The sequence below is a fragment of the Capsicum annuum genome, chromosome 8 (genome assembly GCF_002878395.1).
Source record: "Capsicum annuum cultivar UCD-10X-F1 chromosome 8, UCD10Xv1.1, whole genome shotgun sequence".
NCBI classification, from domain to species: domain Eukaryota; kingdom Viridiplantae; phylum Streptophyta; class Magnoliopsida; order Solanales; family Solanaceae; genus Capsicum; species Capsicum annuum.
The window spans coordinates 21628467-21695321 of NC_061118.1; the positions used below are offsets into that span (position 1 = coordinate 21628467).

General features: G+C 34.7%; 1 long non-coding RNA gene across 2 annotated transcripts; it reads right to left on the bottom strand.

The window, feature by feature from the left end:
• Positions 1-40426: 40426 nt before the first annotated feature.
• Positions 40427-56397, bottom strand: LOC107838994. Of its 2 annotated transcripts, XR_007043910.1 has the most exons (3): positions 55659-56168; positions 52340-53412; positions 40427-50567 (listed from the first exon to the last, which is right to left on the bottom strand). It is a non-coding gene; the product is annotated as an uncharacterized LOC107838994 (long non-coding RNA). The 2 variants fall into 2 exon arrangements; XR_001664953.2 differs by lacking the exon at positions 40427-50567 and having other exon boundaries at positions 52450-53412; positions 55659-56397.
• Positions 56398-66855: the final 10458 nt, after the last annotated feature.

Sequence of the window (66855 nt, forward strand, 5' to 3'; positions counted from 1 at the left end):
CAATGTCTTCATCACTTTCTTCATCTCTTCCTTCATTTTGGACACACAAAAAAAGGATAAATAGTATAAACTAGCACTTAAATGACAACATATTTCTATTTACAACACACAAAAAAATAAAGATTTTGAAATCAGTAAAGAGCATTATAAATGCATTAGTGAAAAAGAAGGATTTCAACAAAAAATATCTTTCAAGTATTAGTCAAAACAAGCATTAAAATTTCATTATATATAGAATTCTTACACCAATATCAAAATAACAAGTATTCAATGCATTCCTTATAACCACTTCCCTCTACAAACCCCTCAAAACAGTTAAAGTCACTGACTTAGCATCTATTCCATACTGGATCTAGCAAAGTTTTATTTGAAAAAGATGGTTGTTCTACTGGAAAATCGAGTAGTACACCTCAAAAAAGAATTTTAAGATTATTTAACAAAGTTTCTTATGGGTCAATTTGAACCAAAAATAAGCTGATCGTCTAAAAGTTATGTTGAATTAGATGGGTGGGTCATTAACTTCCCCAAATTTAAGTAAAGTGGAATAACTATATTTTTATGAACTAATAGAACTTCTTACGTCACAAAAATATCTTTTTCAGTGCATTTCTTATACAGAGTATTTTTGCAACTTATGTATAATATATGCTGCTTGAAGGGCCAAATTGGAATGTAAAATTAAGCAGAAGAGATACTAGGACAGCTAGTCAAGGTGCTGCCAATAGCAGCATTCCTCCTCCTACATCTAACCTCAATAAAATCATCTCTAGTTTGAGTGTTGTCTTCCTTTCAACTTGGGACCTAGCTGCCTTATCAGGTTTGCTCTTTTCCCTATAATTCCCTGCTTTTTCTTATTTATAATCACTGGTGTATCTTAATCAACTTATGTGTATCTTCGTTATTTCATCTGTACTACCTTTCATAAGTATCAATATTATATTGTAACTCTGAGTAACATGAATTATTTGATATTTGAAAATAATCATCTAATGTCTATTGTCTCTAATGAGTTTTGAACCTTTGTTTACCATAATTTTACTCCTAAAAAGGAGAGAAGAAAAAAGAATAAAGTAGAATTGTGTAGTTTCAATTTTAAAAGATTTTGCTAGTTGAAATGAATTGTTTGGCTAATTCGACTTCTTATCATATAGGGTGTCGCATAATGGAAACTACTACCTACTATAATAATCAGCATTCTAAAAAATCAAATTCAAAATCTCTAGTTAAGGATTAAAATATCTCATCTACCCACCATACTATGAAAAATAATTACTAGGAATTCAAACAACTTTTGTCGATAATTACTTGACTTTACTCAAACACCATAATGTAGACCAAAAAACTCCAATTTATTCTTTAGTTTCTTCATCATCTAAATGTATTAGTGTTGAGATAAGGGGAAGTAGTAGTAGGGATAGATATAGGTTGAAAAAGTTGAGGTCACTCACATTGTCTTTAACATAAACACCAAACATGCCTAGCGTATCATTATAGTTGGTGTTAAAAGCCATCACAATCGCAGATTGCTAATTAATGGCCTCCAATTGAACAAGCTCTAAACTATTCAAATATCCTATAATAGAAGTAATATAAATTAGAAAGGATTATTAAATGATTTTTAATTTTTGAGTAATACATAAGGCACTTAGATCAATAAAAAATATTATCCTTTTGGTAAGGTCCACTCATTAGACGTTGAAAAGTAAATAACTTTCTTGAAGCATAGATGATAATTAACTTGCTAATTGCTTGAAAAAATGAGAAGGACCAACACTATGTGTTTTCTTCCACCTTAAAAGTTGTCCCATAATCCCATCATTTGTTGCATGGCCATCCAAGCTATGGAATGCGAGTTTTTCCATGATGCTCCACTAAATACAAAAGTTCATTCAGCAAATTCAAATCATCGTCAATGATGCATATGTATTTATATATACGGAGAAGAAAATCGGTAAGTAGTTGACATAAAACACATAAAATGGAATAAGTAATAACTAAGTAGTGAATCCAAACCTCTTAACCTATAAATATTGATGACTCATCAGCCACCAATTTGGAAGTGGTAACAGGATTAAATGATAGTTTTGTAAAATGTTTCTTCACTTGCTTAATGACATCGTTATGCTTCACAGCTCCAGCAATAGAAATTACCTACAACAAAGACTTCGATGTCACTTTTAGTCTGGTAAAATTTTGATCCAAAAAATAGTTAACAAATATTATAAAACCATAATAGATGTTGGAATGGAAGCTAATAAAATACCAAACTAGAAAAAGTTTTATTGTGACTTATTTTTGAAAAGGAAGAGTGAAAATGGGATCACTTTTTTTTAAAAAAAATAAAAGTATCTTTATTTATAAACATGACCAAATCGGTCATATACAAAGGTTAACAAGAGATCAAAAAACTACAAGATCCACCCAATGATCTAAGCAAGAAGGAGCATTCTATTTACATCAAAAGAAAAGAAGAAAGCGGAGACTGCTCCTTATTTACAAGAAACTCAACTCTACATCTTTATAAGCTCTCTTGTCATTAAACTTAGGTTGGAATTATCATGACCCAAGACTACCTCGTAGTCATAACACGGTGCTTAGAACTACAAGTGATCCCAAGCTAACCTAGCATGATACTTAAATAACTGATTTAATATGATTATAAAAGCTAAATAACTGAGCGGAAGCATATTCAATGTGAGATAAGTTGTTTCAATACAAAACTAATCAAAGTTAACAATACTGAAATCTGAGAGAAAGAGAAAATTAAATTACAAATATTGACTCTGACTGACAATATATAAAGTATCTACTATGCTGACTATAGATAGTTGAGATGTGATCCCAACTAACCCTAAACAATACATAAGAATAATGTAAATAAAATATCGGATTTGCAACTGATTTGAGTTTTGAAATAGGAGAACTCATCACCTAATGGTTGAATGTTGATATTTGTCTAACCTAGATGTGTGGGCTTCATCTAGTACCTACAATATGAAGGAATGTAGCCAGAAATGGATATATATGATCAGCATTTTGGAATGTACTGAACATATGGGATATGCACTAAATCATGGAAATACTTAATGTATGCTTTAAAACTGAGGACATAAGCTATTTACTGAAATATGCATTTAAATTATGATTGTATGAACAAGTTATAAGACATAGTGAAATTTCTAAAGCATGAGCTAAAAGTGTTTCCGTAAGTTTAGAAGTGGTAGAAACATGAGTACTATATGTAAATCTCAAGTAAAAGTTTAATAGGCAGTAAAATCATACTAAAGACCATGTATGAATACTGAGCATGATTGCATGAACATGTAAAATGAATGTTAGACAAAGTGAAACATGTAGTCCAAAATATGTGAAACTAACTAACTAAATAGCTGATAACCTAAACACTTGGTCATGCAAACCTGAGCTGATATACTCTAGATAGTCAACTAAAATTGTGTGTGCTATCACGTAATCAACATGCCCCAATTTGAACTGGTCGTGGTCAAAACTATAACCCCAGTTGGAATTGCTTAAGTACCTTTCCATGTGTACCGACACTGGCTATGTGGATCCACTAAAATAGTGTCCTGAAGGACTACGGTCTCACCCTCTACTAGTAGGTCCTCCTAAGAGAGTGTCAACCCACAATAGGTAGGAAGACCTCTCAAAATCTATGATGGCTATGTAGTTCTAGAATTCAAGGACTGTTACTAAAGATTACACCCTCGATTAGAAGGTGATCCCCTATCCCTAAATTCACTCGGTGCTAAATCCTACTCCCAACTAAACTAACACTAGTAGTGATTAAAGTCAATTGGACATCACAATGGATAATGCTCAACAGGATCATGACCAACTGAGTATGATAATGAAATCATTATCTAACTGACTTGTTGCTAGTAAAAATAGAAACATTTATAAATAGATAGTTACTGGGTGTTCATAAGCCTCGAGCACTCAATATTAAGTTAAATACAATGACTTCATTTATCAAAACTATAAGGAAATTAATTATTTAGATACCCAAAACATATACTATATTCCTAACTGATTAAATCTATGAATTTTGAGTAACGTAATATGTTAAACTTATCAGGACAGCATGCTCACATGGTCTAATTCATCAATTAATAAATAAACATGGTGATAATTGAGCATGATATGGGTTATTGAAATTTAAATCTTGTAATAACAAAATTCACATAGACAAAAAAGTTGGAATGGATTAAATTCAAATCCACTAGGAAAACATTGATTAAATGTGTACTTAACACTAGAATTTCATAAAAAGATGGAAAAGGGTTTACACATAAATACAAATAGTTCTTGGATATCATTAGGTGGAAAAAACCCATTGATGAAGACCCCACAAACCTGAGGCACTTGAATTCATGATGAAGACTTGGAATTGGGACCATGAATGGTTGAATTCTTTATAAGAAACTTCAAATTTTGTATTCTTGGGAAGGGGGGAGGGGTAAGCTTTACAGTGATAATTAACGAGGAATGGGGCAAATAATACCCCTTTTGGATTTTAAAAATGTCAATTGGGCATTTAGGGTAAGGGAAAGATCAATCTACCCCTTTGAACCTTTAATAATTTTGTAGGAAAAACCAACCTCTGTGGCATGAAAGCTATGGCAGAGACAAGCCTCCACGATATGAAGTGTATCGTGGAGACTAACTTTCTTAACACAATGTGTATCAGGGAAGCCAACATTCGTGACACATCCAAATCATAGAGGCATAATTCATGAGCTACATGACCTAAATTTGGATTTCATGAATTCATGGAATATGATTTGTACATCTGAGTAAACTAGAACTCCCTATACTAGGGACTGGGATTGTACATAATTATATATAAAGTGCATGAATATGAGCTATGATCATAGAGCTTACTTGTAATGCATGAGTAGATGTCGTGATGAGTGAAGAACAAGAATTTTAATGACACACCCCACATTTTGGACTACAATGAAAATTCATCATACATATGCGTAGATGTTCCAAAAGCCTCAAATCCTGTGTAAATTTAGTGTGTTAATCAATTATGTAGTGTGGTAATCCATTTGAGCATGAATTAAGATCATAGAGGTCCCCTAACTCAAGGACAAGTTGAAATCTTTCCTATCATTCAAGTTTTAGTGAGCATCAAAACTTGGGTCAAATTCAATCGACCATAACTCCTTGTATATATCGAATTAGAGGATCTACTATATATCAAATGAAATATTTTTGAATTATCTTTCCAAATATTCTAATTTTTCCTGAATCTAATATCGGAGCAAGGAGTTATGCCCATTTTACTCCAGCATGTAAGATTGGAAAACTGAATGACGCATTTGTGATAAGTTGTCACAAGCGTGACGACTTATCACCAATGTCGTCAGCCCTGGGTAGATTCCACCCCCAGTGATGACATTTTGTGATAAGTCATCACGCCCATGATGGCTTATCACCAACGTCGTCAACCTTAACTAGAAAATCAAGATTTCACCCTTTTGTGAAGACATTTCGTGACGACTTATCGCCAGCTTAACGACTTGTCACGAATATTGTCAGCTATTTTTTTCCAGCAATTAAGGGATATTTTTTAAGGGTATTTTGGTCTTTTTACATATTTTGTAGGCCTCTATAAATATGAGAACCCCAATTCAAACCCTAATTTCATCATTTTCTCTTCCAATTCTCTTAAGAAAATATCTAGAGTTTTAATTCAAGAACATTAATCTTCCAAAAATCATCCAAAAATCTTTAAGATTTCTTCATGAATCAAGTTCCTCATAGTGTGGGCTTCGATAATCATTTATTACAAGTGCAGATAGAGTCTCAAGCATTAGAATTTATTCAATTTAAAAGATTAAAGTATGAAAGTGTTGATTCTTGGGTTTCTTTCACCTAAAAAGCTCAAGTATCCTTTATAAAAATTCAAAGATAATATTTTCAATGAGTTTGTATGATTTATGTGGTTTGAAATTGAAGTTCTTGATATGGTTGAAATTAAATTCATGATTTGATGATAAAGACTTAAGCTTTGACCTTAGTATGAGTTGATTTTGTGGTGTTCACAATAAAGACTCTTCGAGGAGCATGTTGAATTATGTAATCATGTTAATGGATGTAATGAATTTTTGTAAGGCCAATATGATTGAAGTGTGATATTGTTATATGTTGACTGACGTTGGAAATAATCATATATTTCCATGTGTGTTGAGCTATGATCACGTCATAGTGAAATCCTTGTATGATGAATTGGTTGACGGAGTCATGATATTTATAAGTAGTAATTGTTGAATAACTAAAGCATGCTCCCTACATGTTTGATAAAATGCTTGTATGAAGAAAATTGGGTCATTATGAAAATGATGACTAGAAATCCCCAAGTTTGGTATAAGCTAAGCATGCCAAGTGTTTGTTAAAAAGCTTTAGTGAATGGATGGTAACATGTTAGCATGAAATCCTTAATTATGTACCTTTAATGTATGTTATGTTTTTATTGCAAGATCTTGTGGAATGAGTTATGAATTGTTGGCTTTCATTTCCTATAAAAATACATGTTAGTATTTCCAAGTGCTTAAAGTGTTGTTTTATTGAGTATATGGCTAATCTATTGCTATGATGTGGATGTTTGTAATGAATTCAAAAAGTCGAGTCCTGTCAGTTTCATTCCATCGAGTCCTAGGGGTACCTATACCCAAAAAATAAAGCTAGGTGCCTAGAGCCGAGTCAATCACAAGATAATCTCAGTCGTTCTATAATCAGTAGAACTAAGTTAAGAACTAAATAGTAAGAAAACTCATTAAATCTCAGTATTAAATTTAATCAAGTTCAGTACTCAATATTTAGTTCAGATTCTAGTCAAACCCCTGTAAGTTACAGAACTAAGTTGTATTCAGACATAAAGTAGAATTCAGACATATTCCGTCAGATAACGAAACCAAGTAAACTCAGTCACCTCAGTTAAGTAAGAAACTCAGTAACAAATTTAGTTCAGTTAAAGTATAGGTTCTAAGAATCAATTCACAGTAGAAGCTAGCACTAAGTGAGTGCAAGGATGGCAGCTCTCCATTAGAGAGGCAGAGTCGTTATCACTAATCTCTGAACTCCAGAACTGCGTAGCTAGTGCAGGATGTAGGAGTCATCCATCAGAAAAGTCTTGTCACCCGTCAGAGAGGCTTGACTATCATACAGCCTTAGGCTTGACTTCCTACGAAGGTTACCCATCAGATAAGGTTGACCAGAGAGGTCTTTACCTATGGCACGGTATTGACACCCTTTCAGCTAGGGTTACAGGTTGGACCCTACTAGTTCAGTCTCGGGGTATGTCGGTTAAGTGAGAAATCCTACAGTTGTAGTTTCAGTATCAGTCTTCAGAGTAGAACGCAAAAATTAGGACTGTCAGATACAATCATATATCTCAATAAGGAACTCAGATAGTTCCAGTGATTCGTGGACCACCCGCTAGATAGGCCTAGTCTTACATAAAGTTATTCAGCATCAGTACTTACAAAGATCACCCATTAGATAGGATTGATCTCAGTCTCAGATTCAGTTAAGTATTCTCATTATCAGAAGATCCAGAGATCACACATTATATAGGCTTGATCGCAAATTCAAATTTAATTATTCCTTATCTTTATAGATGACTTAGAGATCATCCACTTGATAAGTTCGATCTTAGATTCAGACAGTCGATACTAGCAGGCTTACACTCAGTTGTTGATATTAGTTGACTCGGTTATACAGTATTCTAGAGTTAGAGAATTCAAATATCAGTTTCAGTTGCTCCAGATACTCAGAATTTTTGTATGTTCAGAAAGTTTATCTTGATAATATGTCTAGTATCAATTATTAGATTTAGTCCTAGTATGCTCAGAGTCAGTATGTGCAGTATGTTCAGTAGTTACAGATTCTCTATGTCTGCTAATCCAGCCCTTGTATATCATTCAGTTAAGTAATTGTTCATGCATAAGCCCTTGCATTAAGCCTTACCTTATTTGCATACTCAGTACATTCCAACTTACTAACACATTCGCGCTATGGTTTTGAAATTTTATTTGACACCATAGGTTCAGAGGCACGAGATCTAGAGTACCCTTAGTAGTCTAGATTTAGTTAGTAGTAGTATAACTATTATAGAGTCCTCACTTTTCGAGGAAGATTATTATTCCAGTATAGTATTATATCCAGTTTATTTTATTAGACAGAGTTAGTTGGGGACATGTCCCATCAACTCCACAGTTCAGACAGTTAGAGGCTTTTCGAACAGTTGTATAAGTATTCAGTTTGCAGAATTATATATTTTCAATATTTTTAACCTTATGGAAAGTTTTCGCCAGTTTTTCGCATATATTTTATTATATTATGCAGTGAATTGGTACAGATATCAAAAGAGGGTTAGTTTGTGGTCCTTCAGTATCATGAGCACCGTGTGGCATTCTGGTTACAAAAAATTAGGGCATTACATTAAACTGAGATAATAATGGGTCGGCATCGTCCCCCCGACTAATGTTCTACAATACACTAGCATTACTACTAGAATATTAGAGCCTGACTTGGTTCCTTGTTCTATCATCTCCCCCTTAGATGTCGGCCATATGTCTAACTCCACGAGCCATTATAATAAACGCTGAACTAAATTGCAACCACTCTACTCTAGAGTCTAAGATATAACAATAGACATAAATAAGAAACTCAACCTTAAAGACTATACATGAAAGTGTAAAACTCGCTGCTAGTACTTTCTTTTGAGGTATAAATCTTAAATTTTTATAGCACCAATAGTCATTATATAATAACTTAAACACTACCTAATTCAGAATCTTTGGGATTATCACCATACCCTGACTTCACACCATCTAAAATTTCAATGCTTTTTCTTTTAGCTCTATCGTCCAAGATTCAAATTAGATTTTATAACTAAACAGAGATATTCCAAAACATTTAACGAACTATGAAAGATTAATTCTTGAACACTCCCTTAATATATACTATCCTTAACTTTCGTTATCTTCAACAACTATTATCACACACTTACACCCATCTCGATAATATATTTGCCTCAGTAAACACATAATTTGTCTTTTTCCTTCATAGCCTACTAATATCACATCTCTAAAGTTATATTTTCCCTCTAATCCATGAGAATTACCATTAAACCAAAATACTTGACATCAGTAACATATAGCCCATACTTAGCTGGTAAGAACATCATATACTACCTTACTAGCCTCAATCACACTTAACAACTCAAGGGTACTATTTAAGAACACACACTTTAAGAACATAGAAATAATAAAATCCCATATCATCTTGGCTACACCTCTATATCATACCAATATCATCATACATAATTTCCTATCAATTAACTTAAATTCTTTCATACATTGTTTCAATCCTATTGGTTAACCTTACATATAACTAGCCCCATAGATACATAATAAACTAAATCCAGATAAATGTTATCCCTACTTTACTACAGTTAAACTTCTAGGTTCATGCTTTCAACTTTAGGACATATGGTATCATAAGATTCTGAGAAGGGGCCTAAGGGAACATCTGACTTTGGCTTATTACATGATTTTCATAAAAAGGAATAAATACTTCATATTTTTAGAACTTAAGGGAACCGATGGGATCCTTTTAAGATCATATGCAATTTGATAACTGTCTTTGGGGACTATTTTAGAAAATTGTATCAATAGGAATTTAAGCCAAATTATCTATCTTACAACAAAAATAAGGCAGAGTTGCCATGAATTGAGCAAGATGAGAATCTATATAAGTTTCTTAGAGAATATCTACAAAGCATGCTCTGAGATATGAAAGAAGGAAAACATTTTTTAAATGCACTGTAGCCTCTTAAAGAAAAGTACGATCATCTCCATACCATTCTATAAGACTCTACCATACATGACTTCATAGATACCCTGGGACACTTGAAGCTTGTGCTCTGATACCATGTTTTGTCTTGACCCTAGACTACCCCTAATGGTAACACAATTCTTAGAACCACCAGTGGCTAACCCATGTACTAGCATGATACTTGAAAAACTGATTTAATGTGTTTATAAAAGATATATAACTAAGAAAAATCATATTCAATACAAGATAAGCTATTTCAGTACTTAATTGATCAAAATAACACTACTGAAATCTAAGAGAAAAAAAACATAAACTATAAATATTGACTCTGACTGACAATCTATGAAGTTTCTACAATACTAAGTATACATAATCTGGAAGTGACCCTAACTAACCTTAATATTTAAATAAGAATAGTTGAAATAAATTATAGGAACTATAACTTACCAGAGTCCCATAATAAGAGAACTCATCACCTACTGGCTGAATGTTGGTAATTGTCTAACACTAGTGTATGTATATTATGAAGGAATGTTGCCACCCACACATATATTTTGCCAGTACTGAGCATATGGGACATACACTAACATAAGGAAATACTTAATGTATGCTTTAAAAATGTGGACACATGATATTTGCTAAAATATACATTTAAATCACTGTTATACAGAAAAGCTGTAAGTTATAGTGACATTTCTAAATCATGAGCTAAAATCTTTTCAGTAAGTTGAGATGTGGTTAAAATATGATTACTATATGAAAATCTTAAGTTAAAGCTTAATAGGCGGTAAAACCACACTTAGGATCATGTAAAAATATATTGCATATGAATGTATAAACATCTAAAATAAATGCAAGACCAAGTAAATCATGTACTAAAATAATCTATAAAATTGACTGACTGAATAACTGATAAACTGAACACTTAGTGATGTAAATCTTAGTTGATAAAATCTAGATACTGAACTAAAACTGTGGAAGCCATCATCTACCCAACATACCCCAATCTAAAATAATCAGGGTGCTACCTATAACCCAAGTTGAAAGGTTATCAGTACCTTGCTACAGGTACCAACACTGGTCGTGTGGATCTACTAAACTGGTGTCTCAAAGGACAAAGGTGTCACCCTCTACTGGTAGGTGCCCCTAAGAGAGTGCCAACCCTCAATTAGCAGGAAGAACTCCCAAAACCTATGTTGGCTATATAGTTTTGGAATGCAGGGACTACTACTAAAGGTCACAACCTCGACTAGTAGGTCAGCCCCCATCAATCGGTTCACTAGGTATTAAATCCTACTCCTAACTTAACTAACATTGTTATTGATTAAAGTAAACTAGACATCATAACCAATAATACTCAACATGATCATGACCAACAGATTATGATAATGAAACCATGATCTGACTTACTTTATGATTAAAAATTAAAACATGTATAAACATATAGGTATTAGGTTTTCAAAACCCTCCAGCATTGAATAATTCTTTAATTACAATGACATCATTTAACAAAACTATAAGGATATTCTTGATTTAGAGACCCAAAACATAGAATATATTCTTAACTGATGAAATCCTTGATTTTATGTATGAGAATATATTAAATTTATGAGGACAACATGGTCATATGGCTTAATTCATAAACTAGTAAATTAACATGGTTTCAGCTGAGCATGACTTGGGTGGTTGAAATATAAAGCATGTAATAACATAATTCACATGGGTAAACATGTTGGCATGGATTGAGAAAATTCAAAACTTCTAAGAGAAAATTGAGCAAATTCATACATAATATTTGAATTTCAAAAAAATATTGAAAAGGGTTTATACATTAAATATAAAGGGTTCTTGGGACTCAATGGGTGGAAGGAACCCATTGATTAATTTCCCACATACCTGAGTTGCTTAAATTCATGAATAGGACTTAGAATTCTTGAATTATTGAATTCATGAGAAGAAACATATAATTTTGTGTTCTTAGGAAGGGCGATGATATTTACGTTGTTAACATATGAGGAATGGGGTAAATACTACCTCTTTTGGGTTTTAAAAATGTCAATTAGGCATTTAAGGTTTAGGGGGGAAGATGAAAATATTCCTTGAACCTTTAATAATGTTGTAGGAAAATCCATCCATTGGGGCACGAAAGTTATCACAAAAACTAACCTTTGTTACACATCATGTATTGCGGACATCTACCCTCTATGACACACTAAAATTGCAGAGGCATTCTATCTTCATGGTCTAAAATCTTAAATCAAGTGGATCTGTGTAATCATGGATGTAAAAAAGTGTTGAGTTACTATTCCTTAATATATCCTACCTACCCCTAAGCTTTCATTACAAGATAAATAAATTTATGTAGTGATTCTAAAAAATCAACTAAAAAAACCAAGGGGAATCATAAGGGCAAGCTTATGGCTTTGCATGTACATTGTCTGAAGTTCTTTGAGAGAGTAAGAGAATTTAACTCCAAACCCTAAATAATGCCTAGATCTTGTGTGAATGACTTTTTTGTAGTGAGGGTATGTAAGGGGTAGTTCAAGATGCCAGTGATTCTATTAGGTAGTTTGATTGTATAGTGTTGTTCATTTGTGGTGTAATACTATGCATGGATCCATCTAGTTAGTTGATGAATATTCATGCATATGAGGTCCATTTTGTTGTACAACTCATATTTATTCCTTTAAAGACTGGAAGCTAGCATGATATGGTGTTGTTTGAGTTACTTGAGGATAATAAAATATTCTCAGTTGCAGATGTTGATGTGTCGGATAACGATGACACATTTTGAACTTTTAAGTAAGTATAATTTTCTATTTTCAAGAAATCATTGGTATTTTTAATATATTTAAGTTCAGTGATAGAAAGACGGAGAAATATCTTGTAAATGGGTGTGATGGCTCCTCTGATAAACCATCGTATCACTATCGAGCCACTACACCATGCATCAGGCCATGGAAGAATGAATGGTCAAATAAAGTTGGGAGACAAATCAACTTACAATATGTTAGAGCCTTGATGAGATATCACCCGAGCAGCCAACACTAAAATAGACCGAGTCACATTTGACTCATTAGTGATAGGTCCATCGATGATCCTTCAAGATCCTAAAAAATTATTATGCTAACCATTAGTTCTAAGAATATTATACATTTAACTAGGATGATGGACCAAAACTCATACGACGAGACTTCAGGCATGTCATCTGAGTGGAAGCGAATACAAAGATTTGAATTTTGAATGCTCATATACTTGTATCCTATAAATGCCTAGATAAGGTTTTAGAATAGTTATATTTCATATTTTCTATATATATTTGTAATGCAAGTTCTCTAAAGAATTGAGATTCATAGTGTAAAAAACACATATTCTTGGTTTTTTTCATGCATTGAAAAACTGGATTTTTTCTTTGTATGGTTTTCTTCTTACATTGTGAAATATACTTTCTTCTTCTCTTTCATTATCATGAGTAGGTATAAACAATATAACTAGGGTTGTCGAATTCTTGGGGGAAAATAACTTCTAAAGTTAATGGTTTTAATGACCCTTTTGGTCATTTTTTATATTTTTTCTTATTTCCTCAAATTGAGCTTCTCGATAGTTTCATGAGTCATTTAGGGCTTACTAGGACCGACAATTCGGTAACCACTTGGGTTTTTTTTATGTTTTTATAGCTAATTCCCTTTTTTAAAGTCTTCACTTTTTCAAATAGCCACCAAACGCAAACTTGAATGCAACAATCTTAGATGTGAATTACAACTATGCCAACAACTTTATAATAACAATTTTAGGAAAGGAAGACCTTTGGTTTGGGTCCCACTACAATTGAGTTTAATTCAACCTTTTGCTTGGAAAGTGGAAAATAAGATAAAATAGATGTGGGACCCACATTTGATCAAAATAACCTTAGATGTACACTCCTACTTTGCCAATGTATCCATAACATTGATATTAGTCTGGTTACATAATTCATTTGCTCATATTTCATTCCAGATAGATCTCGAGACATTGCATGAAACTTGGAAAATATTCCAAGTTTTCGATATCTTCTAGTGTTGCATTGGAGTACCACATTCGTAAAGAGAGCATTACAATCACAATATCATGATTATGGCTAGTGTGTTCGTGATTAAGAGAAATGGATAGATGGGATGGGTATTTAAAGTCCATTTGGTCGAGAATTGGCCATTTCCCACTTATAGTGAGTCTTAGAAATGCTATTATAGTTTGCAAATATTAAATTGATCATTCTGGATGACTTGGGAGCTTTTTTATCATCTATTATCATGAATATCATTGAATATGAGGTAAGATTTCAGCACTAAATTGATGAATTCTTTGATTTTTGACCAAAAACCCTAAATTCACTTAGGATTTGGTTTTCTCCAAAAGTTTTCCTTTGTTTTCACCCATTTATTTAGGTTTATGATTCCTTGTTCATGTATGGACATTGGGTTAATCTCAAAAATGTATTTTTCGTAAGTGGGACCTACTTGGTATTTTTGGTGTCATTTTTTGGACTCAAAGGACAATGGTGCAATATGGGTATCGTTACACTCATATTGATGAGCAGATTATGATTTAGATATTATGATGATATTTTGGGATTTTGAAGTGAAGATGGAAATCGGTGAACGATGTGTGGTTTTGGGGTTCATCTTTGAGGTAGGCCTGTACCTGCTTTTCTTCGAAGATGATGTATGTTATGTACAACATATGAATATGAATGTTTTGCTTGATTATAAAATAACTTAGTATTGAAGTAAGAGCCCATAAAATTCTTAAGCTTAATTCAGTCCTTTAAGCTCATTAAGGGGTCCCAGATTTAGAAAATTCTAGTAAAGTTTAAAATCATAGTTTATTTTAGACTTCAAAAGTTGGAGATCTTATTTTGCGACCTCAATGTCATTTAATGGTCAATATTTTAATTAATTCATGATTAGAAAGGTCAATAGGTGTTCCCAGACAAGTTTTGGATTTTTTGGAACACATTTAGATCATGTTTAAAGTCTCAAAACAGTGGACCAACGCGATCTTGGCACGTCGCGTCCCCAATTGCGTTGGTTAATTTTTGTATAGGCTGCCAGAGCAAGAAATTCTAAGGCTCAACACGATCATAGCGCGATGCATCTAGTATCGTGTCTCAGCCATCAATGCATCACGTTGCTTATAGTGTCGGCACACAGTTTTAGTCAGTAAATGATGACATTCTTAAGAGAAAAAGGGTCAATTTCCCACTCCTATATATACCCAATAACACGTGATTCGGCCATTTTTCACCCAAAATATAGTGTTTTCTCTAGTTCTTCTCAAGAACAAGTTAGGGTTTTTAATTGGGTATTCAAATTCAACACTCAAATTCAGGAATCTCCCCATCAATCTTCGTATAATCAAGAACTACGGTATGCATAGTGTTTATTCATGGATTCTTTTCATCCACAAAGCCCAAGAATCACGTTTTTAAATCATGTATGGTGAATATTTTCTTGTGGTTTCATTATGTTCATGAGATTATGATTTTATGATTCCTAAGTTGGAATCTTCATTATTTTTTATGAAACTATGTTAGCATGCAAGTTGAAAATTATGAAATTAGTTGGTCATGGTGTGTTAATTAGATGATTATTCCTATACCCTAAGTGGTGCATGTAAGGCATTTTATAAAACGCCTAAAAGAATCGAAATTATGCATTATAGCTTATTTGTGACCCAAACAATAAATATATGTTTTACCCTTATGTTCTAATGACGCCCATGCTATTGATGTGCATTGTAGATGTTAGTTGGAATGCTCATGATGTTAGAGTATGAAATTATGACATGATTATATGCATTCCTCTCCATGTACAACGTTATGATAACCATGTGCTTCATGAAATCCCTAACTTATTATATGATGAATTGTTGATATTGGTCTTGTGTTCAAGAAGTATTAAGTCTTATCGGTTTCATGCTATCGAGTCCTAGGGATACTTGTACCCGATAATTTAGTTGTGTGCCTAGAGATAGTGTTAGTTTTCATGATACTCTCAGTCAATCCATGATCTTTTGAGTCAGTCAGTCTCTTGACTCAGGAAAATTAAGTGAATTCAGTATTAATCTAATCAAACTCAATAACCTTAGTGATCTCAGTAATATCAGTAATCTCTATAATCTTTATAATATTAGCAATCCCAGTCAGTTATTAGATCTCAGTAGTATTCCATCAGTCAATGGAATTTAGTGAACCCAGTTCAAATCAGTTATAAAATACTATCAGTAACAGTTCAGTTCAGTTAAATCAGTTTTGTGTCTTTCCAGTTAGGAGTAGGATTTAGTACCGAGTGAACCCAAGGATAAGGGATCACCTATAAGTCAGTAGAGGGTGTGATCCTTAGAAGCAATCCTTGCATTTTAGAACTACGTAACCAGCGTAGGTTGAGATGTACCCTAAGAGTTTAGGAATTAAACACCTCATCTGAGTTTTCCTACTATGAGGGGTTAACGGAAGAGTTCCCTGTCAGAAAGGGTTTACTCATAGCTTATCTTTTCCCATGGTACGGTACTAATACCCTTCCAGCTAGGGTTACAAGTTGGACCCCACCAGTTTAGTTTTGAGGCATGTTGGTTAGATAATTACCTCCCACAGTCTCAGTTTCAGATCTATTCTCAATAATAGAACTCAGTTAAGTTCTACAGATTTTAGGACTATCAGATACAGTCGCTCAACTCAGTACAAAACTCAGCTTATTCTATTAGAATCAAAGATGTCAGACACAGTCACTCAGTTAATAGTATATTAATTATATGAAAATTATATTATCAGTATTTAGTTTCAGGACTGTCAGATACAGTCAATCAGACTAGTTCTTCATAATCAGAACTGTCAAAAATAGTCATTCCTTTATCAGTTATATGGCATCAGTTTCTTAGTACTCAATAGAATCAGTCACTCAGTATCCTAGTATTAGTACTCAGATACTAGTAAATCCACATTATCCTAATTCATGAGTAAGTATTATTATTATCTCAGTTATAGTTACGTATTCATACATGTATTATCATGTTCATATTATTCAGTCATCCTACCTCACTTGCATACCAGTACGTTTAATTGTACTGACGTATTTGCACTGTGGTGTTTTATACAATAGGTTTAGAAGCACAAGCTCCAGAGCATCAGTATCATTCTAGTTCCAGCAGTCAGAGTCAACACTAAGTCCTCATCGTTCGAGGACATGATCATTACTTTATTATTTCATTACTTAGTTTATTTCTATCATTGGAGTTGTTCGGGACATGTCCCATCAACTCATTATTCAGACAGTTTTGGAGGCTTTCAGACTATAGTATGTTCAGACAAATATTTTAGTTGCTTTGGTATTGTTATTATATCATATTTTCAGTTATGTAACAGTATTAAACCTTATGGCCTTTCATTTTATGTTTCCGTATTTACAATATTATCACTCTTATTCAGTGCTCAGTTACATATATCAGTCATGGGTTAGCTTGTCGTCCTTCTAGATTATAAACACCGTGTAGCATTTTGGGTAACAGATTCGGGGTGTTACAAAATTTGTATTAGAGCCTAAGGTTCAACTGTATCCTAGGAAGTTTGAAAAGCCGCATCTAGTAGAGTCTTATACATGGGTGTGTTATGCACAATACTTATGTGCAGGAGGATATGTGATGTTTTAGGGATAGTTTCCCTTCTTTTAGTATTCATGTCATGTCAGTTAGCAAAAGCTTGAATTTAACTCTCAGTCTAATCCATTCTTCTCTTTTATTTATAGAACATGCCTTCCAAAAGGGCTAACGAAAGAGAAATAGGAAATTAGTCAGCACCTTAGCCCGTCCAGGCTGATCCTATGGATGAGCACGTCTCTCATGTAGAATTTAGAACTACATTCACTACTCTTGCTAATTCAGTCACAGCTCAGGATGAATAGCCCGCTATTGTTCTAACTAACCCAGTGGCCAATTCTATTGCATCTAGGATTCGGGTCTTCATCTAAAAAAATCCTCCTCTACTCTTAGGTTATAAGTCCGAAGAGAATCCACAAGAGTTCCTCAATCAAATTTAGAAAGTCACAGATATCATGGGAGTGACCTCTGGTGAGAGTGCAGAGTTAACCACCTATCATCTACAAGATGTATCCCATATGTGGTTTACGCTATGGAAGGTAGAAAGATGTATAGATACAGAGCCCATTGAATGGGAAGAGTTCGCTGCTGCCTTCTTAGATATATTCTTTCCCCTAGAGAAGAAAGAAGCCAAAGTGTTAGAGTTCATCAACCTCAGACAAGGTAGCATGAGCATAAAAGAATACTCCCTCAAGTATACTCAGTTAGCTAGGTACGCTCCCCGTGTAGTAGCAGACAGTAGATCTAGAATGAATAAGTTTGTTTCTGGGATATCAGGTAGTATGGTTAAGGAGCGTAGAACTGCGATGTTGATTTAGGAGATAGACATATCTAGACTTACGGTCTATGTTAAAGAGATTGAGGAGCAAAAACTTAAGAACGAGGAGAGGGAAAATAAAAAATCCAAAACTAGTGGTTATAGTTTTTTTCAACCAGGGTCACAAAATGATAGTCGTTCTCAGCATAGACAGAAGTTTTCAACCCCAGTTCCATCTTCAGTTAGTGCACCAGTACTAAATTTTAGACCTGACCATAGGGATGGGGCACCAGGATCTAAGGTCTAGGTTAGTGAGAGCATAGTTTTACTCATCCACTTTGTGAAGGGTGTGGTAAGCATCATGAGGGTATGTGTAGAGCCAGCAGTGATGTGTGTTTTAGATATAGAGAGACTAGTCACAAGGTCTGTCATTGTCCTAGGCCTGGCCCTAGAAGTAAGCACAATCATACTTCAGCTCAGTCTGGTTGCCCGAATTAGTAGGGTGTTAATTCTAGCGCTATCAGTAGGCACCGCCCAGATAGACTCTTTGCACTTCAGTCCCAACAAAACTAGGAAAGTCCTCCTGATGCAGCCACTGGTATGTTATAGATCTCTCATTTATATCTTTATGCTTCATCAAATTTAGGAGCTTCTTTTTTTTTTGTAACTCTTTACATAGCAGTCAACTTTAAGGCCAGACCAAATATTTACAGGACCTTTCCTAATCTCCACACATTTGGTCAGCCCATCATAGCCTGACAGGTATACATGGATTGTCCAATTATGGTATCTCAAAAATTCTGGTCTTTAGATCTTATTAGTAATGCCAGTATGTGTAGGAAATTAGTAATGTAAGACGATTCCCGACCTAGTCTTATCTTATTGCAATGTTTTGTACTCTAGTCATCATGATACTTTCGCATGCTTTCCCTTTCAGTCCCACGAATACAGCTTATATCCATACATTTTTCATAAAATAGTCTATGTTTCAAGTTCCACATATGGCGAGTACAAGTTCATCCAGTGCTCCAAATCATGTTCCCAAAATTCAGAAATTCCAAACCAAGTTCCTGCAACTCATGACTCATTTACTTATGTCATGCTTTACAGTATGCTCCACCCACACGATTCATGACTTCACTCCTAGTTATCAGCTAAACTCAGATTATGTCACGTATCCTCTCAGCTTAGATCCCTCGATGAACCCATGGTGTTAATGGTTTATCCGCTAGGCCTTAGTTATAGCATCAGTTTAGTAATAAATATTGATTAAAGGACTCAGATAGTCCTACAAGACTATAGCTTTCAGTTATTAGTTACTTAACCATCAAAATTTAGTACTCCTGTACCAGTCTAAACCTCAATTATTGAAAAACTAGCACTCAATCTTAGTTATAGTCTTAGTTATGGTCACAATCTCAATTACCATCTTAGCTACAATCGTAGTCCAAGTCCTAGCCTAGAAACCAGTTCCGTAACTTTGTTTAGTTTCAGGATTTCCCAACAATAGCATATGGAAATCAGTTGCTTTGTTATTAGTATTTTAGTACCCCAATTTATAGAATGTTTCTGAAACATATTAGACGCCTGGTCTTTCATTCTTAAGGTAATACAGTTTTTCCTCACTTATGCTCAAGTTACCTTATGTTACCCAGTCAGTTATTACCTTAGTATATTTATGCATTCGTGTTCAACACCCACGTAAATCCTTTCAGTAGTCTCAATCATAATGCATAATGTCTGGTCACTTTATCTTAGATCATGTTTCATTGGCTTTGCCTCCTAACACAAAAAATCCCAGCCATGTAGTGATCTCTTATTTAGATGTGCTGCTCAGGCTAGACCAAGATTCGTTTCTCCTTTCAGTCACTATAACTCTATAGGAAGAATTTCATAGGAATGCTTTGATCAAGTATAAGTTTTGAACATGAGTTAGTTCGCAAAGCCAGTAATTCTGTTTTGTTGTCAGACGGACAAGTTTGAATGTTGTGGTTTCCCTATCTTTAAATCTAATTGCCCTATTTAAAATCTTATGAATGTGATCATTCTAAGATGGTCCAAATAGGTAGTGGCGTGTTCAAATTGGTTCATGTATCATGCCTTAGTTTTAAATTCCAGGTATTCAGTAACGATTCAATCCATAGGTGCCTCGTGCATCGCCTCAGTTTTCCTTAATATCTCAACAAAGTTAGTTCAGCATTCTTCAAGGGACATAGCATCCCAAGGGGGAGATATACGATAATTCCCCCAAACATCCATGACTTGAACATGCCACTCTCTCTTCTTTTGATAAGTCCAGTTCGAGGAAAGGCTATTCATAAGTTGACCCTCAAACTCTGACCTCAACCGCAAACCATGTATTTCAGGTACCCTATTAATATCACGTTATCCAGCTCTGTATTATGCTTCATAGTCAGTTACATTCATATGTTTCCGCTCATGCATAATTAGTGGTTAATCTCAGGCTCACTAGCATTTTCATTTTAAGGGACAGTCTTCCTTGAACTCATTCAGTCTTATATTTAGATTTCTGTTACAAAATTGGTATTCAGTTCCATGTTAAAATTTCTATTATAAACTTGGTATCAAAACCATTAAATATTCAGTCATGCATTTTTTATGTCAGTTATTCATGCATCAGTTATGCATGTTTAGTATAATACGTTCAACTTATCAGTTATGTCCGTCATGTATTCATGTTTTAATTGTTCATGTTCAGCATGTACTTTAGCTTATATTTCAACCATCTCAGTCAGTCTCATTTGAGGATGAATTTTCTCAAGTAGGAGATATTGTAAGACCCTGTAAAATTCTTAAGCTCAATTCAGTCCTTTAAGCTCGTCAAGGGGTCTCAGATTTAGAAAATTCTTGCTAAGTTTCCAGACATAGTTTATTTTAGCCTTCAAAAGTTGGAGATCTTAATTCATGGCCTCAATATCCTTTAATAGTCTATATTTTTATTAATTCATGATCAGAAAGGTCAATAGGTGTTCCCGAACGAGTTTCAAATTATTTGGAACACGTTTAGATCATGTTCGAAGTCTCAAAATAGTGAACAATGTGATCTTGGCACGCCGCATCACCAATCGCATTGATCAACATTTGTTCAGGCTGCCAGAGACAAAACTTCTAAGGCTCGACGCGATCATGGCATGATGTATCTAGCACCGTATCGCAACCATCAACACGCTGCGTCACTTATAGTGTCAGCACCCAGTTTTAGTCATTAAATAACTGCATCCTAAAGGGCAAAAGGTTTAATTTCCCACTCCTATATAAACCCAATAACATATTATTCAACCATTTTTCACCAAAAATATAGTGTTTTTCTCAAGTTCCTCTGAAGAATAAGTTAGGTTTTTTCATTAGGGATTCAAATTCAATACTCAGATTCAAGAATCTCTCCATCAATCTTTTTACAATCAAGAACTAAGGTATGCATAGTATTTATTCATGGATTCCTTTTATCCATGAAGCCCAAGAATCATGCTTTTAAATCGTGTATGGTGAATGTTTTGTTGTGGGTTGATTATCTTCATGAGACAATGATTTTATGATTCCCAAGTTTGAATCTTTATTGGTTTTTATGAAACTATGTTAGCATGAGAGTTGAAAATATGAACTTAGTTGGTCATTGTGTGTTAATTTGATGATTATGTTTATGCCCTAAGTGGTGTATGTAAGGCGTTTGATAAAATACCTAATAGAATAGAAATTATGCATTATAGCTTAATTGTGACCCAAACGATCAATACATGTTTTACACTTATGTTCAAATGGTTCCCATGCTATTGATGTGCATTGTAGATGTTTGTTGAAATGCTCATGATGTTAGAGTATGAAATTATGATATGATTATATGCATTCCTATCCATGTACAACATTATGATAACTATGTGCTTTATGAAATCCGTAACTTATTGTAGGATGAATTGTTGATATTGGTCATGTATTCAAGAAGTATCAATTCTTTTTAGTTTCATGCTATCGAGTCCTGGGGTTACTTGAACCTGACAATTTGGTTGCGTTCCTAGAGCCAGTGTCCATTTTCATGATACTCTCAGTCAATTCATGATCATTAGAATTCAGTCTATCTCATGACTTTCAGTATCAGTCTAGTCCTACTTAGTAACCTCAGTGATCTCAGTAATATCAGTAAATCTCTGTAATCTTTGTAATCTCAACAATCCCAGTTAGTGATCAGATCTCAGTAGTATTCCATCAGTCAACAGAATTTAGTGAACCTAGTTCAAATTAGTTATACAATACGATCAGTAACAGTTTAGTTAAGTTACATCAATTCAGTTTCTTTTCAGTTGGGAGTAGGATTCAGTATCGAGTGAACCCAAGGATGAGGGCTCACCTGTCAGTCAGTAGATGGTGTGATTCTTAGAAGCAATCCTTACATTCTAGAACTACGTATCCAGTGTAGGTTGAGATGTACCCTACGAGTTTAGGGATTATACATCTCATCTGAGTTTTCCTACTAGGAGGGGTTGATGAAAGAGCTCCCCATCAAAAAGGTTTTACTCATAGATTATCTTTGCCTGTGTCACGGTACTGATATCCTTCCAAGTGGGGTTACAGGTTGGACCCCACCAGTTCAGTTTCAGGGTATGTCGGTTAGATGATTACTTCCCACAACCTCAGTTTCAGATCTAGTCTCAATAATAGAATCCAGTTTAGTTCTACAGATTTTTGGACTATCAGATATAGTCTCTTAGCTCAGTACAGAACTCAACTAATTCCATTAAAATTAGAACTGTCATACACAGTCAATTAGTTAATATTATATCAATTATATGAAACTCTTATTATCAGTATTCAGTTTTAGGACTGTCAGATACAGTAAATCAGACTAGCTCTTCATAATCAGAACTGTTAGAAATAGTCATTTCTTTATCAGTAATATGAAATTAGTTTCTAAGTAATCAATAGACTCAGTCACTAGTATCCTGGTATTAGTACTTAGATACTAGTAAATCTACGTTATCAGAATTCATGAGTCAGTGTTATCACTATAACGGTTATAGTTACATACTCATGTATGTATTCTGACATTTATGTTATTCAGCCAATTAGTATTATTTATGCTATGAACTGTTACATTCAGCCTACCTCACTTGCATACCAGTATATTCAATCATACTGATGTATTTGTGCTATGGTATTTTATACCATAGGTTTAGAAGCACGAGTTCCAGAGCATCAGTAGTATTCTAGTTCCAGTAGTCAAAGTCAATAGTTAGTCCTTATCCTTCTAGGACATGATCATTACTTTATTATTTCATTACTTGTTTATTTTAGTAGTTGGACTTAGTTGGGAACATGTCCTATCAACTCTTTATTCAGACATTTTAGAGGCTTCCAGACCCTAGTATGTTCAGATAGTTATTTTAGTTTCTTTGGTATTGTTATACGATATTTTTAATTATGTAACAGTATTGCACTTTATGGCCTTTAGTTCATGTTTCTAGGTTTACGATATTACTATTATTATTCAGTACTAAGTTACAGATATTAGTCATGTGTTAGCTTGTGGTCCTTCAGGATTATGAGCACCGTATAGCATTCCGGGTAATAAATTTGGGGTGTTACAATTGATTATTGATGTTTTAGAATTAGATATGGTTTTAGACTCGTAAGGTGAAATATTTATGTCCCCTCTAAGAACCCTATTGCCTTTTTCCTAAATTAGGCTAATTTTACACATGGATATGATAGTATGCTAAGTTTGGGATGTGGTTTATGTGTTTGAATCATTGTCAGTATTCTTAACCTTAGTTGGGATATTTTAGTGATCTTAAAATTGTTATTTGGGTAGAGTTGACTTAAATACAATTGTTTCTAGTCGAAATTTCTATCATAGACTTGGTTATGGCTTTCTTGACATCTAGAAGTTTAACTAGATACATTAGCCTAGTTTGGGGCATAGTTTGCCTAATAATGGAAATTGAGGACTAGAAGTGGTGTCATCAGGACCACTTAGGCCAAGACTTGTGGACTTAGTTTTGGATATTACGCATAGTGGAGATTAGTAAAGCTTAGTATAAGGATACTACGTGACGTGGTAAATTGTGATGATGTCCCCTAGATTGTGACTTATGACTTATGGATATGTTTTTCCTTATAGAAATGATAATAAACCTTTAGATATAATATTTTATCTCAGACATTATTTTGGACGTTTAGAGATATTGATTCCTCTTAGAATTGATATTAGGCCCATAGAGGTGTTAATCCCTCATAGAGAAGACTTTGGTTCCTTAGAGATGCTATTCCTTTTTTATATGTTATTCGAACCCTAATAGATGTTATTTCCTTTTAATTGTGATTATTGGGCCTATAGAAATGACTTTCCTTTTGGATATGATTATTGGCCTATTGAGATAAGATTCCTCTTAGATACGATACATGGCCTTTAGTGATGATATTCCTCAAAGTATGATATGCAACCTATAGATATGAGATGTCTTATAGTCGTAAAATGCCTCATAGTTATGAGTTATATTTTATCGATATCTTATTCCTCCAAGATGTGAGATTCCTCCTATATGTGAGATGATTATAGATATTCTATGGCTTATAAATATGATTATCGATATGAGTTCCAATTATGTATATTGGCCTAATGCCATGATTTTGATTTTGTAATTATTCCAAACATATTATTGGGCCATGGGCCTTGTTATGATATTGGTTGGATATTAGGGAAGTATTTATCCTGGTAAAGGATACAGTTGTGGAATATAGATACATATATCATTATGTTGCTTATGATTTCATTGACTGAATATTGGTGATGGTTGCATAGATTTCGTATATCACTATTATTATATTGGTATTGATGTGATCCTAGCTGAAATACAACGTTATCACTATTTTTCCTAAATAAAGGTTAAAACCCACTTTTCACCTTAACAGTGGATTTCTTTACTATTATAATTTCCTAACTAAGTGGAATATTTATAAATATAAAAGGGGTTAAAGCTATTATTTTAAAGATTTGATCGAGGAAGATTAATGTCCATGAATTGACACTATTCGTCACTTCAGCTGTGATATATTTCGATCCTTAATACACTTTTACATTGATTAAGTCGCAAAGATCATTCTAGGCAAAATACTTATAGATTTTACACCTTTAATACCACATCCTGAGCGATGTACCTATTATATGTCTATAAATAAATGTGCATTGGTGTTTATATTTATATTGATACCTAGGTTGAGTTTGGGGGATACTATTTAGATATTATTGATACCAGGTTTGAGTCTAGAGGATATAATTGAGATGATATTGATACCTGGTTCGAGTTTGGAAGATACTGTTAGGATGATATTTATACTTGATTTGAGTTTAGAGGATACTATTATGATTATACTATAACCCGGTAAGGTCGGAGGCTATTTATGATTATAAGATTGTGATATTTATTGTGTACCTTGCATTGAACCTTGCATGCGCATCGCCTAGAACCAGTAGGCACCTAAGTCTATCCATCGGTATGGGACGGTTGCACAGATATACGTAAAGAATATGACTTTTGTTGTTGTATGTTGATTGAACATTCCGAGCATGGGGAAATGGGTCACGCGTAGGATCAACTAGGTATTCGGTTATCTATAATTACTAATTTTGTATGTTGTTATTGGTATTGTTATTATTATTGTTGTGGTCATTATTATGGATAGCTTATGATAGGTTGGTCATTGATCTAATATAAATGTTTTCATCCTCTTCTGTCCTATGATTGCATTATTATATGATGAGTGTTGAATTTACCACTTATTTGCACACAATAGTCATGCATGCTACTATGAATGGAATGTATAAACGAGTCATATTTATGATTAAATGAACTAATTTCCAAATCTTGTAGGCATACAAGTTACTAGATGAAAATATCTAGATATAAGCTGAAAAGAATAAAAAAAAGGAAAGAAGTGCAGCTGAAAGACCTAAAGTAGAAACCAGTCTTGGTTTCCGCAATCATAGTTTGTAAGCCACGATTAAGGCCAGTCAAGCCAGGTAAAAGTACCGTGCTCACATTGTTCTTAATGTGGTCATGGTAGCTGCGATCGCGGACAATCTTCAGCGATCACAGCTAAGCGGGAATATACCTAGGGGTAATTTTGTAATTTCACTCAGCTAAACCAATTCCTTTTAAAGGCTAAAACCTTTTCTCGTTTTGGTATTCCACACTCTTGGAACATTTAAAACTTTCAGTTTTAAACTATAATTTGGGCAACAATTGTATTGTTGATTTGGAGACTTTAAATTTAGTCAATTAAAGAACGGATGATTTGAATAATCCTCATGGTATATTTTGTTCTATTTTCTTCATGATTAGGAAACTTCCATTTTCTTAGAATTTTGTTTGAATAAGGTGAAATTATGTGTGGGTTGTGATGTATTTGTGTATATGTTAATTTGTAAATGATGGTTTCACTATTGCATGGTTTCATTAGTTGGGATTTGTGGGTGAAACCCCCAGATACCCAAAATGGGTTTGTGGGTGAAAACCCAAAATTCTTGAAAGCTCACACCATCTTTGAAAGATGAGTTTGGATAAAATCATGGAACCCATATCATCATTAAAAGAGGGATATGGGTGACAAAGGAATAGTGGACAAATGGATATAGCTTTCTAATTTTCAATATCTTGTGCTTAATAAGTTGACTATATCTTGGGCATCTTTTTAGAAATAGGGATACCCAATTTAGGTAATAGGGGGTTGTAATTGACACACTTTTTAGGTACTCGAAAGAGTAAATGAGTGATATCCTTGAGGTTTTATTGCCGAACTAGCTTAAGGACCCTTGGCCTAGCTAAGCACATTGTCGATAACTAGAATGTACACTAAATATTCATGCACCCATTCATGACTTTCCCTTAGGAAGACGTAATCTCAAGATTCCTCTCATACTGAATTTAAATGGCAATTGTTGTTTAATTTGTTGATTTGACTTGTCATTGAAAAACACATTCCAAGACCCCCCTCCCCATTTTTATTCATGAGTTTTGTTTTAGTCGTATACGGGCAATCTATTAGTAGAATTTTACACCCATAGGACTAGAAATCTAATTTCTCACTTCGTGTATTAGACGTCAACATAAGTTAAGCTATTTACAATAATCGTCTTCTAACAATTTCTGATGGTGTAGGTGAGCATTATCAAAATGGCATAGTTATCGGGGAGTGAAATTTAGTTTTCACTTGTGTGTTGTTGAGTGTTACTTTGAGTACACCCATAGTGGTTTTATTTATTTTGGATGTTTTTTTTCTTTTAGGTGATTCCCATAGTGTTCACATAACTATGAGTGACAATGCAAGCGTTGTCGGGACTTTTGATGGCCCTCTTGATGACAGAGTCAAATCAATAACGTTGGTCGCTCAAGCGCCTTCCTTATCCCACCTACTAAGGGGAACGATTTCGTTCACGTCTTGAGCTTTTTATTGCATATGCTACAAATGAAAGGACTTTTTTGGAGGACAAGCCAATGAGGACCCCAACTTTCACTTAAAAAACTTCATCAAAGTGTGTGCACCCTTTGATATTGAACACATCACCCAAGATTCCATCTGACTTCATCTCTTCTTGTTTTATCTAATAGGAAAGGAAGTATTGTGGCTTCGCTATTTTTGGCTAGATCAATCACCTTATGGGATGAACTCACTGTGGTCTTCCTTGACCGGTATTTCTCACCTTCCAAAATGCTCTAATTGTGTGATGAGATCATGAACTTTGGCCAATTAAATAGGGAAACATTGTACGAGGTGTGCGAAAGATTCAATGGAAAAATGTTGCATTGTACCGACCATGAGGTCCTTGAGAAGATGGATCTCCAAATATTCAATTGGGATCTTGATCCACTCAATAATGTCCTGGTAGAAAATGCGGTAGGGGGCTCACTTATAAAGTTTACTAATATGCGGCTTCAAATTTTCTTGATGAAGTTACCAAGAAAAATTGAGGCATCATATGTGAGATGCCGAGGTATGAAAAAGATCTCATACTACTTCCATTTTTGACAAGGAACAAAAAGAACAAACAAGAGAGGAAAATATGGCAAAAATAAAGTCCAAATTAGAGCTTTTAAAGAAACATGTGATGAGTGCACCCACAAAAATTCTGAATGCAGTGGCATCGAAGGCCTACGATGATGAAGAGTCCAAGAATCATAATAAGGAGACTCGGTATTTAGAAAATTATTTGGGGGGTTTCTTCCCCGCCTATCAAAGACAAGATAGGAACCAAGGTTAGAATGAAAGAGATAGAAATTATGACCATGATTGAAGGGACATAGATTGTGACTATGATCGTTATTTTTATGCCCATGACCGGGCAAATAACAAAGAAGGTAGCTCCTTTGACCCCAATAGATACAAAACCAAAGATGTCTTAGCATGAATTTTGATAAAAGTAGAGGGAACAGACAAAATTGTCCATGAATTGAAAGGAAATTTTTCGCAACTCAACCAAATGGTTATTTCCCACTCCCCTTTTATCAAACAATTCAAAACATAAATTTGTCCAATATTCAATCAATTGAATTCTAGACCAAAGGGGAGGTTCATCCTCATGACACTATTATGAACCCAAAAAATAAATATCAAGTGTTGGCAATAGTCACTAGGAGTGGTAAGACTCTTGGTGATCATTTGAAGAAAAATTAGGAGAAAATATGAGTGAAAAAGAGCCCAAGGTTAAGCCAATGAATTTGAATACAAAAGTTGTGGTTGAGTCAAAAGAAAGTACCCCAACATTTGAATGTGAAGAAGTTGAAAAAGAAGCAGTGGAAATAGATAAAGAAGTGGTAAAGAATTATAAACCATAAGATGATATGTTCCCACCATGTTAGTCCCCATCAATTTCTATAAAGTCTTAAAAGGAAAGAGTGAATGACAAGTTTAAAAAATTCATGACTAATCTTAGTAAACTCTCTATCAATATCCCTCTACTTGTGGCTGACCAAGAGATTCTGCGGTATGCTAAGTTTATGAAAAATTTGATATCAAAGAAGGTTCTTATTGGAGGTTGCATCATTTATGTTACCCATGGGTGTAGTGCTATCATAAGTAGAAAAACAACGAAAAATAATAAGCACCCTGGGGCCTTTACCATTCCCTTCACAATTGGGACATATGGTTTAAAAAGCTTTATGTGACCTTGAGGTGATTATTAATCTCATGCCCTTTGCAATTTATATTGGCTTGTATTGAACACCTTCATTCCAACATTAATGAAGCTTTTGATGATGGGCCGGTCCATAAAGAAATCTATTGGTGTTTTGTTCGACGTGTTGGTGAAAGTGGATGAATTCATACTTTCGAAAGATATTGTGGTGTTAGATTACGAGATAGACCAATAGGTGTCTATTATCCTTGGTCAACCTTTTTTTCTACTGGAAGTGCTATTATGGATTTGGAGCTTGGGGAGATAAGGTTCAAAGTACATAATGGTGAATTATCACTTCTGGTGGGGAAAATGGAGAAGAAACCCATGGAGCTTCTGGTGGTATCGGTGAGAGGTGTTGAGGATGGGGAATTTAAGAATGTATCCCTTAAGGATCCAAGTTAAAAGTAATGGAAAATTACATGCCACGACGATAACTAAGGTGCTATATGGGTGGCAACCCATAAATGCCATGAAAATGGGTCATATCCTTTTTTTTATAATTTTGTAATGTTAATTTTAATTTTATCAATAGAATACTGCATGAATTTGTGGAACTATAGAGTGTGTTGAATGAGTTTGAGAAAAGGAAAGGGTAAAATTTTATCTTAGTGATCTGAACAGGGGAAAACATGTCAAAAAGTGTAGTAAGTTGAGCAGGGGAAAATAGAGGTGCAGACGTTCCCTCAGTTACCGTGATTTTGGGACCTCGGCCTTGACATATTCATACTCATATCCACGATCGTGGACCCCTGACCTCTATCGCAGTAGAGTCAATTTAAAAGACCATCCGAATGCCCATTTCCCTATCAATCTTTTCTCAAATTTCCTCTCAAATTGCACCTATTCTTGGGCACACTTTGGGAATTCAAAAGCATTAGAGCATCTCTGTTGTATCATTCCCTCTGGTAAGTATCTTGAATAAATGCTTTAAATACGTAAAATAGGTGATAAAATTCATGTCATAGGGAATGCCAAAACCTATGATTTTCAATGTTAAATTTGTGTTTAAATGAACTTGTATGATGGTTAGTGGATAGAATATGGTGTGCACTCACATGGGGAAATCTTGAGTACAAAAATTATGTGTAGAGTTGAAAAAAATGAAGGATGCACACCAAGTAATCGATCAAATGCCCAAATGAATCTTCACTAGTGGTTTTTACATTCTAAGGGAATAATCGAGGACCTAGTAATCTATTTCAATGATTTAAGTGTGAATTCTAGTTGTCGAACATGTTTTGGATAAAGATTTGAATTTTTGGACATTGGAAATTTTGTCTTTAAATCTATCTCAGGTACCGCGATTGTGGCTCTATGGCCCGCGATCATGGTAACTGAGGATGATTTATTAGTTTTTCCAAAAAGTATGCAGTTTAAATTTTTGTCCAAATACCACCAATTAACCACCCATGAGCTTTAGTGAATAACATAGCTTATTTTATTGATGTAACTTTTACTTATTAATGTTCTTGTGTTGTTCTCTTGTTTTTCAGGATCATATCATGGAAGAATATGACAAAATCCAATTCATGGCCCTCGAGTGCCGCACTTTTTACTATGGTTATATGTCGAGGACAAAGCTGCTCCTAGAGAGGGGGATATGCTTGGATAATATGCAATAAAAGATTTCAACATTTCATGATAGGCTTTTCTCCAAGGGGTTCCAATGCATCACCTGAATCCATGCAAGGCGAATGAGCAATGGGTCCATGAGTTCCACACTAACCTTAGCATTGTACCCTTCTCAAAGCCATCCAATAAGATTATTAGATTTGGGGGAAGGAGGTAAACTTTTAGGCAGTGCAAGTCAATGATCTCTATGGGCACCAGAATAAAAATATGGGTGAGTTCGAAAAAAAAGAGTGTAAGCCGGGAAGCAAGTTGGCAAAAAGAATATGTCCCAAAAAGAAAGTATCTTTGGCAGTGACCAAGAGAAACATATCCATGAATAATTTCACTATCGAGGCTCGGATTTGGTTAAAAATAATATGTATCTGAGTCTCCCCTTGCAACCATATGAAAATAGTTCCAAATTTGTGGGCTCGGATGGTTGGTTGCATTCTAGATGGCATTCCTTTGAGTGTAGGTTAGCTCATGGTTTTTGACATAAAATTCTTCAAGAACTAAGGTGGTATGCATCTCTCCTTTCCCTATTTGATTATTGGTTTGTAGAATTTTCAGGGTTGTAGAGTATACTAAAGATACTTGGGTGCACCCTAGCAACCCCATCTATCCAATAATAATTTAAGGTGAGGGCATGTGGGCAACAGCATGAAGAGGAAGATCAACTTAGGAAAGTCAACAGGTGAGGAACCTGAGTCTTGTAGACCATCCACCACCAGGCCTCTTAACAATATTGGTGTTAGTATTACGACCATTACGGAGCTTGTGTAGGGTTTTCCCTAGAAGTCGGGAGAGACCTTGATGATAGGCGAAATTACGCGCCTATATCAATATATTTTGCCCATATTTTAGCCTAGTTTCGAGAACTAATTATCTATTTCGTACACTTTTAGTCCTTTTTCCTGTAAATGAGCTAACAAATGTGATTAGGAAAGTTTCAGGTATAAATGATGCAAAATACAGCAATTTATGGCTTACTTGACGCAAAAGAAAGCTCACAAACGAGATGGAAAGGAGCTGGACGCATAAAGGACTAAATCTGCTGCATGGAAAATCTGTCCCGGGCTAAAACAGCATTTCTGAAGACTTTGGGACTTACAGACACAAAGCTGGATTTTTGCCATAATACATTAACCTAGTGCAATTAGGTTATGTGTTTCATCATTCTATTTGGATTATAATTTTGTAACCTTACCCTAGTACAATTGGGTCAAGGATTTCATTAGTATATTAGGATTTGGTTATTTATTTTATTAGTTTAGTAGGAGTAGGATAGGAGTATTATAAATACCCTATCATGTTAGAGATTTTCAAGAAAGAAGAAAAGGGGGGGAGACATTCTGACAATTCATTCATCTCCTTACAATTAAGACATCTTCCTACAACCCATTCTCAATTCTTCATTCTTCTACTCTTAAATTCCACAACAAGAGAATCGTTACTTGCTACGGAATCACTAAAACCACACGCCAAACACCTACTATTCACGCCATCCACCATGCAAAGCGTGATATCCTTCGCATTCATGGGTAACTAAATCTCTTAGTTGGGGTTATGGAAGCCGAATGAGTTACTATCTATAGCTATGAGTTTGTGAGTTCAAGACAAGTATATTGCTTATATCATTATTCTCTTCATCTTAAATCTACATTCTTTGCGGTTCAAACACAAGAACACGCCATTCTAACATCTAACCTGTTCGAGAGAAAGGTTATTTGTCTAGAAAAGAAGACGCATAGACCAACGCCAGTCTAACATCTGACTTGTTCGAGAGAAAAGTTATTTGTCTGGAAAAGAGATAATGTCAAGGTAGTAGGACACCCTTTCCTATTAAAAAGCTAGTGCCGTACCTGGACTAACTTCTTGGAGAATTCGTACCGTTAGTCACGCTTTAAGCTCGAGAGAGTTAAAGTGAAATAGTCCTTGTTTAGGTCGAGAGACGCTTGGATTTACCATCGACTACAATTCTCTATAAGCAATTACATGTCAAGACTCTACACACTCATAGCCAATAGAGACGTATACCTCAGAAGGTGGACATAACCCCAACGCCTCAATTCTCATTGTTTACAACACACGTGACAATCTCTCTTTATTTTGCTATTTTCAGTTCTTACATTCTTGTTTTGGTTACATACTACAATCCCCCCTTTCCTACGAGACTTGCACTAAAAGTCTAGTAATTTCTCTTGCTTGTTGGCCAAGCTATTCTCTGTGGGATCGATACCCAACCCAGGTTGGGTTCTATATTTGCTAACGACCGCTTTACACTCCCACGAGAGCTGTAGATTGAGCGTTATCAGACCTCCACTATACGCCACTTATATGTGCCCTGATCAGATTATGAAAATTATCAGGAGGATCAAAGGAAGCAGTGAGCTACCATTACTAGGCATGAGATATCCTAATTATCCTTGGAAGCTTCATATCTAGATATCTAGGTTTCATAGGAAAATACAATTAAAAGGGAGAAGAAGATAGATAAATTCTTTGTCAAGAATGGCCTGTCGAACGTCCTAAAAACCTATGATAGACTTCCTTCCTCTTGAGTTAAGATCAGTGATGTGGCCATAGCTGAGTGGTCTAGTCCTGCTGATGTTGATTATGATGCAGAGACCGAGAGTGATAGCAGTTGTTAATGTTGTTATATAGAACACCATTATCTCTCTTTATTCTTGATTGTTTATGCATTGAGGACACTGCTAGCTTTTTAGTTGGAGATGCCTGTCTCTGCATTTATTTTATTTTAGCCTTGTATTATTGATATTTTTGGATGCTTTTGTATGTTCTTTTGGGATGATTTTTATTTTCTACTTTGGGTTGTAATATTCAAGCACTCTGATAATTCCCACATTTACATGGATTAGTTGTTGTTTTTTTTGATTTTTACTTTATCTTTATTTTGCATATGGCGATATTGGATGACCTTTTCCCTATGATCGACTGAGTTATGAAATTCTTAAGGGAAAAATCACCATGATTGTGTTATGATCCATGGATGCAGGGGAAGAATGAGGACCCATAGCATCGAGGTCACAAATGGAAGGAAAGTCGGAGTACCTATGGCTTTTGGATTGGGGATCGCTTTTATACCTATATTTTTTATTAGCAAATTATGCGTGGTGCAAATGCAATAAAAACACCCGCTCCATAAAATTTTTTCATAAATCAACGGCATGGACATAAGCGACCTTGTAACAATACCTTATATCTTTTTGTGACCCCAAAATTTTGTATTTTGAAAATCTGTAGATAATCCCTTTTGGTCTCTAGTGGGAAGGAAAATTGATCCTCCTTGGCTAATTTGCATGCCATGTGCAGTGAGCTTATTTGTCCAAATCTCATGTATACTTGTACAATCTAGAACTTGCCCTATTAATCTCTCAAGGCTAATTTTTATTGTACTTGGTTGGTGAGATTATCCTAGTGAAACCTCCCAAGAGCACACGCAAGTGAACGTGGTCTACCAAGTAATATAGTGGCCTTAAAGAAAACCAAATATCGTCCCGAAGGGACTTGTTCTAACGACTATTCAATTCTAGTTCACAATTTAGATTATTGATGCAAGTGTTACCACAAGAGAGTTTTGAATATTTGTAAACTAAAAAAAAGTAATCAATGCGTCACAATAATGGTCTTGAAACAATCAATAGGAGAAAGCCTAGGGTTAAAGCACTTCAAACAATCATACCACGTTATTGAACTTTATTCGTAAAATTGCTTATTTTGTTGTTGATCTATAGGTTTTATTGTATGATGATGGTCTCCCAACCTCTATTCGTTTACCTAACATGGACATTAAAAATACATCGTTGAGCGGAGATGTAATAATCCAATTAATTTCTTAAAGTTAATATCCTATGTATGAATCAAGTAAGGCTTCTAGGTACATTCCTGTCCTAGACGCTAATTCGAATTCCTTATTTCATAAAAGAATAAGAACCCTACTTTGCTCATCCCCATGTTTTATCTTTTAATTCCCTCTCCTGAGATAACAAGGTTGACAATATATGTATTCTAAGGGTTATCAATCCATGAAATAGATAAAACAAGGATGTACAAACAACCAAATATGATAAGTAAATTAAACGAAATCAATTCAAAGCTATAGTAGTCATGTTCTTGGCTTTAACCCCGGAAAGGGATTTTTTATCCACTAATTGACATAATCATGATCCAACGGGTTGAATACATGTTATAATCCAATAGAAATATAAATTAAGAATAATAAAACCTAAAATATAAATAGTAGCAGCCTCCCAATTTGTCAAAGACGCTCCAAGATGATTACAATGTGTTTAATTTGATGTATTTATAGTTGGAGGAATTTTTCTGGCACGTACATAAACCATGTACCGCAGGATGCATTACACTGCACTACCAGGCACTATGTGGTATGTATAGCACCGCTCCAATGGTTATGCACATGCTCCAGAGAACTGTAATGTAATGGGTGACGCGTGCAAATTGCGGGCAGCCACTAGAATGTGCCAATCGATCCAACATTTGTCTAAGTGTTTCCTCCACTTGTTCCTTTGCTTGTGGTGTCATTTTGCCTTAGTTTTAAGCTTTCAACACATCAATATATCATAAAAATAAACCCTAAAATAATACTATATGATAATACAACAAGCATTAAAGCTCCAAAAAAATAACATTTAGAACGATGAACAAGAAACACGAGCTAAGACTAGGCTTGCTCGCTTAATCTTTAACATTTTTTTTTGGCTCTTGACTTGACTCAAATACACTTTTCATATTAAAATAAGTTGTTCCACATAATATTACACATTAAAACCATTAGTAACTCATTTTAAACCTTAGAATCCATCACGATAGACTAGAACAACACCTATCTCAAACTTGCAAAACTAGTTTTCCTTCCTAAACAGTAATTGTGTGATTTAAACCAAAACTTGTTTGAAAACACTTCTAAACATTGTAACCTCATGATTGAACACTTAAATGTTTATTTATATCATTATTCACTCATTAAGAATACAAATCATCCTCAAAACAAGGAAAAATATTCTAGGATAACAACACTAGAGTACATAAATACACCTCACATCGTCACCCCACACTTAAAGCCTTGTTAATCCTCGAGCAAGTCTTAACTCTAAGGATAATAAGCTAAGGATACTTTAAACTTCTACTACATGTAATAAACTAAAGTGAGTACTACAATGACCATACAGAATGTAAGTTTCTACACTAAGCATGTTGTGTACACAATTGAGAGTTTAAGAATACTACTCGAAAACATCGTAGCCGCAAGAATTGACTCACCTAGTTGGCAAACTCATGTAGATTTATCAATACAATAAATCATAAAAATCACCCACATTCATCAAACATGTGCCCTCACAACAATAAAGCTACCCATACTCACTCATATAACTGCAATTTAAAACACAATGGCTATACAAATCAAGTTATGCTAACTCTCACAAGGAATTCACAAGTTAGACATAATGAACCATAGGCTTGCCCTTAGTGTAGTACTCCTAATAATATTAGATCATTAAGACATAAGATCAAATAGGTCTTTAAGGGTTTTAGTGTAGGCTAAGGGACGGGTACAAATTATTTTGGCTTAATAGTGACTATCTTCCCTAAGCGCTTTAATACATCACACAGTTCATTCAATTCAACTCTAACAATCAAATCACACCATTTTGTCTACCCCATTCTTTTTTTTCACCCCATATTTTTAAGATTATTTACATACACCATGGTGGGAGGATTCTATACACAAATCATTGAATATGAACAAACTTTTATTCCTTTTACTACTCAACTCCCAACCACCATACATATAAACTTTTGTAAACCATTAGCTATTACTTAGGGGCTTCAATTTCACCTTTTCCTTCTCTTATTTATCAAACTCCTTAACTCAATCAATTTTTTACTAGGCATTTTTTACTAGGCTCTTAGGATCTTTTGGATCAAATTTTGGTCTACGAAATAAGGGATTTAGGCTACATATTAGGTTGCCAAAGGAAAAGCTAAAGGCTCAACATGGGTTACTAGGATTATGCACAAAATTAGGTCACAAAGAGGGTATAAAACAAGGCTATCAATGAAATTCCTATATGATCTCTTAAACCCACACTCTTTATTTCACTTTAAACACACTTCGGGCAAGTTCTAGAGATCACATAGAATGAGGAATAAAGAAACACCCCCCACACTCATGGCACATGCTCAACTTACATAGTATCATCATAGAAACTCAGCCAAACAGTAGAATCAATTCAACATTAAACCAACATGTACACGAGTCACAAACAAGAAACTAGGAGTCTCAAAAGTAGCAATTCATACAATCAGCATGTTCTTTATTAACCAAAACCACTTGCATCAGGCAATCACATATAGGACCAATAAGAACATCCTACTTATTCCTAAACTAAAAAATTTTAAATTTACTCTAAAATGGAACTAAAAATGGAATTTCCCCATTCTACACTTAAAAATCTACTTTGTCCCAAAGTATACATAAAAGTAGAGATAAAAATACACCCTAAGGCCTCTAGGCTAGTAGAATTTTTACACATCCAGGGGTCTGCAGAACCCACACTCAATATTTGACATGCTCCTTAGCTCAAGTTTTCCTATGCTCAGACTTCTCATAAACCTGTGATCAAAACAAACAAAAACTATGAAAAGTAAAAACCAAAAAACTAAAAAATAAAACATTCCTAATTAACTTGGGTTTCCTCCCTAGTTGTGCCTGATTTAGTGTCATAGCATAACCCAACTAGACTCAACCGAATTCCTTCATCTTTTTCCTCACACTTAGAGGTCATCTTCTTATTCATTTCTAAACTCATAAGTGTGAACTCTCAAAGTTAGTAATTTTTAAACTATTGAATTTTTAGGATCATTAATTGCATCATGTTGGGCTTAGGTAGTTGTGGCTTAGGCTACTCAATAAAGGTGTCCAAAGAGGTCTTTTGTGGAACAGGCTCTACCACCCCACACTTATCCCCTTCAACCATAATAATCATGAACAATTTTTTATAGTGGGATAGTGTGTTAAGTGGTTTGTACACTTTGAAAACCTCCTATTTATTCTCCAAACTCATTGTAAGTGCACCCTCTCTTATATTAATCAAAGATCCTCCCATCACTACTAAAGGACTTCCCAGGATGAATAATACTCTTTCATATACAAGAAAATCTAAGACAGTAAAGTCAGAAGGAATAATAAATTTTCATACCTTTATGATAATATCCTCTATTAGTCCTTCAAGATGGGCTATGATCCTTTTTGTTAGCTGCAATAGCACAGATCTCGTTCTAGGCTTCCCAAAGCCCAATGTGTTGAACAAAGATAAGGGCATCAACTTGATACTTTCCCCTAAATCTCTAAGTGCCTAAACCACCTCGCTATTTCTAATCTGAATGGAGAGAGTGAACTTCCCAGTGTCTTTAATATTTTTGGGCATGTTTTGAGTCACCACTAAACTACACTCCTTAGTGAGTGTTACCATCTTCACATCCTTTAACTTAACTTTGTTAGCCATCACATCTCTCAAGTACATAGCATACTTAGGTATTCCCTGCAAAATTTCTAAATGAGGTAAATTAATGTGAAGCTATGTGAACGTGTCAATGAACTTTAAGCACGCATCCGCTTTTTCCATTATATGTTTCTGTGGGAAAGGTAGTTGTGGAATCTTTTTTACTTATTCAACGATTTTTCCTTTCGGGTACTCAGACTTTTTTGACTTTTCAGCAACTTGGTCATTTACCTGTTTAGGACTCAAATCAGTATGAGTTAATACCTAATCGGACTGTTGATGGTGTGGACAGTCTTGTAGTAGTGCCTTGAAATGCTCCCAAGCATGATAAAATTTTTTGCTTGGCTTATGTTTGAAGCACACAATGTCACTACAAAGTCTCTCATCTTACAAAATAGGAAAAATTGGATAAGGTATCTTTGAGCTAAGTCATCCTATGATGTGATTGAATTTTTTTGCTCAGTATTAAACCACTTCTTTTTCTCCCACAACAGTGAAAATAGGAATAGTGTTAGCATCACATAGTTAGCATTCACACCTATAGGGAAGAATGTGTCACTGATTTCCAGAAAATTTGGCAGGTTGACTTATAGATCTTTAAGTAAAAGCCCAGTAAACTATCCACTGCTGATCAGAAACTGCAATAAATTTTGTTTAAGCTTAAAATTACCTCCAGCAGCTGGTTTCTGAAATGGGGAGGTGAAATTAATTAGAAATGGGATTGCTACTTCTCTAACTGTCTTATAGGCTGCTTGTTCTCCAGCCACGAGAGAAGGATTATCTTCATCTTCTTCTAGTTATGGAATACGTTGGATAATGATTGTATCTCTCCTTCATTGATGGAAGAGTTTATTATTTTTGGGGATTGGTTCAACCAATTCCCGAGACCTTGCCAGCTTACTACTTTGAAAACCTATTTCTTGCAAATAAAAAACCAAGACCAAGAGTAAAGCACCAAAGTAATCCAAAAATAAAAAAATAAAAGTAAAAAATTTGCCAAATTACAAGTCCCAGGTAAAGACGCCAAAAACATAACAGCACACACACCAGTGTATGTGGTATAGTAAGTAATATAGTGGGCTTAAAGAAAGTTGACTATCGATCCCATAAGGACTTGTTCTAATAACTATTCAATTGTAGTTAACAATTTAGATAATTGATGCAAGATTAACCAAAAGAGTGTTTTGAATATTTGTAAACTAAAATAAAGTAAACAATGCATAAAATATAGGTTTTGAAATAACTAATAGGAAAAAGAAGGTTTAAAGCACTTCAAAAAATCATACTACATTATTAATCGTTATTCATTAAATCACTTATCTTGGTTTTCATAAGGTTTATTACATAATCATGGTCTCCTAACCTTTAATCATTTACATAACTTGGACATTACAACTACATCATTGAGCAGGGATGTAAAAATCCAAGTAAGTGCTTAAAGTTATCATCCTACATGTTAATTAAGTAAGGCTCCTAGGTGAATCCCTGTCCTAGATGCTAATTTAAATTCGTTATTTCATAAAAGAATAAGAACGTTACTTTTCTTATCCCCACATTATATCTTCCTTTTCCCTCTCCCGAGATCACAAGGTTGACAATATACCTATTCTAAGAGTAATCAATTCTTAAAATAGTTAAAATAAGGAAGAACAAGCAACCAAATATGATAATAAAATTAAACAAAATCCATTCAAAACTATAGTAGTCATGTTATTAGCTTTAACCGCGGAAAGGGAGTTTTTAGCAAATAATTGACATAATTATGATCTAACGGGTTGAATACATATTATAATCTAATAGAAAGGTAAATTAAGAAAAATAAAACACAAAATATGAAGTAAAATATCCTACCAATTAGTCCAAGATGTTCTAAGATGATTACAATGTGTTTAGTGTGATGTATTTATAGTTTGAGGAATTTTTCCGGCATGTAAATGGACAATGCTCCACAGGCTGCATCGCACTACACTACCAAGCACACCACAGGATGAATAGCAAAACTATAAGGGTGCTTCACATTCTCCATATCACTTCAATGAAAGGGGAAACACGCGTAAATCGCGGGCAGCCATTCGAATGTGCCAATCGATCCAATATTTGTCTAAGTGTTTCCTCCAATTGTTCCTTTTTCTTATGGTGTCATTTTACCATAGTTTTCAGCTTTTACATCATCAATATTTCATCAACATCAAGACCAAAAGAATCATACATGATCACACAACAAGAATTCGAGCTCAAAACAACATAACATTCAAAACGATGAGCAAGAAACACGAGCTAAGATTAGGCTTGCTCGCTTAATCTTTAACATTTTCCTTTAGCTCTTGACTTGACTCAAATACACTTTGAACATTACAAACAAGTTATTTCACATAATATTACACATTAAAACTATTAGAAACTCATTTTATAGCTTAGAATCCATGACAATATACAAGAACAACGCCTAGCTCAAGCTTGTAAAAGTAGTTTTCTCACCCAAACTCTAATTAAATTCTTTAAACCTAAACTTGTTTGGAAACATTTCTTAACATTGTAACATCATGCTTAAAAACTTAAATTTTTATTTCTATCATCATTCAATCATTAAGAACATGAATCATCCTCAAAATATGGCTAAATTTGCTAGGATAACAACACTAGAGTACATAAATAAACCTCACATCACCTTGAGTATTTTTGTGATATTAGAAGTCCACTATAGCCTAAAAAGCCTACCCTTGCATAGATATTATCCCTAGTCACCCAGTTTGAGTCTTTGGACCTTTGTTTGGTAAATGCATTACAACTCGTGAGCCATTTAATATTTATCCCTCTTTTGAACCCTACCATCCTTGATCTTAAAATTACAAGTTGAGACTAAAATCCTAAGTTGAGTGTCATGAGGATTTAAGGAGTTAATTTTTGGCAATGAAATATTAAGTAATTTCCTAAGAGCTTAAGAATTGAGAACAAATGAATAATAAAAAGATAGGATCCAACAAAGGAAACAAAAGCATAAAGTGTGCAAGAAAAAGAAATTAAAAGAAAATAGTTGAACCAAGGAAATAAAAGTAAGCACTTGTGTAAACAGTGAAAACAAAAGAAGTGGCCCATGGTCAAAAGTTTGATGGAATAGTGTAATGTAGATGTTAAAAGAGGGTATAGCCATGTTGTTCCTAAATGATATCTTACCCTACCTCGAACCTACATTACAAGCTCAAAAAATCATTTGTGATCTCCAACCAGGTATATTCATTGTAGTGGCGATTAAAAATAGGCGCAAGCCTATGGCATCATGTTTGTTTGCATCGAGAATCCTTGTTAGAGAGTGAGCTTTGCAATTAAATACTTTGTTGCATATTTGATAACTTGGTGTGTGGAATTTTCCTTCTTATGAGGAGGCATATAAGCAAGTTATGGTGGGTTATTTTGTTATCTTTCAAAAAATGAGGCAAAAAGAGTATAATGAAGTTAAGGTCAAATGTGAGTCACTTATAGAGTATTAGTGATTGTTTCATGGTTTATCATTGAAGTCTTTTACACAATTGAACATTAGATTTCATGTTAAGGGAGGTTGTAAGATTAGCTTTGCACATGTTTGAAGAGCTACTTGTTGTAGTAACTAAGTTTGAAGTCATTGTGATTATTGGGTCATCTAACTTGGGCATAAATGTATATTTGTCTCATAGAGAAAGGTAGTGTTTCTTGAGAAATTACCACTCTATATATATAAGAATTGATGAAATGTCTAATCCTTCTAGAGAAATGTATATTTGGGCATAACTGGTGAATTTACCACTCATTCGCTCTCAACATTTATGCATGCTACTATGAATTGAATGAATAAATAAGACATATTTGTTATTAAATATGTTAATTTCCACATTTTGTAGGCATACAGGTTATGAGATAAAAGGATATAGATGTGAGCTGAAAAGGATCAAAAAAGGAGGAAAGAAGTACAGATAAATAACCTAAAGAAGAAACTAGCCTCAGTTATAGCGATCACACTTTGTGGGCTGTGATTGTAGCTAGTCAAGCCAGGTAAAACTACCGCGAGGATGGTGTTTTTACTGTAGCCACGGTAGACGCAATCGTAGACAAGCTTCAGTGATCACAGCTAAGCGGCAATGTGCCTAGGGGCAGTTTTGTAACTTCACTCAGCCAAACCCAATTCTTTTTATAGGCTAAAACCTTTTCTCTTTTTAGATTTCTAGATTCTTTGAACAAGTTTAATTTGATGTTTCAAACCATTAATTGGGCAATGATTGTATTTTTGATTTGGAGACTTTGAATTTAGTGAGTTGGAGAGTGGATTCTTTGATTAATCCTTATGTATATTTGTGGGTGAAAGCCCCAAATATCTAAATTAGATTTTTGGTGAAAATCCCAAATTATTAAAAGCTCACACCATTATTTAATAAGGGTTTGGGTGAACACTTGGTACCTATATCATCTTAGAAAGAGAAATATGGCTGAGAAAACAATAGGGGATAACTGAAGGATATAGTTTGCTAATTTTCACTATCTTAGGCATAAGAGTGATTAGGAAGTTGACTATATCTTAGGCTTCTTCCTAGATATAGGGATGCCTAATTGAGGTAATAGGTAGTTGTAATTGACACACTTGTTAGGTACTCGAAAGAGTCAACGAGTGATATCCTTGAGGTTTTGTTGACAAACTAGCCACAAGGACCTTCGACCTAGCCTACCACATTATCGATAACTAGAATGTACACTAAATCTTCATGCACCCATGCATAATTTTCCTTTAGGAAGACACAATCCCAATATTCCTTTCATATTCAATTTAAATCACAATTGTTGTTTTATTTGTTGATTTTCGTTGTCATTGACAAACACATTCAAAGAAAGCAACCTCTCCTATTTTTATTCTTGAGTTTGGTTTTTGTCATATTGCGGGTAATCTATTAGTAGTATTTAGCAACCATAGGACTAGAAACCTAATTTTGCTCCTCATGGATTTGACCTCAACATAAGTTAAGCTATTGACAATGAAAGTCCTATACTAATTTCAATAGTATAGGTGAGCGTTATCATTATGCATGATTATTTCATGTCTAGCTATGTGTAGTAGAAACCTTAAGTATGATGGAACTAATTCCTTATAGAATTATTATGAGGTTTTATATTGTGCATATAATGATCTAGGTTATGCTTTAAGATGACATCACTTTTTTATGCATATCTATAAATCGCTATATAAAGCTATGGTACTATCGTATATCTCTTTCTTAATTTGTTCACATTGTATATTTATTTCATTGCCTTGTATATTTTCATTTATCTTTATTTTTCCCTTTATTCGTATGTTGTCTTGGAATATATGGTATAGCATTCAAATTAATTTATTATGGAAGGAATAGGATTGTTCACCCTTATTACTCACTTAGCCTTATTATGTTGGTCTATCAGATATGAGCAGGATGATTGTTCCGTATTACCTCATTGGCATGGTAAATTTCTTATGGACTCTTGGATGTAGTTTGTATTTTGTTTATATGTTGTATATACTCGCTTTATCTTAAGAGCTTAGTTGGAAGTTGCCTACTCAAAACCATTTATTTGGTACTCATACTATACTTCTATAACATGCAGATCATGGTATGGATTACTGTCATTGATTTATGCATCATGTGGAGTAACCATGGTTTAGATATATAGAGTGATCTCCTATTGTTTGGAGTATTAGTTTCCTCCCTCTTATGTATTAGACTAGTCTCTATATTGTATTTAGAGATAAGTTGTATTAGTGTAATTCTCTTGGTATTTTATTTTTGTACTCTTATTATATTAGAAGATCTTTTAATGATACTACTAGATTTTGGGGACTTTATTATGTATTGATCATTATTTTAATTATTACACATTCTTGTCCTTATATTATTTAGTAGTCCATTACTAGCTGTTCTAGGCTACCAGTTTGTCTTACCTACTGGTGGATTAGGGTAGGTGCCATTATGACCTGAGAATTTGGGTCATCGTAAATTTATATAAGATTTAGTTTTCATTGGTGCATTAGTACAAGAGCTAAGTGTTTAGTAGAGTCCTGCAAATTGGTGTTAATACATTTGTAACCTATCTATGGGAGGCTATAAGGACATTTTAAGAAATTCAATTTTTGACTCCTCATAGGGTTTCTGCATTACTATGAACCTCAAATACATTCTTCAACTCTATTTAGTAACCAGTGAATGATGCAAGATGGGTGAATGGGAGTTCAGCACCTATTTCTAGAGTTTTAGCACAGTGTCGAAACAAATGAGATAGAGATAGATATGGAAGACCTTCAATATTAGCTAGAGGATTTTGGGGCCAGCTTAGGCTCTAGTTAACCTCATGACTACTTTATCTTTTTGAGGTTCAGCATTAGTAATCTGAGTTATGTTGCAAATTCCTCCCATCCATGTAAGACATTTGATTCATCAAGCAGTTTTTAGAATAGCATAGACTCTATTGGTGTTCGTCATGGTTCCTTACCAGTTTGAGTATGAGATTTTATTTCTTAAGTAGATCAGTCTTATTGCTATGTTGTATCCTCCTGAGCAGGTCATTGCTACATATATGAGTTAGGGGACTAATACTGTCTCTCCGTTTGGCATTAGAGTACTTGGTTGTAGCTGAGTCTTCCTTCCTTTAGGATGTTGATTATGATAGGACCATAGAGAGATTGAGTATTTAGACTTATGGAAATGGATGCAAGAGAAATACCACCAATATAGAGCCATTGGTATTTTATTCGAGAGTGAGGATTATTCTGATCGAGTTTAACTTAACTTGTAGCCCATCATCTCTATGCAGTCAGTATTCCATACTATGAGTAGTTCTCAAATTTGTTGTAATGATCATAGTTGGCAGAGTTTCCATCAGACTTGTGGAGTTTTGGTATGGTTCTTTTGGCCATGATGACCATACTAAATTATGAGAGGTAGTATCTTGGAGTATTCCAGGATCTTTATTTTTTTGTATCGTGATAAGACACTAGTATAGAGAGTTCCCCTGATATTAAGTAGTCGATTAGACAAAGGTAGCATGTATTCCCTGCTAGTCTTGAGTCCCTGAGATAGGTTATAATTTTAGAAGGTTGGACATAATTCTAGAGATTTTGTTAAACATTTGTTGGTTTGCCATTTGAGCTTAGTTTGTGCCATCTCTATGTTGATGCTTTAGGAGTTGCTACGACTATTGAGACATTGACTGTTGGTCTAGAAAGCATTCCTGACATGGGATTCATAGTTATTTAGCTCATATAGATCAACCTAAGATGCAATGACATCTTTAGTTTGAGATACTGTGTGTTGCACCTTGATTGATTATTTAGTCAGTCTGTCCGAGTTGGACTTGTTCAAATTTATTTTTTCTATACCATCAGGTATTTGATTGCAGATCACACCATGATTGATGTGCTTTAATTTCCTAAATTTATCTCATATTATGTGCATTGGGGTTTTCATACCTACTGATGATTGTATGCCTTGATAGATTGATATCGATTAACATATGCCTTATTATTGAATACATTATTATGTTACTACTCCGTGGTTTATTTCTTTTATAGTGAATGGAGTAGATTTGTATTGATATTTTCTCTTTTCGATGTAACTATTGGGTTTGAGTCCTATTTATCTTGGTACATCAGCGTTCTTATGGCCATTGAGTGGTATATGATATAAATGTTCATTTTTGTAATGCGTATCATTATATTGATATTGATATTCTTGTTGCTATTGTTATTACTACTTGAGGTTATTGATATTATTTGATACTATTTCTTGATGAATTTAATCCTCGTGAGGTAGTTGTATAGACTAGCATTATCTAGTTTGACTTTCATTTTTCTTGTAATCTTATTTGGTGGCTTGAGGATATATAGCCTAATTTGATGATTTCTTTCCCCTAGTGCGAAGAGGTTGACCGAGTTCCCTTTTGGTTAGCTGTATTAGAGTGAATCAGGGATATAGTGTGATATCGAATTTAAGTTGACATTCTATGGCGCTGATATGATTCTAGGGATGACGATTGAGTGGTATCTCATATTTTTTAGATTAGGATCCTTAGACTTTCCTCCTATATCGCTAAGATTTTTGTTTTGGCTATCCCTTTCTATATATTATATTGTGAGATTGACCAGTTCAAGGTTTTGTCTTTAATTGTTACTATTTCATCGCCCGATAGTAATTTTGAGGTCTAGATGTTGTGGATTCATCTAATTGAATTATTAGGCTCATTCAATTGCGGTGGTTTATGCTTGTTATTAGTGTGAAGATTGGACACTCATTTCTTTCTGTGTTATGGTTTTGTCAAGTAGAGTTCGAATATTAGAGACAAGTGGTGTTTCCTGTTATCTCTTTTTAAGTCAAAAATGTTAAAACTCTATATCTTGAGTTGTTGGTTTTCAGGTGGTGGTCTTAACTTTGACCATGGTGTTGTGATTGGTACTTCTTCTTTGATGATATGATTCTTAGGTAGATTTATTTAATGCCTATTTTATGATTTGTTTGGTCTAGTGAGGCTTGGTGGAGTGTTTCTCCTTGATGAAGTGAGCCTATGATATTGTTTACCTAGATAGAGTGTTGGATGTGATAGTTTCTAGATTAAGTTGTATTTCTCTAAGTTGCTAAAGTGTTGGACTTTACTGGTGTAGTTTAAGGCCTTGGGAAGTTTTTGTTACATCTGTGTTGATAGTTTATCCCTTCCAGTGGATAGCTCAACCGGCGATTTGTCCATTGGCATGATTTCTATTTTGTGGCTATAGTTTATACCATCTATCTTATATAGAGTTGGTTGCTTGTTTTTTCGATCGATGGTTATCCCTATGGTGATTTTTGTTCTTCAGATGTATTGGCTGTGGCTTGGTATGATTTATCTTGGATATGTCAGATTTTGATACTAAAGATGATTTAAGATAGTTGACATTGATATATCCTTTTTGGATTATTTTTTCATTTAATGCCTTAGAATAGCGATTTGGAAGTAAGATAGATTTAGAGGATTAATTCCTACCCATCTTTACTATAGGTTTCGACTGTTGAGATCTAGTAATTCAACCTTGGTATTGAGATTTTAGCTTTCTATTGTAGATTTTGTAGGGAACTCTCATTTTAGACTTGTCTCAGTTCAGAATTCATTTATAGGCTTGTTGAGCCTACTCTGTGGCTGTTTATACAATCTTCTCTACTTTGATGGATTATAGTTAATAATTGTTCAAATGATAGCTCAGGGACCTGGTATTTGTTCGTTTAGTTTTGGCCATGATTCTTATTTTTCTCTTGGAATTTTTTGTTTAGTTTTGGCCATAATTCTTAGTTTTCTCTTGGAATTTTAGATGATTTACTCAGTGGGAGTAATATACCTGAGATTAATTTAGGAAGGTTTCATTCTCAATTGATAGGACATCCTGGAGATGATTGTTCAATGATGAGTAGTTACATATTAAACTCTTGGATTTGTGTTTGATTATCATCTGGGCCTATTGCAACATTGGCAAGTATTGCAATCCTTGATTATCTATATTTGTGTGCCCAAATAGTGCCTTACGATCTTATTCTCATGTTTATATTATGGACTTTCAGTAGATAACCTTTAGTTCTTTATGTTCGCTATGATGAGATGATGTGGACGAAACTCAGGTGATTTTCCTCATTGTTTAGAGTGGATAATAGGTGTTGAATTATAATGATATGGTATATTTTGAGTTGGAGTCGGTGGCATGACTCATGTCTTGGTTTGTTTTTCGCTTGGAGGGACTTTTATTCGTTTTTTATATTGAGATGTTATTAGTGTGTTGTGGCTTAGTTTTTGTGCATCAACCTTTTTAGTTCAGCTAAAGTCCAATTAGGGGCTGAGGTTAAGTTTTGGTTGTTTGGAAGTAAAGCAAGAGTACTGGATGGAAAGGTGATACCTATGGAAAAATCCCTTAAAAGTATTCTCTCTTTGTGGAGGTTATCTGTGAAGCCCTACTCTAATCATGTGGGACCAGTACCTCATCCTTTTAAACTTTTTAGTTTCTTTCTAAACGTTGACTTTTGGGGATGAAAGTCCTTTTAGTAGTGAATATTGTAATGACCCTTTCAGTAATTTTTCATATTTATGCTTTATTGACTGATTGAGCTTCTTTATAGTTGCATAAAGTTATTTATGACTTGTTGGGACCGGTTGTTTGGTTACCAAGTAGATCGTTTGGTTTTTAGAGCCAAATCCCTATTTTGAAGTCTTTGATGGTTCCAAATGACCACCAGGAAAAAATTTCTCTGAAATAATCTTGGATGTAAAGTCCGACTGTGCTAACATCTCAAGAATATCGAGGTTAGAATAGGTAGACCTTTGCTTCTGGTCTCACTGAATCTGAGCTCATTTTGACCTATTGATCAGAAAGTGGAAAATTGAAAGGAATAAGTTTAACACCCATATTTGGTTGAAACAACCTCGGATGTAAAATGCTACTTCACTAATGCATCAAAAATATAGAAATTAGTATGGTCACATATTTCATTTGCTCATATTGGATACCAAATGCATCTTGAGACATTGGACGAAACTTTGGAAATATTCAAATTTTCAGCTGTCTTCAGGTGTAGTAGTGGAGTATTACGATCACAGAGTGCACATTGCAATCGTGATGTAATGATCATAGCGTGTGTGTTCGCGATTGCAAGAACTAGATAACTGGGATGGGTATTTAAACTCCATTTGGTCGAGAATTGGATATTTCCCCACTTCTATTAAATATTAGTAATCCTATTATTGTGTGCAAATCATAAAAGGATCATGGTGGGTGAATTGGGAGCTTGTTTATCATCCATTATTACGAATATCTTTGACTTTGAGGTATGATTTCTCACTAATTTGATGAACTCCTTGGTTTTTTACCCAAAACTCCAAATTCACTTAGGCCTAGATTTTAGACTAAAGTTTTCCTTTGTTTTATCCCATTTCATAAGGGTTATGATTCCTTAACGACCTCAAAATCTATTTTCCATAAGTGGGACCCACTTTGGGGTTTTGGTGTTGTTTTGGTGCTTAAAGCTCAATGGTGTAATATGGGTATAGTTAGACTAGTATTGATGAGTAGATTATATTTTGATAGTGCGATGGCATTTTGGGATTGTTAACTGAAGATGGATATTTACAAACAGTGTGAGGTTTTGCGCTTCGGCTTTATTGTAGGCTTTTACCTACTCTTTTTTGAAGATGATGTGTGTTATCTATGACATGTGAATATGAATTTTATGCTTGATTATGAAATAACTTAGTATTGTCTTTTTGATGTTTGGGAATTAGATGATGGTTTTGGATGCATAAGGTTTTTTTTTAATTGAAATTTTCGGGGGTTGAGCAGCACCCCCAAGCGTTATCATTTAATCACTAGAGAAACTGTACATAGAGGGGGGCATAATATGAGACTAGAGCAGAGGTTATAATATACAAGTAGGCTAATACTAATATGACATGCTTATGCCTTTTTTCCAGTTCTTTCTATACACTAAGGTGGTTCATGCAACTTGTTTAACTTCCTTCTCCTGAAGATTGGCATGCCTAATTTATCTAGTTGAAAATACCCTACTACTGTTGAGGGAAGCTAACAGTTGTAGAAATAATGTTGAGGATGGAAGGATTGGTGGCTAACTTTTTATAAAGCATCTGGTACAAAATTAACTTTGTTGTATACATGTCTACAAATACACAGGTGAAATTGTGAAACGAGCTTTAGTAAGGAATCCACAAGAGGTTGCAAGTGCCATGGGCCTGATAATTGATCCTTTATCCATCTGTCTAGGAGCTCAGAATCCACCATTATCATAACATGTTCTGTACCATTAATCAGATACAAAGAGAGACCCCATATAACAGCTTCCACCTTTATTTGGTTATTATTCCCTTGCCCCAATGGGGTAGCATAAGCATAGATGAGATCACCGTTGTGTCTCTAATGATCCCGCCAGCACCAATCCTTCCAGGATTAGTGAGTGCACTACAATAAAAATTCAACTTGAGCATTGGAGTTGGTGGTTTAGACCAATATACAGTTGTGACTTTTGTCTTTTATTTACATTTCTCCACATAAGCTGACAGAGTGGACCAACCAGAAGGCCAGGGGATGTAAGGAAAGGCAGTGTAAAGAAAATGGGAAATATCCTTGTAAATCAGGAATTTAACTCTGGCTAATTGGGGTTGTTTGTCACCATATTTAACAACACATTGATTCTTTCACAAGTTCCAACAAATAATAATTCGAAAAGACTGATACACCAGCTTATGAGCTCTATTAGATGCCTTAGCTTTTCATCAATACAGCAACAGGTTCTTGATTGAGGCAGTGGTATGAGTAATTCCATAGTTAAAGAGAAGTATTGCCAAATATGGTTTGCGAAAGGACCCTCAACAAAAATACGAGGAATATTGTCCCATCCAGAAGTAGGACAGCATCCACAATTGACAGAGGCTATACTAAATTGGCTAAGCCTTTCATTTGTAGGTAATTTCTTTGAAAGGGTTGTCCATAGAAAAAATGAGAATTTGAATCTATCCCCAAGCAGATAAACAATTAAAGTTACCACTTGGAGTTAGTGTCCTAATTAGGGAATCAGGGATTCTTTCCTGGTATTGGATTGTGACTCTGAGGGTAGAATGCAAGAGGTTAGAAGGAAGTATAGTAAATCGCCTTTGCATATTTGGCATACCATCCGTTAGTAAAACTACTACTTTGGTATTACTTGACCTTACTCAATCAGTTCTGTAATAATATAATGCTCCCAAACCAGACCAGTTATCCCACAAAAAATAACAGTTACTAACCATACTAGTATAGTGATTAATTCTTTGTCTTCCAATATAAATAGGACAACCAAGGTATGTAATGGGGATGTGCTTTTGCTAAAATCCAGTTTTATCTTTAATCCTTGAGACTGTGGAGGGAAAAGCTTTATCTGGTAGCAGGAAATTACTCTTGTCCTTATTGATCAGTTGGCCAAAAACTACTTTATAAGAAACTAATATCTTCATAATTAGTCTGAGAGTTGCTCTTCTTCCAGTAGTAAATATGATGTTGTCATCAGCAAAGCTAAGGTGGTTTATTTGGGGTCCTTTCCAATCTATGTGAAAGCCGTAATATTGATGGTGATAGTGTAAATTATATAAAGATCTTGATAGTACTTCATCCCCTAGAATGAACAAAGCAGGGGAAAGGGGATCACCTTGTTTAAATCCCTTTGTAGAGTGGAAAAAACCATATCTAGTACTATTCACAAGAATTGAGTACCAATTATTTGACAGTGTTCTCCAAATCATGTCAATAATGGATTCACCAAATCCAAACCTTCTTAATACAAGGCAAGTATATTACCAAGACGCCCTCTCATATGCCTTGGCTACAAGTATATTACCAAGACGCCCTCTCATATGCCTTGGCTATGTCCAGTTTAATAACTATATTACCTCCCACTATTGCTTTCTTAATGGCACTAATGATTTCCTGAGCAAGAATTATATTTTCTGAAATATTCCTACCCCTTACAAAGCCTGATTGATTGCTACAAATAAGAGTGGGAAATATGGGAGCCAATCTAAGGTAAATGAGTTTAGAGATAATATTATGGGTAAAATTTCTCAAAGTGATAAGTCTATATTTAGTAAATTTGTTAGGGTGAGGCACTTTAGGTGGAAGAATAAAATAGGTATGAGAAAAATATTTGGGAATAGCATGGCCACAAAATAAAGTAATCACCACTTGAATAAGATCCATACCACTGATATAGTAGAAGGATTGAAAGAATTTCCCACTCATACCATCAGCACCATCTGTTAAGTGAGCATTCATTGGGAAGACTGCATCCTTCACTTTATCTAGTATAGGATTACGTAAAGAATCTTATTTTGATCATTAGATATCATTTTAGGAATATTGGATAACATTTCCTTAGGTACATGTTCTGCTGTCCTAGTAAAGATACCCTGGAAATATTTACATACAACTCCAGCTATTTCATCATCCCCTTGAATCCAATCCCCTTCATCATTCTTTACTTTGTGCATGAACATTTTTCTTCTTATTCCTTTGATAAAACATAAAAATAACTAGAATTTGCATCTACATACTTAAACCAGTGTAGTTTATATTTCTATCTTAATATAGCATTCTCCACCTTGAGGTGTCTGATATATTCAGCTTGTACTCTGTGGAATTCCTGTTTCTTCTTATCAGTACCATTTAAGATCAAATTTTCCTCAGCTTCCTTGAACTTTTCTTCATAAGTTTTAACATTGGCATAGATGTCACCAAATACGTTTTTATACCACTAACTTAGAGTAGAGGTCAATCTTTTAAGCTTCTGCTGAAATCTCCCCATGGGTGTTCCTTCATATGGTTTTTGACAAGAAGTCTCCACATTGTTAAGGAATATGAGATGATCCATCCAACAATTCAAGAATTTGAAGTACTTAATATGTGATTCCAGCCTTTATTGCATTTCCAAAAGTAGTGGAAAATGATCAGAACCAACAGAAGACAAGTGAGTAATGTTGGTCATTGGCATTTTCTCAAATGAAGCATCTGAAACCATTGCTCTATCCAGTCTTTTCCATATTCTAAATTTAATACCCATTAGATTGGACCAAGTGAACTTGGGACCATAGAAGCCCAAATCAGTTAGACCACAAGCTTCAATCACCCCCAAGAATTTAAAGCTCTTCCTCATATCATAAAGGATACCACTCAATTTTTCACTTACTTTAGTAATACCATTGAAATCACCAATTATGCACCAAGGTAAGGTTGATGCAGACCATTGCACCAGTTTATTCCATAAAGGTCTTCATCTCTGCACTTAGCATAAGCAAATTTCATTAGATAAGTTTGATGCAGAGCAAAATAAGTAATTAAGCAAGTAATCTATTAATAATCATTAGCAATGATGTCACAAGAGATATCCATGGACCAAAAGAGCCAGATTTTGCCATTAGAATTGCATAAAGTATACTCCCATCATTAGTTTTTTTAGCTTCTTTAAGATGAGTATTGCTGGAGAAAGGCTCCCGGATTGCAATCAAAGAGATTTGATAAATGTTTATGAGTTGTTGAAGTCTTTCCAATACACCTTGGGTAAATATACCCCTTGTATTCCAAGTAAGATGGCTGATAATTTGACAGTTTTGTGAGAGTGAGACCTGGTAAAAGGTATAACTGTGTGACCATTCAAGCTAGTTACAGTTTGTTTAGTCCCTTTCCTGGACTTAATTAAAGACCATCTGGGAGACAACCCTTACTGGCTAGTAATTTGGTTCACTTTTATTGCCAACTCCTCTTGATCTCCTGGATTCAACTTCATCAGTCACACTTTCATCAATCTTCTCTAGGTGTCCCAAGTGGCAGTCATCTATATCATCCTTAGAGTGCATCACCCTATATTCATTTTCAAACTCCTAAGAAAAGGTCTCAATGACAATAGGTTGATCCTGCACCTGTTCAAGAACCACTTTCTCTTGAGAGTTAGGGAAAGTCTCTTGTAACCTTGTAGGGGACAGCACACCATTTTCCATTCACTTACTAGGAATCTCTATAAGAGGTTGATCCTGCAGTTATTCAACAAAGACTTTCTGTTAAGAGTTAGGGAAATCCTCTTATACCATTATAGGAGACAGCACATCATTTGTCATTCCATCACTTGGTATCTTTATAACCTCTAATCTACTCAACTGATTCTCCTTAGTTAGATCAGGTATGAATTTCCTATCACTCCCCTCAGCTACTTCCTGATCATTATGCTTGGCACTGTCAGCCTCCTCTGATTATTGTAGAATTTGCTTGGTACCCTCATCAATATTTCCTGGACAAGGAACTATGGCATCAGTTTCTGGCTGAAAAGATGGAAATGCATTGGATGTAGCTGGATCATTATTGCCTTTTTGACCCCATGTATACTTATTGGGAGACCTTATCTTGAATATCATCTTTTGGCTGTCCCTACCCCTCTTTTTTTATTCTTGCACTCATTAACTGGTGCCTTGCCTTTGTCTGCATTTTGTTGCTACATTGTACTAGGAGACTTCTGCATCCTTTTGTATGTTAGAGGATATTCTTCCTATTTACCATCCTCTTGAGAACCCTCATTAGAAATAAGTTATTGCTTAGTATCCTCATCTTTTCCTTCGACAACACATGATCTTGCAGCATGCCCTTGGTGTTTGTAATAGGAATAGTACTCAGGAACCTCTTCATACTAAATGATTTTCCATCTACCTTCACCATATTCATCATTATCATATCCCAGCCAAACATGTTAGGGTCTAGGCTTGGTGAGGACAATTTGCTGCTTGACCTTAGCCACACTACCCTTGGTTTTTTTGTAAGTTGCAAAAACTAAAAACAATACCTTACCAATAGGAGATAAGAGAGGTGTCACTACCTCTAAACAATAGTAGCACCAAGGGAGCTCAAGAAAGCTAACCCATATAGGGACCAATTGAGTTTTTTCTTCAGGGTTAAAGATGGGGGTCCACAGTTTAAATCTCATCATATGTCCTTGGATATACATCATCCCTTTTGACCAAACTATGGAATGATCATATTGATTTTCTAGGTCAATATACAAATGTCTAGAATTAAAATGACTAAGTTTGACCTTCCATTTTAAATCTTTTTGCATAATGAATTGTTGCCTAATCACCTCCATCTTAGGCATGTTATTTTCAAACTTCCCAATCAGGGTAAACCTACACCTCTATGATAATTTCACTTTCCAATCCATAGATCTAAACACAATCTCTGGAAGGCCTTGTATGGTTGTTATTTTTGGGGGTCTAATTTGAATATGCACAGCTTTCATGGCCTCTTGAGCTCTTACTTTCATAGCCAAAGAGTGTGTAACCCAAGGAATACGGGTTTTATTTCCATGACCTAGTTTGGGCCATACAATAGTATTACCAAGGGCCCTGGCAGTTACTGGAGCTTGAGACACCGACATAGACGTCGGAACATCCGTAATGAAATCATTATTGAGAAATAACCACAGATCATCCATAATTGTTTTCTTACTAAATGGGTGATGAGATGGAATAGGGATCTTACCGCCATCATTCAACATTGAGAATTTTGGAATGGATTATAGTTGAGTTGTAATAGTATTTGTTCCTGGTGCAAATTCAATTTAATTCTGCTTCACCTCCCCCAGCTTTTTGTACATATCTTATTGAGCTTCGTTGATGATCTCCTGAGCCCATCATTACTAACCTTCTGAAATTTAAGCTGAGTGACCATCAGACTGGACTACCTATTGAAAGATATATGGCATATATGTGGGTGGAGTTTTCTGTGGAGACTGGATGCATGCTTGTCATCCCTGTGGAGATATGTCCAGATGGTCAGAGGAGCTCCGTCGGTATCTGAGAAACAATAGTAGGCACCAGCTGTAAATGGCAAGAATTACCAATTTATAACTACCTAGAGAGAGAATTTTAGAGAACAAATTTTTTGACTGATATTATTAATTTTTTCACCCATAAGGTTGAATATTTGTGAGCTTTCTTAGAATGCTATTTTCTTTTTCCTAGTTTAGGATAATTTGTGTCACGGATATGATAGTATTCTATGTTTGGGATGTGTGGTTTATATGTAGGAATCATGGTTAGTATGCTTAACCTTAGTTGGGCTATTCTAGTGAACTTGAAATTGTAATTTTTGTAGGGTTGACTTAAATTCCCATGTTTCCAGTCAAACTTTCTATCTTAGTCTTGGATATGACTTGTTTGATATCTTAAAGTTGAACTAGATACCTTAGCCTAGTTTTGGAGAATAGTTGGCCTAATTATGGAATTTGAGTACTAGAAATAGGGTCATTCAGCCCACATAGGCCAAGACATATAGTAGCATTGCAGACATAGTTGCGGATGTTAGGCATAGTGGAGACTAGTAAGGCTTAGTATAAGGTTACTTTGTGACTTATTATATTTTGATAATGTTTCTCGGATTGTGACTTGTGAGTTATGGCTATGTTATTACTTACAAAAATGATAACGGACCTTTAGAGATGCTATTTCCTCTTAGAAATTAATTTGGGCCATTAGAGATATTTTTTCCTCTTAGACTTGATATTTGGCCCATAGAGGCATTTACCCTCATCGACATGACATTAGGTCCTTAGATTTGTGATTCCTTTTTATTATGTTCTCTAGAACCACGTTGCTGTTATTTTATCTTAATTGTGATTATTGGGCCTGTAGAGATAACTTTCTTTTTGAATATGATTATTGGCCTATAGAAATGGCATTGCTCCTAGATACGATAAATAGACTTTAGTGATGATATTCATCTTAGTTATGATATGCATCCTTTAGATATGAGATGTCTTATAAATGTAAAATGCCTCATAGTTATGAGTTATGTTCTATCGTATGTTATTTCTCGTAGATGTGAGATGCCTACTATATTTGAGATGATTATAGATATGCTATAACTTATAAATATGATTATGAATATAAATTCTTGATATGTATATGGGCCTAAGGTTGTGATTATGATGTTGTGACTATTTTGGACAAATTATTTGGTCAAGGGTCATGTTATGATATTGGTTGGATATTCGGTAAGTATTTATCCTTGTAAAAGATGCAGTTGTAGAATATGGATATATAAAAGTTTATGTTTCTTATGATTCCATTGACTAAATACTAGCGATGGCATGCATAAATTCGGTACATTTATGATTATTATATCGGTATTGATGTGATCCTAGCTAAACAACCTTATCACTTTTTTCCTAAAAAAGGTAAAAACCCACTTTTTATTGTAATAGTGTATTTCTTTAATACAATAATTGGCTAACTAAATAGAATATTTATACATATAAAAGAGTTTAAAGATATTGTTTTATAGATTTGACTGAGGGAACTTTTGATCCATGAATTGATACTATTACTTACTCCGATCGAGATATATTGTTACCCGTTCTACACTTTTATAATGATTTAGTCCTGAAAATCATTTAGGTCAATAGACTTTTAAATTTTACACTCCTTATAGCCATGACTAGAGCCTTATACCTCTTATGTGTCTAATATATATATGTGCATTGGTGCTAATGATTATACTGATACTCGATTCGAGTCTAGAGTATACTATTGGGATGATATTCATACCCAATTTGATCTGAAGTAAACTGTTGGGGTAATATTGATACCTAGTTTGAGTCTGGAGGATATTTTTGGGATGATATTTATAACCAATTTGACTCTAAAGGATATTATTGTGAGGATATTGATACCCAATAAGGTCGGAGGTTGTTTATGATGATGAGATTGCGATATTGATTGTGTACCTTACATTTATCCTTGTATGCACATCGTCTATCACTAGTATGTGCCTATGTCCATTAGTTATTATGGGACGATTGGCTAGATATGGGTGAAGAATATGGATTCTGTTGTTGTATGTTGATTGAAACGTTTAAGAATGGGGTGGTGAGGTACGCATAGGCTCGTCTAAGTATTTGGTTTACCTAAGTTATCGGTTATTTTCATTTTTATTGACATTGTTATTATTATTGTTGTGATTATTATTATGGCTAGCTTATGACAGATTGGTCATTGATCCAATATTTACATTTAGGTATGTTTTTGGCCTCTACTAACTTATGGTTGCATTATTATGCATAATTATTTCATGTCTAGCCATGTGGAGTAGAAACCTTGAGAATGATGGAATTAAATCCTGATAGAATTATAATGATGTCTTGAAATGAGGACATGATGATCTATGTTATGCTTTGATATCACCTCATCTTTATATGTATATACATATATATGAAGCTATGGTGATATAATATATCCCTTCTCATCATTTACATTCTACAAATATTTCTTTGCCTTGTATTTGGTCATTTATCTTTATTTTCCCCTTTATTTAAATATTTTCCTGGGATATATGGTATAGCATTGAAATTCATTAAATGAGGCAGGAATAGTATATTCCACACTTATTACTCACTTAGATTTATTATGTCGGCCTATAGGACATGAGCAGAATGGCTATTCCTTATTACCTCATTGGCTAATTAAATGATTTATGGACTCTTATGTGTAGTTTCCATTATGTTTATATGTTGTATATACTCTCTTTATCTTTAGATCTCAGCTAACAGTTGCCTACTGAGTATTATTCATTTGATACTCATACTACCCTTCTATAGCCTGCAGATCATAGTATAGGTTATCGCCTTTGATGTATGCGTAGAGCTAAGCAACAATGGGTCACAGATACAGAGTGTGCTCCCAACATTCAGAGTAATATATTCCTTCCTCTTATGTATTAAAACACCATGGTTTTTGACCCTTAGAAAATTCCTGAGTACTTATTCTCGGTAGAATATATGGTTAGAGCATAATAGTCGTAGGCTTTGATATGGCTTAGGGTCATGTAATTCATATGTTAATCATTGATTTTTGATAGGTTTATTTCCAAGATACGACTAGACACCTTACTAGAAGTATGTTAAGGTACAAGTCGTATTTGGTTAAGTCGTATGATGCCCCTAAGTTAGTCTAAAGGATTCTTCATAGGGTATAGGTTATAGGGTACTACTCATATGTTAAGATAGGATTTAGGACAATGTGGTCTTATGTTGGTTATTATGGGGGACCAAGGTGGTGCTATGGCACGAGATAAGCATACCAATCATACCCTAGGGATCAGTTTAGGGGGTATGGTCATACCTTCCTGCGAGTCCCTTTTTAGCTTTTAAGCTGGGGGTATTCCAGATATTTCTCACCCCAAAATCCCTAAGTCCCCATTTCATAAAACATGTTGTGGCCTCTCATAACTAACTATTGAAAGATTAAACAATCCAGAAACACTCTGTAAGTTCTTTTATGGAAAATGGGGCTAGGGTTCTTAAAAGGTGAACATCTTGAGGCTTAAGAGTAAATTTCTTCTATGAATCTGCTTGAATAAGGCATGTGACTCTTCTCTCATTGTTAGTTCATAAATATCAGATGTTTTAAAGTGTGATTATGATTTTTAAATGGTGGTTTTGAAACCAAAATTGAGGGTTTTATTGCATATTGTTGAGTATTGTTTACTCTTTGTTTAAATTGTGTTTATACATATTTTTTGGTGATGGTTTGCACATGCGGGTGCTTTGTTATTGTGATTTAATAAATAGGTCATGGGTAACCCTAAACTTTATGATTTTTACCTTGATTTTTGTCTTGAAAAAAACATGCCCTCAAAGAGTTTGTGAAAATGTCTAAGTGAATGAAATAGTCACATGACATAGTGTTTTGAATAAAGGCATTGACCTCATGAATATGAATGGTTTCTAAATGATTTTGTGAAGGCCTTGCTGGCCATGCAATGGTCTAAATGATAATTATGGTGGTTTAAATTGTTAAATATGTTTTAGTCCCTAATATTAACTTGATTTATATCTTTGTTAGACAATAGGTTTAAGTACCTAAAAATTAAATTGAAGATGTGTCTTTGTTAGACGATGGGTTTGATTCCTAAAGTCAAATGAATAATTGGTCAATTGATAATGGTAATGGCTTGTCGTATACTTACAAGTAGTGTTTGTATGACAATACCAACGAAATGCCTTTGGTAAGTATTGGTTTAATGGATGTGTATGTGGAATGACAGTTTTAAATTAGGCTTAATAGCGGGATATGTAGTTGGGCCATGAAAGTGGAGTCTGAAGGACAATCACTGGAAACCATGCTAGCCGGTGCAGGTATCTTATGACAAAGTCCTTTGAGTTGACTTAATGAATATATGAATGTGAGTTTTGAGTCCCTCATAACATATGTAATGGTGCTTAAGTCACCTTGATTATGTTGGGATGTTCGAGTTCCACATATAGACGCATACGGATTTGGATATTCTCTTGTTTGTGTGGCTACATGCAATAGGGCCCCTTCCAACTATAGGAGATTTTGGCCTATGTTGCTCATGGGTGCCTTATTCTATGACAGCCATGCTACCAAGCCCAGGTTAATGGTTTCAAAGTTCATTCTAATCTTGTTCCTTATCCCGGCATGGTATGTATATTGGATTGGTCATATGCATTGGTTTATTGGTTTGGAACTATGTCACTATTTTATCCTTATCCTTAAGTTACATACTAGCACTCCAACCGCTTACCATTTTCAACGTTGTATCCTCATGCAATATAGGTGTTGATTTTACTGCACCTACTACTCAATTATTTGACTTGGGATCAACTTGTGTTGACTTGAAGTGGTGAGCATTCATATTTTAGATGGCTCCATTTATTTTTTTTGTTGTTAATTTTTTCATTACTTTTGTCTTGGACATCAATTTTTGCTATGGTCGAGGGAATGTCCCGATCGGATGTTGTATTTCTTTTGGATAGAGGCTTTGTGGAACTACTATTGGTTGGTATGGGCGGTGTCGGTATTGATGTCAACCTTATAATAGGTACTGGTTTTATAGCTGATACAGTTTGACTGTATTTATAATTTTTTTATCCTATTATGTTATAAACATAGACTTGGTTATTATTTTCGGTTAGTTATTGTTGTTCGTTTGATATTGGATGGTGAGACTTATTCGTGTTGGTCACGGTCATGAACCTATCCCAAAATCTTTGAGTTCAAATACTCTATCTTAGTATATGTTAGTAATTCATCTGACTTAGGCTATATGTTTGGTTGGTCGGTTTGGGAAATGGGGTGGTCTCTATTCCATGTTGGGCCTGAGATGCCCATTACAAAAAGGCCCTAGTTTGGATCGTGTTAACTTGGTATAAGATCTTTAGGTTCATGGCCAATTAGAAGTCCATAAATCCATGATGAGTAGTCTCTTTTAAGTGTGTGTAGTGTGCAACACACATAAGGCAGATGCTACAAGACATTTAGGAATATTTGATGAGTAGTGTATTTACCACTTATTTGCACTTAACATTCATCCACATTAACATGATTTACCTGTATAAATGAGACATATGTATGAATAAATTCACTAATATCCATATTTTGTAGGCTTATAGGTTATGAGATTGAACAATGTGGACTTGAGCAAAAAAAGATAAAAAGAGTGAAAAAGTTTAGTTACCGAGATCGCATTCTGAGGGCTGCGATCGTGGCCAGTCAAGATAGATAAACATACCGTGATCGTGAATTCTAACCGTGATCATGGCATCCGCAATCATGGACAAGTGTCAGTGCTCACAGCAGAGTGGCATTATGCCCAGGGGCAGATTTGTAAATTCACATAGCTAAATCCCAAATCCCCTTAAGAGGCTCAAACCCTATCCCATAGAAGATATTTAATTTTTGTTGAATTTTTCCACCATCTAGCTTCCAATTTTGAGAAGATAATTGTTGTGCTAATTTTAGGGGTGAAGAATACATTAGTGTAGATTTCCAATGGAGGATCGACAATTTCCATTGAAGATTTGTTGACTCCTAAAGCTTGCAATTTGCATTCACTTAATCTTTCAATAAATCAACTTGATGGAGACTTTTGGGTATATCTTGCTTATTACTCTTATGTGTAGTTAGTTCTTCCTCTTGAGATTATGTTAGAATAGGGTGAAATTATGTGTGTTGTGATTCATTTGTGTATATGCTAGTTTGTTGGTGATAGATGCTACTATTGCTCGATTGAATTGGTTGGGATTTGTGGGTAAAAGCCCTAAATACCCAAATGGGTTTGTGGGTAAAAATTCCAAGCTGCTGAAAGCTCAAATCATCCATCAAAGAGGAGTTTGGGTAAAGAATCCACATCATCCTTGAAAGAAAGATATTATAACCAAGACAATAGTAGATAATTTATGGGCATAGTTTGTTAATTCCCGCTATCTTAGACAAAAGGGTAATGATGAGGTTGACTATACCTTGGGTATAATCCTAGAAATAGGGATACCCAATTAAGGTGTTTGATGGATTTAATTGACACACTCATTGGTACTAGAAAGGGTCAATGAGTTACATCTTTGAGACTTTCTTTACAAGCTAGCTCAAGGACTTACAACCTAGCCTACCACATCAATAATGACTAGAATTTGCATGCATCATTATGATCTCATGCATAATTTGCCCCTAGGAAAGTATAATCCCAAGATCCATTTCTAATTGTTTATGCTCTAATTGTTCATAGCCTTGAGTTATTCCTTTTGAAGTCCAAAAATAATCATAGCCTCGAGTTATTCCTTTAGAAGTCCAAAAATAATCATATCTTTAAAATATTTAAAACCCCCCAATTGCTGGTGTCTTAGGTTTGAACTTAACAATTAACTTTAATTCTAAACTTGTTTAATTGTCACTTAGATTGTTCATCATGGATTTAACTTGACTTAAAGTTTGGTAATGATATTGATGACGATCGCCTTGCACTTAAATTGACTTATAAGTTGAGTGTTATAAGAAGTTACATCGTTGTCAGGGATCAATTTTACGTGTTGAGTTAGTTTGAAATTTTATCTTATTTCTTGGATTCAAACTTTTAAATATTTGTTTGTGATTTTGTTTTGTTTCTTATATTAGGAAGATTTTATGTTTGCTTTCTTGTCACTATGGCATCTCGAGACAAATATGATTTTTGTAGATGGAAATCCTATGTTGATGATCCATGTTCATATTTTCACATGCTGCACTTTCTACAAAATTGTAGATATGCCCCACAGAGTGAGATCGAGGCACCATCTCGATCCTATTTGGAGTATGGTTGTTTTTTCTGTGTTTGTCGAGATGTTCATTGGTGTGATTGTCCAAATACTCCCTCCCTTTATTATGCTAACCCAAATGCTAGTTCTTCTTATGAGTTTGATTGGTAATATGATGAAATAATGGAAGAACAACATGCCGGGTATAATAGTTTTGAAGCAATGCTTCGAACTTATTTGGATTGGAAAACTACATTAGAAGTGTACATGGGTGACTTGCATCACTTAAAAGAGGCATTTAGAAGGAATATATCAAGATAGATGAAATAACTAGGGAAACAAACCCTCTAGCGCCATTACCTTGCTTATTTTTCAACATAAGGAGGATCAAGAAGAAAGACCAAGCTATGTCTCAAATGATGAGCTTAGTAGTGATGAGTCCTTAGTGATTTACCAACCAACCGAGTATAACATAGTTGAAGATGCCATAATTGAGTAAATAGTGCTAGAGTCATAAAAAGAAGCCAAGAAAATTGCTTATAAAGACTCTAGTCCATTTCAGGGTGAGGATTCCAATAGGGATGAGATTCCAAAATTAAGGGGTGACATCATTAGAACTATTTTTCAACATTATGCTTAGTGGATGTGATTAGAATCCACTAACCTATATAAAATGATGTATTTTGGGGAGAAGGAGCAACATCTGTACATTTTTTAATTTGAAATTCCAAGAAGGCATACGATAACCCCACTTTCAAAGGCTAAGAACCTCCACTTCTATTGTTTAACTAGTGGCCTATTGATGTTCCCACCCTTACCCAAGGAGATAAATCAGAAATCTGATGTGAAAAGGGGTAAAAGTTTCAAATCATCAAGCTGAAGAGATAGAAGCCGCATGTCCATGTCGTTGCTTTTATCATGTTTCATCTTGAAAGATTTGAATCTTCTTTCCCTCTGCCTCTCAATGCATAATGAGAGAAAGTTGGGACAGAGATTCAAATCTTCTAAGTGGAAACACAAATAATAGTTGGAGGGGTGTCTTGCAACAAAGGATGGATAGCAACCCATCATGCTATGAAAGAGGAATGTATCCTTTTATTTCAGCATGATAGTGTAGATTTTATTTTTCTTTATGCATAATCTATCCATTAGTGGAACTTTGGAGTGTATATAATAAATTGAAAAAGGAAGATGTGGCATGTTTTCATGGTTGATTGAACAAGGTGAAACAAAAGTGCAGAAATGCCATTTCTTACCGCAATGCCGGGCTTTGAGTTGCTATCGCGGCCACCCATATGTCCACGATTTTAGAATTCCGAATGCAATCAAAGTCCGATAAGATTTAAAAGACCATAGGTCTTTCATTCCTCCTACACTTACCCTTCAATTTCTCTCTCATATTGCAGCTACTTGTTGTTATATTTTGAATATTTTGAAGGCATCATTGCATCCACTCTGCAACATTAGTTTTGTAAGTGCTTCAAATTTTTATTTTTTTAGTTATTATGGGTAGACCACAGGGTGCATAAACTAGGTAGGCCCTAAAATTATGTTTCTCATTGCTAAATAGTTGTTTCTTAGTACTTTTGTAGTAATTAGTTGTTAAGTAGGGTGTGCACACACATAGGGAAATCTTGAGTACCCAAAATTGTGTTAAATTGAGTAAAATACAGGCGCAGATCTAGAAGATGATTAAATGCCTAAACGAGTCAATAACTAGTTATTTCCATATTGTGGAGGAATTATAGGAAACTTAGAATTCTTGTTTCAGGTTGTTAATGATTAATTCTTATTTTGGAACACATTTTGGCACTAAAATTGGATTTTTTAAGATAACAATTAAGTATCAAGTACCGCGATCACCACCATCAAAACAGTGAATGCAGTGCACAAGATCATTGTCTTGTGGTTGCAATCACAACATCCATGGTCCCAGAAAAATACTGCAATTGCTATAACTGAGACTGAATTTCAACCTGGGCCAAAGTTCTTGTAGTTCGCATTTTATTTCAAACACCACTAAGTGCCCATCCCATGAAATAAGTGGACAATATAGTTTAGTAAAATCACAAAAATGTTGATAATGAAGGATTTTGTATCTTCCTCTTGTTTTGCAGGTTTCCATCATAGAGAATTTCAACCACATCTGGTTCATGACTCTTGAATGCCACAACTAATATTACAATGGGTTCCTAAGGACTAAGATGCTCCCAAAAAGGGGTACATTCTTGGAGAAAGTGCCAAAAAATCTTTGGACACTATCTGCAAGACTTGTTGCCACTGGATGGACCTATTTTTCCACGGACCCTTATAGGGAAAATAAGCAGTGGGTGTGAAAGTTCTATTACAATCTTAGTATTGTCTTTTTCAAACCCAATTATTAGGATCGGAGGGGTGTATTTTCATTTTTTATAAAAGCGAATAAATGATCTATATGGGCTCCCATATGAAGACGTGACTGCTTTCGAGGCAAAGGGGTATGAGCCAGGTAATTGGATAACAGAGAAATTACGCCCGGGAAAGGAGGTTCCATAGGTGGAAAAAAAAAATCTTTATGAATGAATTCACAGTAGAGGCTCAGATATGGCTAAATATCATTTGTAGCCAGATCTCTCCTTGAAAGCACATGACTACAGTCACAGATATGTGTGCCCATATAGTTTCCTGCATACGAGACAACCTTTTTTTGATGTTGGTCATCTGATGAAATAAAGTTTGATGGAAACCATGGAGGTACGGAACTCTTATTCCCTTCTCTTAATACTGAGCTATAAAGTAGAGCTGGGATGGTGGAATACACGTATGACACTGGGGTTCACCCTAGAACCCCTCTTTACCGTCTAAAGATCTTGGGTGAGGGTGCACCTGGTAAGAGGAAAAAGAGAAAGATCAATGTGGGAAAGTCAAAAATTAAGGAGTCAAAGTCGTATACACCGCTCACTGCTGGGCCTTTAGAAAATAGTGTGGTAAATAATAGGGTCATCAAGGAGTTGGTATCAGGATTACCTCAGGGACCGAAAGATTCATCCACTAGGCGTCACTCTTATGTGTCCCGCGCGGATTATGAAAAGTACCAAGATGAGCAGCAGACGCAGGGAGAAACTATTGCGAAGCTCGAGAGGGCATATTAATCATTACTAGAGTCTCATAGGGAGCTTACCACCTTCCACGAGAAAATGAAGAAAAGAAAGAAGAAGTTAGACAAGTTCGTCAAAAAGATGTGGAGGCAGTGAAGGGCCTATGGAAGTTCCTAAAACCCCATGACAAACTACCTACTTCAAAAGTAGAGAGTGATAATATGGCCCTAGATAAATGGTCAGGTTCTGATGCTTGTGATGATAGTGTAGAGTCACCAAGAGAGAGCAGCTCTTAATGCGGATTCAAGGAGCACCCTTTTCTCTTACTTTATAACTTATGCAGTGAGGATAGTGCTATCCATTTAGATGAGGGTTCTAGTCTTTGGATTTGTATTATATAGGCGTTTTATGGATATTTGTATGATATTTTGGATGATTTATGTTTGCTTTTGAGTTGCATTATTTTGGCACTATGATGGTGCCCAAATATCATAGATTAGTTATTTTGTGTATTTTTTAGATATTTTTGTTTTAATTTATCTTTATTTTAGTTGCGATGATATTGGACTAG